At 32.4% G+C, this 67,099-nt stretch overlaps 4 protein-coding genes and 1 long non-coding RNA gene across 7 annotated transcripts in view; 3 read left to right on the forward strand and 2 right to left on the reverse strand.

Annotated features, from left to right (window-relative positions):
• LOC100787965 (uncharacterized) overlaps window positions 1-693 on the forward strand; it is a 3,175-nt gene extending 2,482 nt beyond the window's left edge. The window contains exon 2 of the mRNA XM_026128772.2: window positions 1-693. This exon is cut by the window's left edge and continues 1,358 nt beyond it. Within this exon, the coding sequence (XP_025984557.2) occupies window positions 1-693 (693 nt within the window).
• A 19,771-nt stretch (window positions 694-20,464) lies between these two features.
• Window positions 20,465-27,458, forward strand: LOC100789563 (MLO-like protein 12). 2 transcript variants are annotated; one of them, XM_003526203.5, is made up of 14 exons: window positions 20,465-20,793; window positions 21,046-21,103; window positions 21,282-21,496; window positions 22,280-22,396; window positions 23,853-23,913; window positions 24,039-24,127; window positions 24,706-24,780; window positions 24,987-25,075; window positions 25,232-25,281; window positions 25,411-25,451; window positions 25,582-25,755; window positions 26,178-26,213; window positions 26,275-26,403; window positions 26,816-27,458. In XM_003526203.5, exons 1-14 carry the CDS (start codon window positions 20,674-20,676, stop codon window positions 27,281-27,283), a joined length of 1,722 nt encoding a protein of 573 aa, XP_003526251.1. In that variant the 5' UTR covers window positions 20,465-20,673; the 3' UTR covers window positions 27,284-27,458. The 2 variants fall into 2 exon arrangements, with proteins under 2 accessions (XP_003526251.1, XP_014632284.1); XM_014776798.3 differs by having other exon boundaries at window positions 21,330-21,496.
• A 13,360-nt stretch (window positions 27,459-40,818) lies between these two features.
• Window positions 40,819-42,779, reverse strand: LOC102662631 (uncharacterized). 2 transcript variants are annotated; one of them, XR_414959.3, is made up of 5 exons: window positions 42,201-42,779; window positions 41,910-42,132; window positions 41,533-41,643; window positions 41,326-41,412; window positions 40,819-41,135 (listed from the first exon to the last, which is right to left on the reverse strand). It is a non-coding gene; the product is annotated as an uncharacterized lncRNA (long non-coding RNA). The 2 variants fall into 2 exon arrangements; XR_001388818.3 differs by having other exon boundaries at window positions 41,910-42,779.
• A 4,098-nt stretch (window positions 42,780-46,877) lies between these two features.
• Window positions 46,878-47,682, forward strand: LOC100527118 (uncharacterized). Its single transcript, NM_001248242.2, has one exon. It carries the CDS (start codon window positions 46,980-46,982, stop codon window positions 47,496-47,498), a length of 519 nt encoding a protein of 172 aa, NP_001235171.1. The 5' UTR covers window positions 46,878-46,979; the 3' UTR covers window positions 47,499-47,682.
• Window positions 47,683-54,888: 7,206 nt separating this feature from the next.
• On the reverse strand, window positions 54,889-59,609 carry LOC100790093 (uncharacterized). Its single transcript, XM_003526204.5, has 4 exons — window positions 58,517-59,609; window positions 57,617-57,729; window positions 56,670-56,774; window positions 54,889-55,687 (listed from the first exon to the last, which is right to left on the reverse strand). The coding sequence occupies exons 1-4, from the start codon at window positions 58,911-58,913 to the stop codon at window positions 55,001-55,003; spliced, it is 1,302 nt and encodes a 433-aa protein (XP_003526252.1). The 5' UTR covers window positions 58,914-59,609; the 3' UTR covers window positions 54,889-55,000.
• Between the last annotated feature and the right edge of the window lie 7,490 nt (window positions 59,610-67,099).

Here is a 67,099-nt window from a genome sequence, read left to right on the forward strand (position 1 = left end):
TATGTTATGAATAATGGCTGTGTGGAAGAGCAATTAGCTTATTTCGAAAAGCCAGATTTTCAGATGAAAAGTCATCTCAAACCTCTTTTCATCAGAGCAAAAGTTGAGAATGTTGGAATCAACAAAGTGCTCATTGATGGAGGAGCGGCTGTCAACTTAATGCCTCGATCTATGCTCTACAAGATCGGGAAACATGACACTGATCTATCTGCCCACAACATTGTGCTTTCGAATTATGAAGGTAAAACTGGCTATTCTTTGGGAGCCATTCAAGTAGATGTTGCTGTAGGCAGTATAGTTCGACCAACTCTATTCCTGGTGATCCAGTCCAAGGCTAATTTTAACTTGCTATTAGGAAGGGAATGGATCCATGGAGTTGGGGCTGTGCCATCTACCCTTCACCAGAAACTCATTATCTGGAGGGAGGATGGGATTGTTGAGAATATAGAGGCGGATCAAAGCTTCTATAAGTCAGAGGTCGATAATGTTACTGCAAAAACCTTTGACAAAAAGTTGGCTAACATAGCACCTTGTGGTGACAAGGAGGCTGTTGTCGAATCAAGTGACAACGTTATCCACTCTGTCAAACTCCATCCTACCTATGGGTTTATATGGGAGAGGGAGGAAATTGGTGCTGTTCCCTCTGAAGATGGAGTCATTCCACCAACTGGGTGGAATATGTATGAAGATTAATATGACTGAGGCCACTGCATTGGCCAGAATTACGGCTTATATGGCCGAAAATAGACTAAATACGGCCTTTGAGGCTGAATCTCAACAAAATATGGCAGTTGAAGCCAAGATCGAAGATCATAAAAACAAAGAAACAAAGGATCGAAGACTGGATTGCATTTATGACGATGAGCCGCTGGGTTTCGAGAAAAATCCCGTAAGTGAGGTGCCAAAGATGCAGGCTCAAGATCCTTTGGAGGAAATCGACATTGGAGATGGCTCGATGAAAAGGCCAACATATATCAGTGCCAATATCACCTCAAGTCTAAAAGAAAAGTTGGTGCCTCTTCTTAGGGAATTTAAAGACTGTTTTGCTTGGGATTACCACGAAATGCCTGGGTTAAGCAGAGAAATGGTCGAAATGAAATTACCAATTAAGGAGGGAAAAAGACCAGTAAAACAACTACCAAGAAGATTCGCACCAGAAATCATGTCCAAAATCAAGGAAGAGATCGAAAGGCTGCTGAGGTGTAAATTCATCAGATCTGCCAGGTATGTCGAATGGTTAGCAAATATAGTCCCTGTCATTAAAAAGAATGGAACTCTTAGAGTATGCATAGATTTTAGGGATTTAAATAATGCTACACCTAAAGATGAATATGCTATGCCAGTAGCGGAAATGTTGGTAGATTCGGCAGCTGGCTTCGAATTTTTAAGCATGTTAGATGGTTATTCTGGTTATAACCAAATATTTATTGCTGAAAGTGATGTGTCGAAAACAGCATTTCGATGCCCTGGTGCTTTAGGCACTTATGAATGGGTGGTTATGCCCTTTGGGTTGAAAAATGCTGGGGCCACTTATCAAAGGGCCATGAATTCCATGTTTCATGATTTTATTGACACATTTATGCAAATTTATATTGATGATATAATCATCAAATCCTCCTCAGAAGATAGCCATTTGGATTATCTTAGGCAATCTTTCGAACGAATGAGGAAACATGGATTGAAAATGAATCCATTAAAGTGTGCTTTTTGTGTGCGTGCAGGAGATTTCCTTGGTTTTGTGGTGCATAAAAAAGGCATTGAGATAAATCAAAATAAGACAAAGGCTATTCTTGAGACGAAGCCTCCTTCGACCAAAAAACAGCTTCAATCTTTGCTAGGAAAAATCAACTTCTTGAGGCGATTCATTTCAAATCTAAGTGGCAAAGCTCAAATTTTTTCGCCATTACTTCGACTCAAGAAAGATGAACCATTCAAATGGAATGAAGAGCATCAAAAGGCTTTCGATGAAATTAAAGAATATCTGATCAAGCCTCCTGTGTTAATGCCTCCCAGTCGAAATAAGACTATGAAGTTGTATATTGCTGCGTCTGACAAGACCATTGGTAGCATGTTGGCTCAGGAAGATGATGATGGCATAGAACATGCAATTTATTATCTTAGTCGTGTACTAAATGATGCAGAAACTAGATATACTGCCATAGAAAAACTTTGTCTTTGTCTGTATTTCTCTTGTGCAAAACTTAAGCAATATATAAAGCCTGTTGATGTTTATGTGTATTCTCATTATGATATTATTAAGCACATGTTGTCAAAACCTATTTTACACAGTAGAATTGGAAAATGGGCTTTAGCCTTAACAGAATATTCTTTAACATACAAGCCTTTGAAATCTGTTAAGGGTCAAATTGTGGCTGATTTTATTGTAGATCACTCACTGATCGAAATGCCGCAAGACTATGTCGATACAGAGCCCTGGATTTTGTATTTCGATGGTTCGAAACACAAACATGGAACTGGAATTGGAGTTTTAATAATATCCCCCAATAAAGTTCCAACTAAATTCAAATATAAAATCAAAGGGCTTTGTTCTAATAATGAGGCTGAGTATGAGGCTCTAATTACAGGCCTTGAAATTTTAATTAGCCTGGGGGCAAGAAATGTTAACATAAGGGGTGATTCAGAATTAGTGTTGAAGCAATTAACACAAGAATACAAATGTGTTAATGAACACTTAGCAAAATATTTTATTATGGCAAGTTCTCTTCTGAATCATTTCGATTACATTAACATTGAGCATATACCTCGACAAGAAAACCAAGAAGCAAATGATTTAGCCTAAATAGCTTTAGGGTACAAATTGTCGAAGGAGAAATTAACTCAGTTGATCGAAATAAAAGATAAACTGGTATTACAAGAGCCATTAAGCACTAAATTGTCAATGCCAAAACTTGTGGGGGCAAGTACACCACAAAATAATGAAGATGAAAGCATGGATGATCTCCAGGGAAAAATTCAAATTTTGGCCATTAACAATATGTTAGATAATGATTGGAGAAAGTCCATTGTTGAATATTTGGAAAATCCAATAGGCAATATGGCTCGAAAGATCAAATATAGGGCTTTAAATTACGTGGTTATGGGAAATGATTTGTTTAAAAAGACTGCAGAAGGAGTGTTGTTAAAATGTCTAAGTGAATCAGAAGCATACTTAGCAGTTTCCCATGTTCACAGTGGGGCTTGTGGATCACATCAAGCAGGCCATAAAATGAAATGGCTTTTATTTCGACAAGGTTTGTATTGGCCTTCGATGTTAAAAGACTGCATAGAATTTGCTAAAGGCTGTCAGGAATGCCAAAAGCATGCAGGGATACAGCATGTACCTGCTAGTGAGTTACACTCCATAATCAAACCTTGGCCTTTCAGAGGATGGGCTTTGGACCTAATTGGTGAAATCAAGCCTGCCTCTTCTAAGAACCAGCGTTATATTATAGTTGGTATCGATTACTTTACAAAATGGATCGAAGCAGTCCCTTTGCCAAATGTTGATCAGGAAGCAGTAATTAGTTTCATTCAAAATTATATTATTTATAGGTTTGGTATTCCCGAAACAATTACCACTGATCAAGGTTCAGTTTTTACTGGACGAAAAATGAAAGAATTTGCCCAAAAAATTGGCTTTCGATTATTAACCTCAACACCATATTACGCGCAAGCAAATGGTCAGGTCGAAGCAGCCAATAAGATTGTAATTAACTTAATTAAAAAACACATTGCCCAAAAGCCAAGAAATTGGAATAAAACGTTAGATCAAGTTTTATGGGCATGTAGAAATTCTCCTAAGGAATCAACTAATACTACCCCATTTCGACTGACTTATGGGCACGATGCTGTACTTCCGGTCGAAATACATTTGCAGTCAGCCAGGGTACAAAAACAAATGGACATTCCAATCGACCATTATTGGAAAATGATGTCAGATGAGTTAGTTGATTTAGATGAAGAGAGATTAAGAGCATTAGAAGTTTTGACTAAACAAAAAGAAAGAGTTGCTAAAGCTTATAATAAGAAAGTGAAGTCAAAAACTTTTAATGTTGGAGATTTAGTTTGGAAGGTTATCCTGCCCATGGATAGTAAGGATCGAGCCTTGGGCAAATGGTCCCCAAATTGGGAAGGACCGTTCAAAATAATTCAGATTTATTCGAATGGTGCTTATGAGTTAGAGGAGCTAACCCCTCAGAAACGTACTTTGAGCATAAATGGTAAGTATTTGAAAAAATATAAACCAACACTGCTCGAAGTTAAAATAAGCATAGAATAGGAAGAAATAATGGAAACATAAAAATGGCGATAACAGAAATTGCCACGAAAGGGCATGTGTCAATATTACATCAGAAGTAGAATCGAAATACAGAATTCGAAATAAAAGAAATTATAAGTTCTACTAATGCATGACCAAGTCCTCATATAGCTTCTTCAAGGTGGCCATCTCTTTGGTTAAGACCTGGTCAGCACTCTCCATAACTCTTGCCTCATCTGCTACAGCCTGAGATGCGCTAAAGGCCTTCAGGCCTTCCCTCCCTTTTTCAGCAATCAGTTTCTGAATCGAGTTAGCGGCCTTCTCCTGGAGTTCCTTGCGTTTGGCCTGCTCTGTCACAATTTTTTGCCTTAGATCATCGACCTGAGACAGCAAGTCCGTAATAGTGGCCTCCCAGGAGGAGATGTTATCATCACAGGCTTTGATCTCAGAAGATCCTTCTTTCGCCTCTTTGTTGAGACGCTCGACTTCATGTTGAGCAGCTTGGGCTTTTTCGAGCAGAAGGATATGTGCCTGTTTCTGGGCATCCAGTCTGGCGCCATTTTCGCGTTTTTTCTGCACAGTACTTGCAAATTGATCGATAATGGACTCGATTTGGATGACTTTGCCTAGAATTTCATCAGAGGTAAGAGGGTTGTGCAATTTCTTCAAAAAGTTCAGGTGCCCAAAAGCAGCAGAGGGGTTCTCTTCAATGGATTTAAGTACGTCTGCCCGTGCGTATTCCATTGATAACTTCAAAAGCAGGCAATCTTGGCGTACTGAAGAGGTGATGTCAGCATCAGATGAGGACGAAGCACCAGGAATCTTTTCACTCGAAGTGTTGGCTTGACTGGTGTTCAGCAGGAGTCGAAGGGCTGCAGCTGGGTCTTCGTCTTGCATTTTAATGAATGTGTCTTCTGCGATCCCTATGCTAGCGGAAAGCTTAGATGTTGAAGACGCCGGGTAAATGTCCGAACCTCCAGCTTCAGCCTCTTGTATGGCCTCTTCATCGGAAAAGTTTTCTTCAGATGAACTTTTCTGACTCGATCCATAAGGACTGATGGACCCAATACCTTGACCTTCACCCTGTTCCTCAACATGCACTGCATCCGTCTCAGGAGCGGGAGATGTTCGAGCGCGTGAGGGTATTTCTTCTACAGAAACATTTTGTTGTACCTGATTCGAATTGTCATGGAAAAAGGTTAACAAATAGTTTCGTATAAGCTATGATTTAAAATACATTAAGAGGATGATACCTCGACGGCAGGTTGTGCTGGTGATGAGTCCGGTTGATCGACAGGGTTGTCCATCTCAGCAACAGAAGGAGTAGCCTCTACTTCAGTGCCGTCAATATCGGTCGAAGGTGGTTGGACATCAACAGTCTGATTGTCACCTTGTTCTTTTGAGGGCTTGATTTTTTTCTTTTTCTTCTTGATTGGCTCACCACCCTCAACAGCCACAGAAGGTTCAGGCTCGACCTGCTTCACTTTCTTTTTCTTCTTAGGCATTTGAGCCTGAGAATTGCCTGTCTCTGTTTGTTCAGCGGACTTGGTCGAAGTCGAAGGTAACTTTCTCTTTCTTATGAGTGGTCTTTCCTCTTCTTCCTGCATTACGAGGGTAAAGAAATGTCAGAATATAGACTTGAAAGAGAGTTATAATATTGACATAAGAAATAAAACTTGCATCTTTCTCTTCGTCTAATTCGATGACCACACGCTTCGAGCGTTTTGAGGTCGTGGTAGTCTCAGTGCTATCATCTTTCTTTTGACTCTGAAAAAATAAAGAAATATGAGGCAAAGACGTTAAGAGAAAAAGATAAGTTCAGAAGAGTTACCTTCTCTTCTTGTTTCCATTCTTGGATCTTCACCCCAGTGGGTTTCTTGGGTCTCACATCAGCTCGAGACGTTTCAGTGCTTTTCTTCGTCATGATTGTTTTGCCTAAAAGTAAGAATATTAGAAAAGGCAAAAATACATATCAATTTAGAAAGTCAAAAGTAATTTAATACCTCGAGCTTGAAGGTTTGAGCGGATATTCTCGACCGTTGGTTGTATAAAACCACTCTCAAGTCTAGAGATCATGATAGTAGTATCTCCAAGTGAACGGGTCGAATAATATTTCTCCCACCAGGTAACAAACCCCATGGTGCAGAAATGGGAATGGTTGAACTCAAAAGGATGCAGGTCATAGTTTTCATCAAGTGAAATCTTCAAAAACTTCTTGAAAGTCTTTTCTGAAAGATTGGCCCCTCTTATGACGTCTCGAGGATCTTCGAATAAGCTTTTAGGACGGATTTGTGAGAGGCCAAATTGTCTTGAAACCAAATTAGGCTGGTATCCAACCAGGCCTAAATAGTTCGATTGAACACCTGTACGACAGGACAGGATCTGTGGATTCAAGTAAAATGACCATATTTCATTCACTTCTTCTTCATTGTCTGGATCGACAGCAGGAAAATAGTCAGTAAACCAGGCCGGGCCAACCTCTCGACTAATGAATGGAGCATGTTGGGGAAGAAACTTGTCAAAGCTTAGAAAAATCCTCATGTACTTTAGGAACAGCTTTTGTGGGTTTTGATCGAAGGTCTTGGGTGTTAATCGAAGTGCTCTCTGACCTTCGATCGAGCGATTTGCAACTTCGTCAGCATAATCTTGTGGGATTATTAATCCCATTTCTTGTTCGAAAGTGGCATTAAGCCACAACTGGAGAAGCCACATAGGCCCGGACACTAAGAAGGAAGACCCATCCTTCGATTTCTTCAGATCATCGCATGCCTCACCAAGCGATTCGTATAGCACTGCTAACAAGAGGCGTCCAAATCCAAAATTCTGACCTTCATGAATTTGTAATGCCATTGGAATAAATCTTTTAGCTACTTGCAAGGATTTCGTGCAGAAGACATAGTGGGATAGCCACAAGGTTAAGAAGGCTACATGCTCTTCATCAGAAACCTCCTCTTCGACGGGTCCTTTGTGTTCAGCTATATATTTGGAAAAGGTATTCTCCTTATATACTAGCTTGATGTTGTCACTAGAATTAGTGGGGTCATAAGTTTCCCCGCTAGGCCTAAGGCCTGTGAGGGCGGCTACATCTAAGAGAGTAGGGGTCATCATACCACATTTAAATTGAAAGGTGTTGGTAGAAGACTCGAAAAAGTGCATAGCTGCTATTAGCATTTCTGGTCGATATTCAGGACCAAATCGAGAGAATTGTATCAAGTCAAATATGCCATATGTCTTCCAGAAATCCTCATACGCTTGTTCGACTCGATCAAGCCAAGGTAGGTAATCCTTATGGGCTATTGACGGGGCGGATCGAAAGAGTTTGTGGGGTTTGCTTAAACAATTGAAGTTGTAAGGCTCACTATCAAAAATCCTAGGTTCGCAAGTTGGGTAGCAGGGAAATACCTTGTTCATTGAGCTCGAAAGTGACTCTTGGTCTGGCAGAGGTCCACCGAAAGCGTAAACTGTTCTTTCCACTGCGAAAGGGATCATCACCTCCGATTCCCAGGTTTCTGTGTGTTCGGCGTCACCTTGTGGTTCTGGAACCACCTTCTCTCCGTCGTTCCTGACTGTAAAACGATGCCATTTCCCAGCAAACGGAACTGCTTGTCCTTGCGACATTGTAAATCTGAGAGAGGATGATTCTTACGAAGGGTTTGGTAACTGATAGAATCAGCGAGTGAGATCTTGGGTTCACGAAGAACAGTGGCGAAGTTCGGAAATGCGGTGAGGTTGATGATGAAAGGAATAACAAGTATCTGAAAATAAGGAAGCTTCACCGGAGATAATGGACACGAATTAGAAGGAAAAGGGTTTCAGAAGCAAGGAAGAAGAAAAGGTTTCGGAAGCAAAGAAGAAGAAAGGTTTTGGAAGAAGCTGAAGGGGTTTTGTCTGTAGTTTTGGCGCTATTTATGGGGTTTCACTTTAAAAAAAGGGGAAAAACAATATAATAAGAATCAAGGGTCAAAAATCAATCACATCAGATTTCCCTTTTGACTCCCCAGCGTGACACGTGTCCCACTCTGCCTAGAAAGGTGGAATTAATGATGGGTAGTGGGAGATCGAGGCGACGGTTACCAATAAACGTGCCATTGTGTTGCCGTTTCAGGAGAACTGGAAGGAGAAGAGAAAAAATGTCAACTTCTCATCCTCCTTCGATCTCGAATCGAAGCAGACATTTTTTGGGGGCAATTTGTTAGCCCATATTTTCGATGAGCTAAAATATGCTCTAAGTATGCATTAGATGTCGTCTCGAGTTTCGAAGCGTATTATAGAGCAAGAGTATGGTCAGGACCTGTTCGAATCGGAAAGAGAGAAGAGTCTTTGGAAAGGGATTCCCAGGTTCAAGGAAGTATTTACGAAGTACAAGGCTAGGACAAGAAAGAGGGCTTCGAATCATTGGGCGGATCGAGCTGGCGTATGGTTGAGTCGAAGTCGAGGCAGCAAGATTTCTGAACTTAGCACAATTTCTGACAAAACTTCACAAAATCAGTTCGATTTCGAGCCATGTGGATAACCGTTCTAAGGAGCAGTTATGTGTGCATGCAAGGTGTACGTAGCAGGACACTTGGCATTAGGATAGCGTTCGACCGTTAGGGCAGTTTATTTTCGAAAGTCTATATATAGCAGTTTTTTAGTCAGATTTCGGGTCGCAAATCATTACTACAAGTCCTTATATACTCAAAGTACCCAGCGCAGAGAGAAACGAGTACGCAAGGAAAATGTATGATTGTGAACCATTTTAAGTTTTTGTAAATTTTACATTTCGAATGCAATGCAATTTACGTTTCACTTTATAATTCCTGCCTTTTAAATGGTTCATTCGATCGAATGAACTCGCTGCTCCTTTACATTCTGCAATTTACTTTTCCCTTGCCGATTTACTTCCAGCATTTCGTTTCTTTCGAATAACTTTGCTTTCTGCAAGCCTCAGAACCAATAAAGGTTTGTTACAATAATGAGCATTCAAAGCGTTACATTTAAACACAAACACACAAATGACATGCTCCTGAGATTCACTAGTTGATCTCGCAAGCAATTAACTTAGACTAGCGGTTGTTTACCACATTCCAGCGTAAACACATATCAAATAAAACTTTTATCATTTGTTTCTATTTGTATCTAATCAAAATAATTAGGAGTCTTGATTCATCTTTAAGACATAAATGTCTTTTGTCTTAAAAATAACCAACTATGGTACACGAAGAGAAAGAAAATGAACATAGACATAAATCATCTTTAATATAAGGGAATTATTTTGATATATATATATATACAAACTACAACGGAAGAGATCAAAAGCTACTGATTCAAACATTGTTTAAGGTATGCATTGACCTATAAATCACTAATTAAGAGTCGGAAATAAACAAATTAATAAAACTATGAAGACAAATAAAAAAGATCGTCAATGTATGCATTTTATTAAACAAGTGAAACATCTTCAACTCAAACATACACATAATATCTACACACTAAACATGAAATCCTTGAACCCCAAACTTTGAGAGAGTTTGTAATTGACAAAAATCAAGGGACAATAGTGAAGAGTAAAAAATTAAGCAAGGTCAATTATACTAGGCATTTCATCAAACAAGTAGTTGCCATTGACAAGAACTGAGAAATCACATAGCAGCAAACAGGTTATATTACCTAAGTTAGTAACAATTCCAAGATCAAGACAAGAACTAGAACTCATGGAACGATGGGAGGCAATAAAACGAATAAGGATTTGGAGCATCAGATCGAAGGTCTGGAAAAGATCCTGGAGAATTCGCAGCGAGACAACTACAAGATTCATCAAGAAACTCAAGTGGTCATTGCAGAATCAGAAAAAAAAACCATTAGTTGGCGATGGATTTTATGAATTCCATGATGGAGAAACTCTTCAAACAAGTTCAGTTGTTGGGTGCTAAATCAAATTCTAAAGAAGAAGAAGAAGAAGAGGTGGGCAACGAGGCAGGTTCCTGCAAGATTTTGGACAGAGCACAAATTTCGTTTCATACTTTTGATGGCATGAATTATCACGAATGGAGAGCCAAAGCTGAACAGTTCTTTGAATTGGAGAATACGCCACAAGCTCAACGGGGAAAGCTTTTGTTATTTTCATTGGAAGGGAAAGCATTTGTTTGGCAAAGGCATTACATGACTCATAGCAGCAATAAGATGAAATCTTGGAAGCAGATTCTTCAGGATGTGGCTTCAAGATTTGACATGGGGAATTATGATGATCCCATATCAGAATTATCTAAACTACGCCAAGAAGGTACCTTGCTTGATTATTTTGAAAAGTTTGATCAATTATTAGCTAGGGTAGATGTTACTGAAGAAATGGCTATCAACTTTTTCTTGGGAGGATTACATGCTTCATTAGAAAAATCAGTCTCTATTCATAACCCTAGGTCTCTACAAGATGCAATGCAATTAGCTAGATTGCAAGATGAGGTTCTACAAGAATTAGAAAGAAAATTGGCAGGTACAAAGCAGAAGCAATTTGAGGGTGCCAGAAGCTATTACAGAAGCTGGAATTCTACAACAGTCAACTCAAGACCATCACCAATCACCAATACACAAAGTTCATCAGCTCAGTCTTCTACAAATCCATCTACGAAGGAAATGTCTACAACAAAACCTTCTTCAAACAACAGAAGAGAAATGAGTGCAAGGATAGCAAAAGGTTTCTGTAGATTTTGTTGTGAGCTATGGGATAAGAAGCATAGAGAAAAATGTGTCATTTGAGGGAAATTAAGTGCCATATTTGTTGCTCAGGGTGAGGCGTAAGAAGAATTTGAAGAGGAGGAAGAACATGAGAACATTATAGCCTTAGGAAAAGAACTGTTAGCCACTGATGTAGTTCAAATTTCACTAAATTCCCTTAAAGGGATAGCTGGTGGCCAAAACTTACAGTTGAAAGGAATTATTAACAATACAGAGTTACCATTCTTAATGGACACTGGAAGTACACACAATTTTGTGAGTGATAGATTGATGTAGAAATTGGGATTAACAACTCAGTGTATCATAGAATTTCCTATGGTGGTAGCCAGTGATAAACCAGTAATTATAGACAAGAAGTGTGAGCAATTGAATTGGAAATTTAAAGACCATGAATTTGTGGGGGATTTTTTGGTGTTACCTGGATCTCACTTTGGGGTAATTCTTGGAATGCAGTGGCTGAAACACTTGGAGAAATAAGGTGGAACTACAAATCTCTTACTATGGAATTTGAACATGCTGGGAAAACAGTGAAGCTCGTGGGAGAACAACAATGTCGACAGCACCAAGGAGCATCTACAACTATGAATTGCATTTTACCATAAGCTATGTTGTTATCTATTTCGATTCTCAAGACCCAACAAAAGACTTCACATCAGGAAACAACGCTAGCAGAACAACAACAGCAAGACTTAACTAACATATTATTGCAATTTGACAATCTGTTCAGAATTCCTACTCAGTTGCCTCTTCAGAGGAAATATGATCATCAGATTCATTTGACAAACAATACCCCCTTATCTTCTAAACCGTACAGATATCCATATGTCCAAAAGACAGAAATTGAAAAAATGGTGCAAGAGCTGCTATAAACAGGATTTATCAGAGAAAGTGGGAGTGCATTTGCATCACCAGTGGTGCTCATCAAGAAGAAGGATGGAGGGTGGAGACTTTGCATTGACTATAGGAAGTTAAATTCAGTCACAATTAAAAATAAATTTCCTATTCCATTGATTGAAGACTTGATAGATGAGTTGGAAGGTGCCACTTATTTTTCTAAGTTGGATTTGAGGAGTGGTTATAATCAAATTTGAATGTGGGAGCCTGACATTCCTAAAACTGCATTTAGGACTCATAGTGGACACTATGATTGGGTGGTTCTTCCATTTGGATTAACCAATGCACCAGCTACCTTCCAGAATTTGATGAATGATGTTTTTCGGCCTCATTTAAGGAATTTCATCTTAGTCTTCTTTGATGATATTTTGATTTATTCAAAAACTTGGAGAGAGCACATGGAACATCTTTCCTTGGCCTTGAAACTCTTAAGAGATAACACATTGGTTCTAAACAGAAAAAAAATGTAGCTTCGCTAAACGTCAAGTTGAATACTTGGGCCATGTAATTTCCAAGTTAGGAGTAGCTCCTGATGCAGACAAGATAAAAGTAGTCCAGAAGTGGCCAAGACCGGCAACAATCAAACAACTGAAAGGGTTTTTGGGTCTATTGGGATATTATAGAAGGTTTATCATGAATTATGGTAAGCTGGCACAACCTCTAACATCACTTCTTAAGAAGGAACCAGCATTTCAGTGGAATGAAGCAATTGAGGAAGCATTTACTGCATTAAAGATGGCATTAACAAGGGCTCCAATGCTAGCTCTACCTAATTTTGCAGAACAGTTTGTAATTGAAACTGATGCTTCAGGTTCAGGTATAGGGGCAGTTTTGATACAAATAGGTCATCCTATCGTGTATATAAGCAAGGCAATGGGGAAGAAATATTAGATGTTATCTGCTTATGAAAAGGAGTTTTATGCTATTTTATTTGCAGTGCAGAAGTGACAACACTATTTTCTAGGCAATCATTTTATCATCAAGACAATTCAAAAGGCTTTAAAGCAACTATTGGAACAACCACCAACATCCTTGATGCAGAATTGGGGCTTAGAAAAACTGATGGGGCTGCAATTCCCAATTGAATATAAGAAAGGCAGAGAGAACATAGTTGCAGATGTGTTGTCAGGGAAGTATACAGATGGAAGTGTTGCTGCAATTTACCAGATAGGATCAGATTTACTACAAACAGTGAATGACACTTACAGTGAAGATACTAAAATACAAAAAATAATTGATAAGATCCAACTGTTACAACAACCCTATAAGCAGTATGAGTGGCAAGGAGAGGTGTTGAAGAGGAAAGGAAGAATAGTAGTAGGGCAACAACAGGAGGTGAGAAACAAGTTGCTTGCTTATTTCCATGATTCTATCCTTAGTGGTCACTCAGGAGCATCACATACATATAAGAGGTTGAGGCAAATTTTCTATTGGAAAAGGATGCAGTAAGAGGTTAAGGATTGGGTGCACAAGTGTACAGTTTGCCAAAGGAATAAACCTATTTTGACTAAGCCAACTGGTTTGTTACAACCATTTCTTGTCCCTAGTTAGGCTTGGTAGTGCTTAGCCATGGATTTTATTGTGGGCTTGCCAAAATCTAATGGGAAGACAATCATCCTGGTGGTAATTGATAGGTACACCAAATATGCTCATTTTGTAGCATTATGACATCCAATCAATGCTGTTAAGATCGCTCAGGTGTTCATTGATACAATAGTGAAGTTGCATGGATGGCCCAGTGAGATAGTGTCATATAGGGACCCCCATTTTTATGAGTAAATTCTGGTCAGAACTCTTCAAGTTGCATGGAGTCAAATTGCTAAAGTCCACTGCATTCCATCCACAAACTGATGGGCAATTAGAGGCTTTAAACAAAGTATTAGAAGGATATCTCAGGTGTGCAACAGGAGAGATGCCCTCTAAGTGAAGTGAATTCTTAAGTTATGTTGAATTTTGGTACAACACTAAGTTTCATTCAGCAACAGAAATGACCCCATTTGAAGCTTTATATGGTTACAAACCAATCAGCAACAATCCCTTGATGGCAGGTGATACAACAGTTGAAGTAGTAGACTACACCATTAGGACTCGAGAGCAAATTGCAACAATTTTACACAAGAATCTCAGGAAAGCACAGGAGAGAATGTAGTTGTATGCTAACAAGAATAGGACAAACAAAGAATTTGTAGTGGGAGATTGGGTATATTTGAGGTTACAGCCATTTAAACAACAATCAATACCTAACTCAGTGTTTCATAAATTAGTTGCACGATTTTATGGTCCTTACAGAATTGTAGAGAGAGTGGGTAAGGTGGCATACAAGCTAGAATTACCAGCTCAAGCTCGCATACATAATGTATTCCACATTTCCTTGCTGAAAAAACATCATGGAGATTGTCCAGTTTCTACAGCACTGCCAAGTTTTGACATCAATTATCAATTGGAGTTGAAGTCGATTGACATTTTAGCTAGAAGAATAAAGAAAAGAGGCAACAGGCCGGTTACATAAGTGATAATACATTGGCAACATACCACACCAGAAGAAGCTACATGGCATGAGGTGCACAAGCTGAAGCAACAGTTTCCTCAAGTGGATTGGGACACTTTATTAATGAGGCCAGTGGATGAAAGGGCCTTGGGGGCAAGGCCTTCAGATGGAGGAGAAATTGTAAAACTCAGTTTATAAAAATAACCGTAAGGGGTTAAAAATAAAAAGGGTTGTTAGAGTTTAAGCGGGTCTCATTGCTTTCACTTGTATAAATAGCAGTATCCTATTGTAATATGAGGGATTTAGAAAAATTAATAACACACAGTCCCTTGGGATTGTTTTTCCTCGTGTGAGTTCCACGAGTAAGTTTCCCTTCTTCCTTTGTATTATGAGTTCTTGTGTGAGGTCTTGGTTCTATGTTATGAGAGTTAGTAAGGAATTATAGATTGATAATTTTCAATCTAACACCCTCCTAATCTATTTTCTTATGATAATATATAGAAGAGGAGAAGAACCTCATTCATACAATTGTGTTTGCCCAAAAAGAAGAGATGACTGACTTTTACCTGTGATCTTGCTTCTTCAATTTGTGTTTCCCATTTTGTCAGTCATCATTCTTCAAGGTCTATTGACATCATCCTCTGAGGCAGACCTTGAGTTTGACTTTTTAAAGCCTTTGCCTCTTGAAGAGATGGTGCAACGCCTCCCTATGTGCATGAGGCAATTTGCTTGTGAGTGAAGGCTTGGGGATGAAGGAAATATGTTGGACCTTGATAGGGTGCAAAGGAAAGGGGTGTAGTTGTGTGGACTACAAAGACTAAGGTATTTTTTCTGATGTAGAGTGAATTGGGTTCAAAGTGGGTTTGGATCAAAGGTATTGGGTTATGTAAAAAGTAATGGATAGTGACCATTAATCTAATGGGTTAATGGGTCATTATCTTGGTTAAATTAGGCTTTGTACTCCAACCTGAAAAATAGAAATTTGTGAAGTATAACCTTCTCTTTTCTCTTTTTTTTCCTTTCTTTTTTTTTTATTTATAAAATAGTATATAGTCCAAACAAAATTAGGTGTTGGCACCCTCCCCATGTACCCTTTCCTGGTTTTCCATCTACTTCCATGCATTTTTGCTCTAAACCATACCCTCTAGGCCAATACCACTTTCACACATCTCCGTCATACTAACTATATTCTGCAGCTCTTCCCTACCTAGTTGGATTGCATAGTCTGTTGGATAATCACAAGCTTCCACACCTTTCCTCTCTCTGATCATCGGATTTACCCATCTTCACCTGATTTTCTACCTCCTCTTCCTCTCCAAAGAATGTCGTGGCATCAGAGGAACACTCTGAGTGTGATGACATGATCTCCAGACCCTTGTTATTGTCCGCTGAGGAACCTTTTAAGTGTGGTCCAATGTTCTTTGAGTACCAGTACTTGCATCATGGGAATGATTGTACTGACTCTTCAATGAATTGAACCTCATGGGTTCCTTTATTAATCATGATTCTCTTACATGTTGATATTGCTTGGGGAGATGCAATCCTCATAAGGATCCTAGCATATTCTAGTTTGCTGATGTTTTCCGTATCACTATCCAGCACTACAAACTCCCCCAATCATCAGAGTCATGTTTCTAAACCACTTTTCACTTCAATATTGAATAGGGGTGCCATAACACCTTACCCAAGCAAATCTATTTCCAATTGCAGAAGCAGAGGTCCACTTTTGAATGGATTGGAACATCGATAAAATATTATTTTCTCCAGGATTTTCCTTTGTACCACCTCTTATTCCAACCTAGTTAACAGGAACTATTCCTCCCTTAGATATCTCACCTTCATCTCCCCCTCCTTCTCTAGAATATATGTCTCCTGGATTATGTTGAACAATAATGGATTATTTAGCCTTGCCTATGCTATGTTGAAGCCATCCTGAAATAGTAGCCTCCACTTTCATCTTTTGTCTTGACTAAGCACCATCATTGTCTTTTCTCATATCACTTTTTACTCGCCACTGATTATTTTCTTTACAACCCCCTGATTCCTCTTTATTTCAACTACTTGAGCATATGTTTTATCGTCTCTAACATTGAAGGCACTCCTCTATTTCACTTTTTTTGTACCATACCTCCAACCTCCTGTAGGTTTGATGTGGTTATGTCTATTGTTCTTCAGATACCTTGGAATATATTCATGTTCATCTTTATGTTTCCAATGTATATGTTGTCTAGTTGTTTTTCCAACTACTTTTCATTTTTCACCTCTAAGAACCTCACAAATCCATATCTTTCCCCCCGAGTTTCTTCTATTGGCCACAAAGATCTCCCACACCCTTCCCCAAGGCTAAAAAACCCTTCATAAGTTTGTCATCTTATATTCTTAGAGAAATTTGAGAAGAAATATGTTGAGAGATGTCCATCACTCTGCCTTGTACCTCCATGGTGCTTCCTTACACCACATATGTCATGCGCGTATGGGTGTGTGCACGTGTGTACGCGCACATGTGTGCACACAAAAGTATGATTAAGTTACTATAAGTGTATTTTAAAAGAATTAAAAATTAAAATTTTCACTTCAAATGATAAATAAAAATAAGAAATGACCATAAAAAATAACGAAAGATATAAACAACTATAAATAGATTATTCATAACAGATAATGAAAGATATGGACAACTAGAAATATTGATTTATATAATATTATTCTTTTTTCTCTTTATTTTCCTATGGTGATTGAGTTACTAATTAAAATTTAGAAATCACTCTCAATCCTTTTTTTTTCAAAATTAAACTTTGTGTAAAGTATGAAAAAAATTAATCTTAATGACATTAAAACATTTTTTAAAATTAATTTTGAAAATATTATTTTTAAATACAAACTAATTCATGTAAAATTAGATATGTTCAATATTTTTTGGTCAATAGATCTATTCAAATTTAAACAAACGGGATACTTAATCACAAACAAAACAAATATCAACTTGCAAATTGTTATCACTTTCTTTTGTGGAATTTTATATATATATATATATATATATATATATATATATATATATCACATAATTTGACTTCCCCAGTTTGCAGACATCAACATAGAACTGTCAAGTTATATTAGAGAATTATTTGCTGCAGTTTAAATCTTCAGATAATAATAATAATAATAATCTACTGCACTTTTGGATCTCATATCACACTTTTGGTTTGGAGTTAAATAGTTACATGTGGAGATGGTGTATAAAAGGAAAAAATATACATAAAGAATGCAAAGTCTTTATCTAGAAAAATTGTTTATCTAAATACGTATTTTATTTCAAATTCCTACCGTGAGTCTACAGCAAATTCTAGGAGGAAAAAAGAAATCACCCACCAAAATGGGAATTCTATACGATAGCTAAGTGTTCATTTAAATATAGACAATATTCTGAAAATATTCTGGCAAACATATACTTTTTATATTTTTAATTAATTAACACGAAAAAAATCACATGGACCATTCACCATTAGGACGCTGTTCCCTTGCATACGAAAGAATATTTGTAGCGATACGTACATATCATAATCAAGATGGAAAAATGATAAGCACAACCTCGACGATCAAACGTGGTATAGCCACCATCCTATTGACTTTTTGGCACCAACTGCTGTGATTACGGGAATTAAATTAAGTTCATGTCATACAGCTATGTTTTGGTCAAATCAAGTATCTATGTATTGGATTTTCTTTTCATCTTAATTTGAATATGATACTGCAAGCATCGTTTCTACGTTTTTGAAAGGAATATATATATATATATATATATATATATATATATATATATATATATATATATATATATATATATATATATATATTCCTCAATTTAACTTAAAAGAAGTAGTTAAGGTTAATTATTGTGAACTTATTAGTGTTGCGTGCATTTTTAGTTATCGCATTTAAAAGAAAATATTGAAATTCATGTGATTTTTATTCTTTTTTAATAAATTAAATTTATAAAAAAATAGAATTTGAATGATAAAAAATATTTTTTACTATAACAATTTCTTAACAAAAAAATGGAACCACTGTTAGAGCAAAAACAGCATGCAAGGAGTAATTATTGTCAAATAATATCTTTTAACAAATCATTCACTGTTTGAGTGAAAGCAACACATATTTTATTCAGTGCGTTTGATTGCAGGGTGCTTTCATGGTGGTGAGTGAGTTCTGGGGTGCTTCAATTCCGTTGCACCATTGATTTCAACACAAAAATAAAGAGAAAGATGAAAAATATATGGAAGAAAGAAGATCGAAGACCTGAGTCTATGAATACTGGAAGTTGAAATAGTTTCCTCATTGATTATAGACAGATCGATCTAGCATGGAGTGAAGTTGAGGAGATGTAAGAAATTAGGTCAAAAATCAAAATAAATACTTTTAAAATAATTATTATAAAAAAATAATAAATTTGTAATTAGAGGCGGTATAAAACCTCATTACATGAACTTTTTTTTCCCTCTGAAAATAAAAATAGAAAATGAATTAACTAAATATCCTAAAATATTTTCAATCTAATTTTTCTCTTCTATATTTTTGTTCCTGGCCTCGATCTCATAATAAAGAAAGAATTGAAAGAAAGGGTAAAAGTATTTTCATTCAAATAAACTGTGACCCTTTCTTTTTATCAACCATCATCGACGTTTGAAAGAAACTAAAACGTGATGTGAATCATTAAGAAGCGTCAATGAGATATAGTAACTCAATTGAATCATTTCTGTGCGCATGAAGCGTTTAATGCCTTCTTAATTTCTCTTTCTAGGTGTTGGTTGATTATAATAAACATGTTCGAAGTGTACCTCAGCCGTCACAAAGGAGGCTGAAGATTGGTTCATGAATTCGAGTGAAACATCAGGAGAATCGTTCATTCAAAAGTCATGAACATTAAAGTGTTGTGATTGACCTGCTACTAATTCAAGGTTAATTAGTTGAAGAAAGTCTTTCATGAAATCAATTAAAGAACCTCGAGACTTAGCCAATATAATCTTGAATTTTCGTTTGAAATAAGGATTTTTTTATGGTTATTGAAAGTTATTATTTGCATGTAAAAGGCTATTTGGAACATGTCAAAGTCTTAAAAGATAGCCTTTAGGGAGTATTTGTTAGAATTTACTTAGAGCGTACTGTACTAATTAAAGATTGTATATACTTTTTAAAAAATGTCTATATAAATTTTTTATATTATTACCCAACAATAATTAGAGAAAATAAGATGTGTATAAATAATATAAAGTAATTTTGTATTGTTATCTAATTATAAACTATTATATTTATATGATAAGTTTATTAACTTTAATAATAAATATCTTAAAAGTTATATTAGTAAACATAATTTCTAGTTTGTTAATATATAGTGTTAATTTTACACTAACATTTCATATTCATTAAACTCCAATAACTAAACTATCTTGTGTTCCAACAATTAACATTTATTTATGAATATGTTTGATTATGTGTTTAACGCCTTTCTCATTTCTTGCACTTTTTCCTTGTTGACTAAATTCTCATGCAATTTACTTAATTAAATTCTGATACTACCACGATAAACATCCACCCCATAAAGATGTTAATTCAATCTTATAGATCTTACATAAGTTTGTAATCCAAAATTGTTAGTAAAAACTAAAGTTAGGCTAAAAGATAAAAAAATTAATCTGATAACCTCACCAACTTCTGCATTATATATACACCATAATACTTACATACTTGTCTCTCTTTAAACTCTTAATTGATTAGTACTCCAATAATCGTAGATAATTAGTCATTAGTCAATGTATTTTGTGCCTTTAATTTGGCACTACACGGCCGACACTTTGCCAAAGTTAACACATCAAGTTGGTCATTTGACAGTTCTGACATGTTAGAAACAAGCCAAATTCAGCATATTGTACGGTGTACGGAGTTTTAGGATTCAACAAACAGACAACTATATGTTTCTTGTAGGACTAGTTTATTTATTTTTCTTTCGTGTTATTACTTTAATGGCAAATCACTTCAATTCCCTCATGTATGTGACTACCACACATATCTCTATATAAAGATCACAACAGCATGTTGGTGTTACCTAGCCTCACCCACTTGAGCTTGGCACAGCTCTTTAGCATATCCTCCTCCTTAATTTTGCCCTCACTTAATCATATAGTATCATATATTATCATGGATATGTATGCATACTTAACATAACAGGAGGTGTTCTCTTTTCTTTTCTCAAAGGAGAGAATATGTATATTTTTGGCAGAAATTAAACTAAGGAAATTAACGAAGATTAAAGGCGAGTTCTCTTATTATGGACATAGGAAAAGAAAGATCCCTTGAAGAAACACCAACATGGGCTGTCTCAGTCTTTTGCTTCTTCTTTCTTATGATATCTTTGATCATTGAGGGAGGTCTCCACAAATTGGCTGAGGTAATAAATATACGGTTAATTAGACCAGTACATGTATGAAATGAATCCAAGGAAATTATAGCAAGTGTAATAGGGTTAGAAATTATAGAGTGATATGTGCCTAAAGGGTAACAATTTTTTATTTTGGTTTCTATTGAGTAGATTATTTAGAATTGATTCAAAATTTCATTCTGACCTATAGTTTTGGTTTTGAATATATATATATATATATATATATATATATATATATATATATATATATATATACTCCAGATTTTCAGGAAAAGGAAAGAAAAATCCCTAGGGAAGGCTTTGACTAAAACCAAAACAGGTTGGTAAACATCTGGAATTAATGTACTTATAATTATTTTTTATTTGCTACTTGCATATTACTTTCTTCAATGATATGAGGAACGTTTCCTTTAATAGTTTTAATGTGAAACAAACTTGTTTTGATCGATGAAAAGCTTAATTTTGGTATTTGTTGTGTTTTTCGGATTGAATAATAGAAATGATGAAATTCGGTTTCATGTCCTTTATTCTCACAATATCGGAAGTGCCAATATCCAAAATCTGCATCAGCAAGGGAGTGGCAAATTCTTTTCTCCCATGTAAAGATGTTGTGGACTTCACAGGATCTGCTACTCGTACTTCAACCTCAGGATTGGACGTAGCACCTGCTACCAATGAATCCGCCATTGAAGTCAACTATTGTGAAGCAAAGGTAAGATTGATTTAATAATAATTAATCTTATCATGCTGACACCGTCTTAAAGTACATAGATAAATAAATAAAAAACTGCAGAAAAGTTTTGAAGGAAATATTATTTTATGTTCATTCAATAAACATGTACAGTAATAATTCATACAAATAAGAGAGAAATATAAAGATAATTGAGATAATATGGTATGATTAAGAGATAATTATATCTCTTAAACATTGTGATTAGAGATTCAATCCTCAGGTGCAAGAAAGATCATTTATTGAAAAAGACCAATCCTTTAAACGAGTATTTATACCTCAAAGAATTATTTTTTTATTCTCGGTCCAAAATATCCTACTTTAATTTACCAAAAATAAGATATTTAATTAGTATTTCTAAAATTAGTAATTTACTTAAGAAAAAACAAAGTAAACCATCACAAAAGATAATAAAATGATATCGATGATAAATTTTAATAATAATATACGTACACAATATTTTTGTAGGAGATATTTATTTACTATATTTAATGTTTAATTAATTGTTGAAATTTCTTACTTTTCCATACACGTGAAGGGTTACTTTAAAATTTAAAAATTTTCAAGTCTACTATTTCAATATTCCATGTTGTGTTTATTTCTAATGTCTCAGTTTTACCAAGTTAAAGAATATGCACAGCTAGAAAACCAAGTTAAATAAAAAATTTGTTCCTTTTTTCTTCTCCTTTTGCGTATACACAATAACAGAAGTTCTATTGAAAAACAGACATATGCATCATTAATTTTTTATGCTGATGAATGCAGGGCATGGTTAGTTTAATTTCAAGTGATGGAATCCTGCAGCTAAACATTTTCATCTCCTTTTTGGCCGTGTTTCACATTTTGTTCTGCACATTGACAATGTGCCTTGGAAAGGCAAAGGTATGCTCATTATTTTCAATTATGTAGAAATTAGAGAAAAGAATTTGTCTACACATAACAGTTTTGATTACACGTAACCTGAGAACCATACACGGGTTTTTCTATAGTAGAAAGTTTGAATATGAGGTATATCATTTTCAACATTATAATGAAAAGAATATAATTAGTATTCTTTGTGATTATATCTAAGAAAAAAAATTGACTATTCCACGGTGAACCAATATTAATCATTATGATCCGAAATTAAATGATATATCCATATATATTCTGGTGATTTAAAAAATGGTATGTATACACAACAAAACTGTTTATTCGTTCTAACCACCTATTGTTATGCTTTAAAAAATAGAGAAAAAAAAAATACCTGTTGTTAATTATCATTCTCCTATTTCTTTAATTAGTCGGTGTATTCTGACCGACCTTGGTAATGTGCCACATTTTAAATTGATCAGAGTGCACACATTATAGAAAGTCAAAATTGATTGTTTTTCTAATAAAATATGGAACCAGGAATCAAATATAATCTTACGTATAGTCGTATAGTTATTCCCATCTCATTTTACCTAATATTTCGACTAAATCCTTCCAAGGCAAATGGAGGTTTGACTGCTTGTTTAAATTAGAATATTTGAAAAATAATAATCATTCTATACGGAGATTTCTCTTAAAACAATATAATTTTCCTATAATCAAGCCCAAGAAAACATTTGATCTCCTCATTCTGCATTATATAAGATACAATGCAACTTTAATTTCTATCCAAATGTGCCACAATTTAAATTGATTAACCAGCACGACACTTGGGAAGTTGTTTGGTTTTAAAAACGTTTTCGTAACATTTTGTTTTCACTTTTTATTAAAAAAATGACACCTTAATTTTACTTTGTTTTCACTTTTGATTATTTCAAAAGTGTGTTTCACCCACATTTGATTGTGTGAAACATGTTTCCTTTTCTAATTGAAAGATGAAGAACAGTCAATGTAATTTAAAAACTAAACAATGTAATGTTGGAACCACTCTGATCCAAACTCAATTAGAGTTCTTATGTTTGAGTCATAGATTTATATAGAGTTTTGTCGTTTATATTCATCATATTCGATTTAAACAAAATTATATTCAATAGAAAATACATGTGATGTGGACAAAAATAAAAAATTACTCTTATTGAATTTATAAATAAGTAGCATAATTAATTAATCAGTGCAAAGTAATCGTTTTGTCGCTAAGGCTCCATCAGTATTGTATCATCACGTGTTTGCAAATTGTAGTAGGCTAAGAATAAAATCATGTGAACAACATATATATGGCATAAAAATAAAATCGAAGAGCTAAAATTGACAAAGTATTGAAATACCATGTTAGTTAAATGTCCAAACTAAGCTCACAAGATACATGCAAGGTCTGGGACCATTTATTCAGTTGATGCACGATTGACATTACAATATTTTGTAACAGATGAGAAGATGGAAGAGATGGGAGGATGAGACCCAAACACTTGAATATCAGATAGCTAATGGTAACTTAATTTCTTGATTTATTTGTCATAGTAGAGAGACTGTATTGAGATTTTGTAATAAAAATCAACCTTGACACTTACAATTACTCAGTTTTATTCCAATGTAAACGACTTTCCTTTTACAGATCCAAGAAGGTTCCAGTATACAGGTCAAACATTGATTGGGAAGCGTCATTTGAAATTCTGGAGCTATCATTCTCCTTTGCTTTGGATGGTAAGTGAATGTGAATGAAAATTTTGAACTCGAAAAGACAATTTACTAACCACTAATAGTTTAGTTTTGATACACTGTGCCGCAGTAAACACTTTTAGTTTTAACACTGCAATTATTTAGAAATCACCAGCCATATGGCTTTGAGGTAGTTATTACAAAAGCTAATAATTTAATAATTCGGTAATTCATGATTGGATTACAAGATAACAAATATTTACAATTTATTCCAATTAAATTCAAAACAAATCATTGATTTTATCTTTATAAACATCAAGGCAAGTAGTTTGACTTATAAGTATTATACATGATGATTCATTTGAACCAAAACAAAAATGCATGATAATTCACTATTCAAAATATTTACAATTGTTTATTAGCTAGTTAGTTTAAACTTAAGTTGAATAAATATTCTTAGTTTACTTTTTTATCTATTATCTTTCTTTTCATTTGATTTTATAATGATAGAAGTTAGAGAATTCTTGAAAGATACCAGTGTTTCAATTCTGATGATAAAAACTGCTAGAAAATCACCCAATTATTTACCTATACTAATTAAATTCATATTGTGTACTACCTAGGTTTGCTTTATTCGGCAGTTCTACGGATCAGTATCAAAAGATGATTACTTCACTCTACGAAATGGTTTCATTGCAGTAAGTGAATCATCTATAATTCTATACCAACTCCCTTAGTAGGAATTGATGGTACTCATTGAGCTTGAGCATCAAGAATTTAGACCAAATTTATTCTTTATAGGTTTTGGCTTTTTTGGACTGAGCCTCATTCCAATAAAGTAAGTTGTCAAACATACTCACTCCATTGTGACACCAAACAAAGCTTTTCTTTCCTGAAATTGCAGGCTAATATTTCTTTAGGAAGCAATTTCAACTTCAAGAAATTTCTTTCCCGCACTTATGATGAAGATTTTGAGAAAGTTATGGGAATCAGGTACTGGTACTCCTTATGGTCAGATCAAAAACAGGGTTCCTAGTCATGTGGATAACCGGTTTACCTCAATATTTTATAAAGCAAATTCTTATAGTTACAATTATTAAATTTCAAGGCCGAAAAATCATGAACCCCAGGCTTTTGATGCTCTTGCAGGATTTGGATCTGGATTTTCTCCATACTTTTCATATTTTTTAGCGCGCACGGTATGCAATGTTGTATCAAGTTGTCAATAGTCTTGTCTTTACTATACCTATCAATATACTTTCATGGCATGAAAACATTTTTTGCAACAAAAGCATTAGTACTTAACAATGGTTTCATTTTGTTTTCAGAGTTCTATAATTACTATTGGCTTCCATTTATTCCACTTGTGGTACAGTTTATACTATTTCACATAATTTTTTCCATTACGTTAAATTGATTGTACTAATGTTATTTTTCTTCAATATGTTTTTTCTACCCTTTTTTGTGACATTTGTATGCTTTCATATTCTGTATTGAAGGTTGCTTTACTTGCTGGGACAAAACTACAAGTAATAATAACAAAGATGTGTGTGGATAGTTGCAAGGAAAAGTCAGTGATCAAAGGAAGTCTACTTGTAACACCTAGTGATGCCCATTTCTGGTTTCATAGACCTGAATGGCTTCTCCATTTACTCAAGTTCATCCTTATCCAGGTAGATATTGTCACATACATACATCACATAGAAGTGTTAAAACCATTCACCATAAGCAAGCATCTTCCAACAGTTTAAAGTAATAACAATGGATGAATAACCATTTTGGTCCCTAAATGTTTAAACTGGTGACAATTTACTCTCTGAAATAACGAAAATTCTTATTTAGCCACTGAATATGTAAAAAGTGCAAAATCTGTTAAGGAAAGTAGAATGTAATGTAAAAACTCTACAAGTAAAATCTGATGTAGAAACTTTTATATCTCAGAAATTTAAACCACGCTACACCTTTCCTAATTGATGCATTCTATTGAGATATACAATGACACAGATTTTAAGAGTGTAAGGTAATTAATTTTAAAGAAAATGAACGTGCTTATGCATAACATCCTAATTACAAGACCTGTTGTGATTTTTTGCAGAACTCCTTTCAACTTGCATTCTTCACCTGGACTTGGGTAAGTAATGAGTACTCCAGAGATGTTTATTTATTATGCTGACTTTACTCACAAACAACAGTATGAATTTGGTCCAAGGTCTTGCTTCAATCGAAAAAGAGAGGACATTGGCATAAGGATTGTCATGGGTGTAGCTGTGCAGCTCTTTTGTGGCTATGTGACATTGCCCCTTTATGCACTTGTTACTCAGGTACATATACATCAAATCATTTAGATGCTCATTTCATTTATTTGATAGATTCGATTTTGCCTTTTTGTGTCAATGGCAACAAGGATTTTATCAAATTTGCCTTCAATTTGACAGTGATTATATCAAATTGGCTTGCAATTAATGCTAATTCTTAACAGAGTCTAATTTTGATACACTAAGCTTAACAATTTTTATCAGTGTTGACTATAAATCACCTTATATATACCTTTTAAAGTAAATTATTACAAAATTCAATAATTTTTAATTATATGACAATTCATGATTGAATAACAATACAAAAAGCTTTTACAATGTAAATGTATTTTAATCAAACTTCTTAAAAACATATAGTTCATTTAAATCAATGATTATAAGTTATAACAACTTACATTACATGATCATTATGTCACAGATGGGTTCTAGCATGAGGAGAGAAATTTTCACTGAGAGGGTTTCTAGGGACCTAAAAAATTGGCACAAAAGAGCTAAACAATCTGTGTCCAAAAACAACTCAACTTCAAGCAAACACTCAGATACTTTGCATTCCAAAGAATGTGACAATTCAGTAAGAGGATCAGTGGATATTGTGCACACCTCAGATAATGTAGTGCTCACAAGCCCTCCTTCTCACATGATAAGTGGAGAGGAGGAAAAGAGCATTGCACCAACCAATGAACAAGAGATATCAAGTAACTCCACTTCAGAAATAATCAAAACTACTCAGGAAGAGAATCCCAAGATCATCACCAGAGGAACCTATGACGGTGAGATCTCATTTGGAAGCAGCTGGAAGAATGTGGGAAGTAGCAGGGGCATTGGAGAAATTGGTTCAATAATTGAAGAAGATGATGCTGAAAAATTGCCTGAGTTGATTCCATAAGGACACTATAATATTAATCTCAACGAAATTGTCTCTATAAGACAATTCTAAAAACTAATAGCCCTTGCTTATATCTTATTAAAGTGTCAACAGCAATCAAATTAATCACCTACCCTTTTTACCTCTACCCTTTCTTCTGTCCCTAAATTGAAAATTAACACCAGTAAGAAAATTTCTTTCTCTTGTTGTGACACTGACTTTCTCTTTCACAATTGTTTACTTTTTCTTGCTTACATACATGGCCCTTTTCAATTAAAGTGACGGAGAGAGAGACAGGTAATAGCCTAATAGGGACGCGTGATTTGAATCCTAGATAATCAATCTATCATATAACTAGATACTCCTTACGGCAATGCAACTATCAACAACTACCAATATTATTCAAATTGGCCTAACTTGAATTGAAATTTTAGTATCAATTTAATCAGTGTGTTTTTGAAAATTCCAAGTAGGAAAAATTTGAGCTGAGTATACAATTGTTATGGAATATATCAAGCAACGTAAGCTAGACAAGCCCATAAATTATCATTGAGGGTTTTACATGAAAGATCCTCCTCAAATATCACATTGTTTTCTTGATTTCCAAATCACCGTCATTCATCAATCATCATCATTATAACAAAATTTTGGGCACGGGAAGATTCGAGAGCAGGGTATATGATAAACAAAACCGTGTTGTTATTACTATATGAGTCGTGGTAAAGGTAGAAATCAAGTTTGAGCTTCTTTGACTTCAATATGTTGCCTAATTGACTTATATTTTAAAGGTTTAACTATGTTTTTTATTTTTAATATATACTTGACTTTTACATATTTCTCATAAAATTTTCTTTCGAATATATTTGATGAAAAGTTTTATTTTACATTTCTATGATCGTCGTAATAATGTGTCCGTTAAATAATTGATAACATGATTTAATGAAGACGTCATCATTTAATTGACAATAAGTATCTAAAACAAAAAAATTTAAATATTAAGGAGCTGATTTGAAGAAATTTTTTATCAAGAATTAAATGTAAAAATGAGATATATATCATATATAAAAACATATTTAAGCTTATTCCAAAATTTATTGTTTTTCTCAACGGCTGATCTATCTCATGCATGCCAAGTATTAAATTTCAATAACCTTGGGCCATTAGAGGATTGGCAATGGCACTACTTAAAAGTCAGCTTGCAAGAACTAGCTTATTTTCCAGTTCTGATTTCCTGTAGTAGTTGATTTTTCACGCATTCACGTAATTAGTAACTTATTAGATGAAAATTAGACAAGTCATATTTTATTAAAATACGCATTTAAAATCTGAGTTATCAATATATAGTATGTGACTAAGTTGAAGGAGGTACCTATATGATATTTTTTTAGACTAAAGTTTAATTTTGGTCCCCTTATAATTTTAAATCCGTAAATTTGATTTTTTTTTATTTCTAAATCAAGACATTTAGTCCCTTTATTTTTTTAGAACAAATAATCTTGATATAACGCTTATGTAAAAAAAGATTAAATGGAGTGAAAAATAAAAAGTGTTTTATTAGGAATTGAACTTATGATTCTTTATTTACAAACAAGATAATAAATCACTAATACACTTATTTTGTTTAGTTAATTATACTATTATTATTTTCTATGCATCATTAGTTAAAAGTTCTTAATTTTTTAAAAATTATCAAAACCTGTAATTAAAAATATTAAATATATAAATCTTTTTAATTTTATTTTATATTATTTTATATATTTTTTATTTTGAATGATTTATATATTTTTAATTTTATTTTACCAATTTATAATTAAATTTCATAAATTAATATGTAAATTACATAAAAAATTTGTAAATTAATTTTAATATACAAATTATTTTTACTCTAATTATTCACCTAAAATTAAAAAGACATATATTAAATATTTTTAGTTTATAAATTTTGATAATTTTAAAAAATTAATAATTCTTAACTAATAATACAAAAAAATAATGATGATGTAATTAACTAAACAAAACATGTGTCTTAGTTGTTTATTGTTTTGTCTATATATAAAGGGCTATGAGTAATTCTTAGTAAAACATCTTTTATTTTTTGCTTCATCTGATTTTTTTTCTTATAATTATCATGTTAACAATATATATAAGTGTCACGTAGTATCAATATATCATGTCAAAATCAACATCTCTTTTGATTGACAAACAAACAAGACAAATAGGTAAAAATACTAGAGTTAACAATATATAACTCATGCATCTTGACTAACTAATTGAACTATATCACTTTGTATATTATAAAATGGATTTATCGTATGCACTATGTAGAGAAAATACACAAGGACTCACAATTCATGAAAAGGACTACGTGTTATCACCATCCATTAATATTAACTACATCCTTAATTATAAAATTTTAGTTTTATTTCTTATTTTTTATAAGAGTCTTTTTAAATTACCTTTTGTATTGATTATTTTTTTATCCAAATATCCTTTATTATTATACAATAAATGTATATATTTAAAAGATAAATAAATTATTATTTTTAATTATAATGATTGAATTAAAAGACTAACACACATTAATTAATTAGGTATAAAAGTAATTAAGTGAAAAAAGAAAAATTATGAGTCTCAATAAACTAAGAGTAATTTTAGAAAAATAATATAAATTATTAATAAATTTAATATTAATAATTATATTAACTAATTTTCTTAAAAATATAGATAAGTTAAAATAATTTTATATTTAGGAACAGAAAGAGTAACATTTAACAAGTTGTTGTAAATTAATCAACCGAGGTCACCATAAGAAGTACTCTACCCCGGTGGCGGCTAAGTAGCAACACCTTAACTGCCCCAACCTCTAATTAAGAAAGGAAACGTCAAACTCAAACCATATCTCTCTACCAAGTTTATCTCAAAGATGACTTCATTGACCTCATGCAAGTTCAAGTGCAAGAGCTATAGCGCCATCAAAGAACGCCACTTTCATACCGAAACCAAGTTGTGCATTGATTGGAAATTTGGAATGATGGGTGCATGGTTGTCTCTATCCAATCATAGCCACACCCCCACACCACACTCTTTTAGGGAAATTACCTTTTGTATGCAATTTTTGTTATACATTACGAAAATTAGCTTTTGTAAATTTAAAACTAGTTTCCGTGAGATGTATAAAAAGCCAAAAAAAATAAAGGAAAGATTGAGATGTCCTGAAACGGCTTTGAAGAGAATAAAAGATAGAGAAAATAGAGAGAAACTAAGAGGGTGGAAAGGCAACGGATGAGGGGTAGGGTGCAGGGAGGGGAGGAGGGGGAGGGTGTAAGCAGGGGATAATTAGGGTATTTCAAAAGGTTCGGAATTTGGGTGTGAATGTGAAAAAGTAGAAAAGAGGTATAAATAGGAATGTCTTGTTCCTAAAATTAAGTTCAAACAACAGTCAAGTATTTAGGTTGGGGTATGTTACGAACTGAGTTTGATAAGCTCAATATACTTGGAATTCTTGTTAAGCCCACATATATTTATGCAAATTTACCAAAGTCAATTTTGATACCAAAGTTATTTATATACACACTAAAGCAACATACCGTAAAGGACCATGGACTTTGTGCTAAATATTTCAACCAAACACCTATCTATATCTATAATGTCATTTGTATAGTTATCAGACACAAATCGATCATCGATTCAGGAGTTAAGGATCAATCCAGTAAATTACTAATTGAGTTGCATGTTTCGATCCATATTAAAATGATTTATAATCTATTTAAATAAGATATATTTATTTTGTATTATGTCTAACAAATGTAAAAGTTAACTTAGTAGTAATTAATTACTTAACATATTGGAGGATGCATGTTAGAAAGTGACATATGCTAATTTTGAGTCATTATTAATTGTTTGCTTTTTAAATGAGTTGTGTAACAAAAGTGGAATTGAAACGTGACTGAACAACAAACTGAAACGAAAGAGGTGTTTCAGGCTTGCAGCAATAGGTAAAAGATTTTGGGAAGCATGAAAATCAACCCACAAACAAGAATGAAAAACGTTATGGAAAAAGGTCTTGAGCAGGTGAGTTCGCGGTCTGGTCTGAGCCAATAATACCGGCTTATTCTAGTTTCAACTCCCAATTTGGTGACATATCAACAAGTTAAAAGCATAAACGATTTAGCCTTCGAATCGGCTCAACAAAAGATCCGATTTCCGGTTCAATGGATCAAATTGGTCGAATCGAGTCGAATTTAATAACACTAAGTCATTTGTAGATGAAAGGATCAAAATATATGTCACATATTCTTTGTGTAGGATTTTTATTGACTTGGAGGATCAGAATACCTTTACTAGTATCCACCTTTACCCTAGCGACAAATTGTCCTAATAGGGGTTGTTTTACAAACAAATTTTCATAATGGTGCTGTTTTGAAAGTATTTTCAGGATGATGCTGTTTTTTAGGTAGGGTGAATGCATGCCGCCAGCAGGAATGACGAGTCCTCCACGGATGGTCCACGTGGCAGTAGACTCGCCAGCACCAGTGGCGATTTCGTGCCAGCTGGTCTCGCCAATCAAACTGGCGAGTTGGTCCCAGTCTCACCAGACGCAGTGGCGACATAGCCATGCACTGGTGCAGATGGGCAGAGCGCAATGAGTAGGGTGCAGGCTAGGGCAGAGCATCAGAGCAGCATGCAACGGGAGCAACGACTTTTGCAGGTGGTCAGCATGCACAACAGGTCTCGCCTGTTGCATTGGCGAGAACCTTTCAAAAATATTTTGCGTGTTTTCCCTATAAATGGATTATCTCTCCTTCAGGTAGCAGCTCAAATAATATTTTGAGTGTATGTTTGGTTTGTGTTAGTGAAAAAAGCTTTCCTCCTCCTTGTGCTCCCTCTTGCTCGTGCATAGTTCGTCTTCCTGGTAAGTGTTTTTAACTCATATCTTCACATATATATTAAGTTAATTTTAGTTGATAAGTTAATATTATTTAGGTTAGATTTTTTAACTTATATATTATTATTTGTGTTATATATATGCTAGGTTAGTTTTATATGATTTGTTAATATTATTTTGTTTAGATTTTTTAAATTAGTATGATATTATTAGTTATATATATATATGCTACTTAGCCGATAGTTTAAAATTTTACCCATAGTATCTTAAAATATATATATTGTTTGTGTTATATATATATATATATATATATATATATATATATATATATATATATATATATATATATATATATATTAATTTTAATTGATATGTTATTATTTGCATTATATATAGGTTACGTTAGTTTTATTTGATTTCGTAATATTATTTTGTTTATGTTTTTTAGAGAGAAATATGTAATTAGCTTAAATAAGTAAAAATATAAATAGCTTAGAGAAAGAAGGGTAAATTTAAAGAACAGTTTAAAAATATTATTTTGAGAGTATAGGCAAGAAAGTTGAAATTTTGATTTAAAAAATTAAAGACGGGATATGTGGGGAAAAAGACGGAAATGTTAACACGCTAGAATTTTAAACAATTAAATAAGAGTAAAGTTTATATATAAATTGTTAAATAAGAGTTATATATAAATTGTTAAAATTTATATAAAAAAAGGTTTTTTAAATTTATATGTTATTATTTAACTTATATATATGTTATGTTAATTTTAGTTGGTAAATTATTATTATTTGGTTTAGGTTTTTTATATTTGTATAGTATTATTTGTGTTATATATGGTATGTTAGTTTTAGTTAGTATGTTAATATTAGTTAGTTTAGTAATTTTAAGTTATTAATCAAATATATGATACGTTATTAATTTATTTGTATAGTATACATTATTATCGTTTAAATTTTTGTTTCCAACAATACAAGATGACAATCATACTTATTTACCATTAAATACAAATGTCATAAAATGATAAATGTATTTATCTATCTTTTTATTTAATAAATTATACCTTCTATTGGGTGAACAATTCAAGTGTCAACACTATCATCTTTCTCTAAAGACTCTTCAATGTATGAGTTAGAAACAAGATAATCATCATCATCATCACCATGTAAGTTGCTTATATTTTTTGACAGTTCCGGCTTATTATTAAATAAATTATTTCCACATGATGTAAGAGAATTTACATCATGAAACATAGAACCACCAACCACATCCTTTTCTATGTACAATTCCAGAACTGACGTTTGATCTTGTTGTTGAAAACTTTCGATAATGGTTTCAACATCTTCATCATCACAAATTTGCAAAGCAACATATTTTCCTGAAACTAAAAATCTACAACTGATAGCAAAAACAATTTCATTATTTTCTAACTTTACCTTATTTTCAATTTTTTTTTCGAAACATTAAAACTAATTGCACGTTTAATCTGAATCGCTTTTTTACTGCTTTCAAAGATTACACCATCATTCTCTTCATATACCCTTCTATTGAAATACAACACTGTTATAACCGAATTCATGATGTACTTACAAAAACAATATTTTAAATAATTAATCATAATAAATGAATTCAAAATAAATAAATCTAATCATAGAAAACCTCTTTATTGGAACTTCACATTAAAACTTTATTCTTAAAAAAATTATTAACTTCAAATAAATATCATGATAGAAAACTCAAAAAACTTAAACGATTTCAACATAGTAATTTTAAAGGCAGAATAAATCATCAACCAAGTTATTATTATAAATAATTAATCTTAACAATAAAAAACAAAAAATACTACGAATACATTAAAATAAATATGATGACAGAATCTTAAAAGTAGAAATTTAAAAAGCCACGAACAAAGCATCAATGAAGTTATTATTATAAAGACACACGAAAAAAACATCAACGCCGAGCTAATCTAATTAAAAAAATACTACAAACTTCATATTGAAAATTTTTTCCAGACTCAAAATAGTTACTTCAAATAAATATCATGTCACAAAATTCTTTTATTTTAAACACGGTTAAAGTTGAACGCTCAGAAATTTTTAACACACAAGAACAATGCATCAAGACCAACCTAATTTAATTAAAAAAAATACTACAAACATCATATTAAAATTTTTTCTCGGACTCAACATAGTTACTTGAAATAAATATGATGGCCCAAAATTTTTGGATTTTAAATACAGTTGAAGTTTAACTTCAAGGCTCATAAATTTTTAACACACACAAACAAAACATCAATACCAATCTAATCTAATTAAAAAAATACTACAAACTTCATATTTAAATTTTTTTCCCACTCAAAATATTTACTTCAAATAAATATGATGTCACAATTTTTTTTTATTTTAAACAGACTTCAAGTTCAAGCCTCAGAAAATTAAAACACATACGAACAAAGCATCAACACGAAGTTAATTTAATTAAAAAAATAATATAAAATTCAAATTCAAACTTTATTTTGAACTGAAAATAATTATTTCAAAAAATAAATTTGACGGCACACACTTGTTTTGATTCTGAACTTTGAAGGCTTGAAGGCTCAGGAACTTATAACTACTGCAAAAGGCAAATTTGGAAGTTTAGAAATTTTTTAAAATGTACACGAAACCATAGGAGGAAGAAGCAGCTATTTAAGCTGAACGTATGTCGCCAATGGCTTTGGCGTAATCCAGCTATATCGTCAATGGTTTTGGCGTAATGCACATAGCCTGTTGCCCTACCCTGCTGCCCTAGTCTCTGCGCCTCTGCCCATCTGCTACAATGCATGGCTAGGTCGCCACTGCATATGGCGACACTGGGGCCAACTCACCAGTCAAACTGGCGTGACCAGCTGGCACGAAATCGCCAGTGCTGCTGGCGAGTCCACTGCCATGTGGATCATCCATAGAGGACTCGTCATTCCTGCTGGCAGCATGCATTCGTCCTACGTAAAAAACAGCACCATCCCGAAAATACTTTCAAAACAATACCATTCTGAGAATTTGTTTATAAAACAACCCTTATTAGCACAATTTGCCTTACCCTAGCAATTCAGTTTTGAGAAGTGGGAATAAATTCACAATTACTTTGACCCGACCAACGTACCACTAACCCGAACAGATCAACAACGAAATCCAAATCCATCTTCTCATCCACTTCGAACATGTCAAGCATGCATACAAGCTAATTAATGTTAAAATTATTTGCAAGGTTGTAGGAGAAGCTCCATACCTTTTTATACATGACTTGTTTGCTATTGGTGAATATCCAGATTTTGTAGTGTTCCAAGGCTTTACTACCAATTGAATCAAATAGGAAAATACCCCAGAATGCATCTCAACACCTTTTGTAATGAAATGTTGTTTGTAGGAATCCATAAAGGAGTCATTTGCAAGACTTTCCCATAAACTTTGAAAGAAGCCTGAGTTGGTTCAAAGTGTTCCCTCCAAGGTCAATCAACTATGGAGTGGAATTAATTTATGTTTTGATTATTCCGATCCATAGTTTGAAATTGATTATTGATGTAATTTTGTATTTTATTTTATTTTTGAAAGCCAGGTACTCTCGAGTTTTTTTTTTATATTTGGGTAGTTTTAATCATATCTTCATAAATCATGTTGGAATTAACACAAGTTCAATAAAAATGAGTTTTGATATTCAATCTTCTATGAAAATATTTTTTGAAACTTAGAAACCCTACATAAATCAATTGGTCAAAGTAATCTCCGTGTAATTGTTGAATAACATGTAAAGTAATGTCAATGTAATACATTACTCTTCAATTATTGACATATAACCTGAAGTAGTTGTGTAGTTGATTAGCTGTCTTTTTTATGTATAATGATTTTTTTTATCTGCTTTTTATGTATAATGATGCAATGACATTTAACTTAGAATCTCATACAAACTACCTAAACCACTAGCAATTGTTAAAAATTTCAATTGACGGTGTCAAATGTCTAAAGACTTTTGAAAATTGAAACTTCATTGTGTTTAATTGAATAGAAAAATAAATAAAATAATAATTTTCTAAATATTTTCTTTAATGCAAATTTTAAAATTTTCTTTCTTTCTTTCTTTCTTCATATTTCCTTTTATTAAAACAATATGTAAGAGTTTGACTGGGGAATTGCCTAACACCTTAATGCAAAAATATTGGAGATACCATAGGGTTGAATCTATTGATGCGTTGTCTATGCTACGTACATACTGTATCAAGGAATACTTGTAAAAATATTTCTGCGTTTCTCTTAAGCTAGCTATTTAATATTCCTCCCAACCAGTTTAATATATATATATATATATCAACCATAAAACTTTTCCGTGAGAGGTATAACTTTTTTTTATCACATTGACATTAACTGAGAGTATCTAATAATTTTATTGATAATTATTTTTTAATGGAAAATCTATTTCACAAAGAATCAAGAGAGAAAAATTTTTTAATTGTGTTTGATAAAAAATTTCATTAAAACTTTTATAAAGTGTGTTAAGGAAATATTTATATATCCTAATAATAATCTTAAATTAAGCCAATGTTTTAATAATTAATTTAATAATTAGAAGATTTAAAAATAACAATAAAAGATCGTGAAAATCCAAGTTTAAAATAGACCCAAAATATAATTAAAAACAAAAATAAATTATATTCTAAAAGTTAATTAAAATTTATGAATTTTATTTCTTTTTCTCTTTCCTTAATATACAATTTAATCTTTTGTTAAGTTCTTTCTCAGTTTAGTATAAATTTCTTTCTTCATCATATTCTTTTCATCCAGAATACTTAAATTTAAAATTTTACTTTAAGTGTATCAAATTTAATACAACTCAAATCAACATCTTGTTGGTGGAGATACTAACTCTATTTGTATATAAGAAAAAATAAAAGTAAAAAAGAAAAAGAAAGTATAGAGAAAAAAATATTTATTTCTTTTATTTGAATATAGAGAAAAAATAAGATAAAGGTAAGAAAATTATATTTGTTTAATCAAAGTTTCTTTCTCTTTATCTAATGAAAAAATAAGTGAACTTTAAATTTTTAAAATTTTCTTTCATACGAAAAATTATAAATAAATATCCTCGTAAAAAATAATGAAAATATATTTATGATAGTTAAAAATATAATTTTTTAATTTGATATTTTCGTTAACATAAAATTATTTTTTTATTTTTTTAAAAATAATATTATGATTTTTTAAAAATAAAATATTTCTCAACCGTTTCATTTTAATTTAGGTAGGAAATATTTTCTCGTGATTTTAAGAAAGAATATTAGTAATATGATTTTATGTTTCTACATAGTTCCAGACAACATTTTTAACCGAATCACATCTTTGAAGTCAACGGAGTTTAGTTAATTACACACTTATTTGTCTCTTGTTTTTTACTGATAAAAAAAATTTACATTGTTGCATGGATTATTATTTAGGAAATATGTCTCTCCTTTTGTGTTTCCTTTTAACCTAGCTATTTCAGCCATAACCACCATATAATAATGGAATGAAAAATATTTAAATTAAAGTTATTTAGTAGATAAAAAATAAAAGATGTAAAATTCACATTAAAATTAAAAAAAGATCAACACGATTCTATTCAAGTAAATTTCTCTTCCTTTCTTTCCCTTTTTTTTTTATACATGATAACGGGTAGAAGACTTAGAGGGATTTTCTCTTTGACAAAAATATCTTTCATAAAAGAATAACTTATTATTTATGATGGTGTTTTAATGAACTACTAGTTAGTAACCCGTGCATACACACATGTCACTCGATTAACCAAACTTTAAAGGTTGATGTTCATGTGAATTTAAAAAATAAAACATCGAAAATGATATATAATAAGTTGGAGAGTTAATAAGATAAAAAATAAATACACTTGCTAAAGTTAAATCAACAACACATAATAATAATAATAATAATAATAATAACAAAATAAATTAATTAATTAATTAAATACAAAAAGATAAAATAGAAAAACTTTTCAATTTTCATTGCACTACCAACGTGATTTGTCTCCTGTATAAATCTGAGCATTAAAGTTGGTATATGAAACATCATTTAGGGAATTGACATACAAATTGATAATTTTTTTATATAATTACTCACCATTGTATATGTCTGATTTAAAAAATAAAACATAAAAAAGGATATATGATAAGTTGGAAAGTTAATAAGATAAAAAATAAACACACTTGCTAAAGTTAAATCAACAACACATAATAATAATAATAATAATAATAATAATAATAATAATAATAATAATAATAATAATAATAATAATAATGACAAAATAAATAAATTAATTAATTAAATACAAAAAGAGAAAGTAGAGAAACTTTCCAATTTTCATTGCACTACCCACGTGATTTGTTTTCGGTGTGAATCTCAGCATTAAAGTTGGTATAGGAAACATCAATTATGGGATTGACATGCAAATAGATAATTTTTTATATAATTACTTGCTATTGTATATGTCTGATTTAAAAAATAAAACATAAAAAATGATATATAATAATTTGAAAAGTTAATAAGATAAAAAATAAATATATTTGTTAAAGTTAAATCAACAACACATAATAATAATAATAATAATAATAATAATAATAATAATAATAATAATAATAATAACAATAAATAAATTAATTAATTAATTACAAAAAAAGAAAGTAAGAAAAATTTCTAATATTCATTGCACTACCGACGTTATTTGTCTCCCGTATGAATCTCAACATTAAAGTTGGTAGAGTATTTTCAATCACAATAAATAAGAAATTCAGAATATAATTTGTTTTCACCCATAAATATAAAGAGAAATAACTAAAATATACAGAAAATCAGAAATAGAAGGTTCTGAGAGCCATAATAAATATTTTTTTTTCAAAAAACATAATAATTAAAGAAAATCATCATGATTACATAGCTTTATTGTACAAAATCAAAACAATCTGAAATAGCAGAACTTGAGCATCCCCTCTATTCTTTGTAAATTTAGGACTAATTTAATTTAAATAAATTTCTCAACAAACACTCATGAGAAAGATATAAAATGATTTAAGGAGGTAAAATACATCAATCTTCTCTTATAATTTAACTTATTTATCTCAATGGAGAAGTTAAATAAGAAAGTTTCTAAAAAGTTTGAGGTGTATAAATAAATTTTAACTTATGAAAAGAGTTTGATTTGCTTACCCTTTTAATTAATTTCATTTTATTTTCTTGTAAGTATTTGTTAATAAACTCATCTGAATTTGACCTTCGTAATTTAAGGAGAAATGATCTTCTTTTTTAAGTTATCTTCTCACATAGTCACAATCCTTAAAAAAAAATCGAAAATCACATTGGACACTTCACCACTCCTTGATAGTCAGTTATGTTTATTTCACCACCAATTACAAAGAAATTTATTTTAGTCTGCGTCAAATAACAAATAATAATTTGTACTTTTTCATGATATCATCTTGATTTTGTGAAATAAAATTTATTCTAGTGTTTTTTTTTCCTAATCAACTCTGGGTGTTATCTAAACACACTATAAGTAAGCTATATTATTGTTTTAAGGTAGTTTTTGTACACAATAAAAATAACTAAATATTTTAAGTGTCCTTAAAAGATTTTAACAATACAAATAAAAATATTTATGTTGTTAATATATTAAATAATACACTTTTAGAGTATTTTTATTCTGTAAAAAATGTTATTATAACTAAGGTGTAAAGGGACTCATATTTTATTAGTAGCATAACTATAATAGGAAGATGCAATATTCCTTAGAGAAAGAATGAAAAGTTGACCACCGACCCAATGGCAATCGGAGAACGTGGTGTGTGTGTGTGTGGTTCATAGTTCATGCCATGTGTCTCCTTTCCTTTGCGGCTATTCGATGAAAGGAAAGTTTCATGCCACGATTAAAGGAATTTTGTATTCGAAGAAAACTAAGTTTCAGACCACAATTAATTAAGGATTTTTATATTTCGTCAATACATTCAAAGTATCAAGTATTTCAAAAAGTATAAGTATGAATAGTTTTATATTTACAAAATATTAATCATTTCCCAATAAAAAAATCTATTTTTACTTTTGCCATATTCTTGTTACAAACAAATAAGATATATATTTTTAGCCAAATAATTGTATATTCATATAATATTTTATTTATACAATATTTTTATCTTTCTTTCATGTCATTTATTATATTTCATTTTTCATTTTAATAATTTAATTAATTGTGTATAAATTATCTAGGATCAAATTTAGATCTTTTTTCTTTCATATCATTTGTTGTATTTCAATTTTTTATTTTAATAATTTAATTAACCGTGTATAAATTAGTTGGGATCAAATTTAGATTTTTTTTAACAAATTTAACGTGTGTTGTGATATATGTATATTATATTTTTATATAGTTACTTGCATACAATATTAGTATCAAATTAATAAAATTAAAATTGGGATAAAAGATTCTGATTATGAAATCCGCAAACCTCATCAAGCTGATCCTTATAAGATGTTTCAGTTGTTCGTTTAGCAACTTTGCTTCTCTCTCAGCATTATTAACTCTTGCATTCTATTTGTTCAAGCTACAACAGGAACAATAATTAAGCAAATCAAACAAAAATTCAGCTGAAAATAGCTTCTTAGTTTGAACAACAAATATAACCACTTCCATTGGCAAGGGAGGAATCAAATGTCACAATGCCATGTAAAATTAAAATTAAAAATAAAAAATAAAGACAGAAAAATATTTAAACTACTTTAAGCTAACTTGTTTAGGGGCGCAAACAATATAAAAGCCACAGATTTTGTTTCTGCTGGGATTATATATTTGTGTATAGGTGATTCTGATGTGATTAATTTGGTTGGTATCTTTGCTGTGTTTCTGCTGCAATAAAAAATTATCAACCTCCTTCAGCTCCATGCCATAGCCACTGCGATCTTCTCCCCCCTTTACTTTCTATGGGCACAATAATAATAAAATAAAAACAATAATATAAATAACAATTAAAAACTTTATACACAAAGACACACAACATAACAAAATTGAGTTGATTAAGCAATTTCAAAGGGTAAGAATACTTTTCCATGTTAATAATATGCTAGAATGTAGTTAAAATTGAGTTGATTCCCTTCCAAGCCTAACTCACCTGAAATTTATGATAAGTCTGTACTCCTCGTTAGATCAATGACTAGTATTTCGCTATTGTTGTTGTAACCAAAAGCTGATGAAATTGCTGGCAAATAGAAAGGAAGAGAGAGTATATAGAAGTCAATATTAAAAAACAGTATGTAACACCTTGCCATTCATTCATCAAAGGGATAAGAAAAAATACTTAGGAAAATAAATATATTACCTTTAGGTTTTCTCTTAAACCTCCATACCAGAAATATATGGATTCCAAGGCATATTAGCCCCACCACAACAACTAATATTATCCAAATTTTGGTCTTTTTCTCCCCATCACCTGTATTTGAAAACAGAGAAATTATATGTTGTAATTATAACCTAACAATCAGGGAAACTTGTGAGAACTTGTCTGAAATCTGAAGTGATGTTTCCCTTCCCATCATATTCATGCATAGACAACAAATTAACAAATATTCTCCTCCTATATGCAATATGGGAAAATTTTCTTATTTAAACAACAAATCAACAACACCACAAAAAAAAAACATTAAATACCAAGCTGCAATGAAAGAAAAAGAAAAAGAAAAAGAAAGAAGAAAATACCTTTGGGGGGATTGTGGATTATGACAGTGATGCCATTTTGATGAACAAAGTCATTCACAAATTCTTCGGCCATAGCAGAAAATACTCGCAGAGAAAAGGAAGGTTAAAAAAAATTAGATACGAAGCTGTCGTGAAAGAAAAAAAAAAGAAGGAAATACCTGAGGTGAATGTGTTGTGGTAAAAACTCGTCTTCAACAACTTGTGGGCATGGAGCCGAAATCGCCTGCATGAAGGAAGAAACAAAAAGAATAAAAGGAAAAGAGAAGAAGATTTAGAAGAAAAAGAAAATACCTTTAGGGGGATTGTGGGTTATGACAGCGATGTCGTTTTGATGAACAAAGCCATTCACAAATTCTTCAGCCATAACGGAAAATACTCGCAGAGAAAAGGAAGGTTAAAAAAAAATTAGATACGAAGCTGTCGTGAAAGAAAAAAAAGGAAAAAAGAAGAAAATACCTGAGGTGAATGTGTTGCGGTACATGGAGCCGGAATCGCTGAAGGAAGAAACAAAAAGAATAAAAGGAAAAGAGAAGAAGATTTAGAAGAAAAAGAAAATACCTTTGGGGGGATTGTGTGTTATGACAGCGATGCCGTTTTGATGAACAAAGTCATTCACAAATTCTTCGGCCATAGCGGAAAATACTCGCAGAGAAAATGAAGGTTAAAAAAAAATAGATACAAAGCTGTCGTGAAAGAAAAAAAAGAAGGAAATACTTGAGGTGAATGTGTTGCGGTAAAAACTCGTCCTCAGCAACTTGCGGGCATGGAGCCGGAATCGCCTGCATGAAGGAAGAAACAAAAAGAATAAAAGGAAAAGAGAAGAAGATGCAAAAGAGAAAGATGAAGAAAGAGAAAATTGAGGGAGAAAACACAGAGGCAGAAAACGCAATAATGGAGAAAACACAGGAGAGAAGAAAGAGTAATGGAGAAGACACACACAGTTTCGAGTATTAAGCGAAATTAAATGAGCCGTAAAATCCGCCAATTAGGAAGTGACAAGTGGCGAAGGCAACAAAAGAGTATTAAGCGGAATTAAATGAGTCGTTAAATCCGCCAATTAGGAAGCGACATGTGGCGAAAGCAACAAAAAAATGATGGAGTGAAGAAGGAGAAAGGGCAATGTGTAGAATCCTACACATGTCGCAACCTCAGCCATAAGTATTTTAGTATATTCATCATACTCCAACTTTAATAAAATAACCAAAAAAATCAAAAAATTGAACAACTATCAAGCTCTCAGTTATAAATATTTTAATATTTTCACATATTTTAGTTTTAATATATAAATATTGATATTGATTTACATAATTACTATTACGTAAGCGGATATAAATATAAAACCTATACAACAGTGTTTTTGAGGAATGTTGAAAGGTGCCCGTAATCTGAATAAAATTGGTTTTTCTATTGTTTTTTTTTGAACTATCTCTTTAAAATGATATCATTTTAAAAGTTATGTTTTCAAAATGATATTATTTTAAATTAAAATTACTTCATTTTGAAGAAACAACACGAAAAAAAGGATAACAGCAAATATCTATCAAGAAAACGCAGCACACGTCAGAAAATTTATTGCTGAGATTAGAGATATCTGCAGCAGGGTCCGCGAAGCAGGTGGCGAATATAGTAATGTCAAACACGTGTCACGTGGCTTTCCAGAACGAAGCTTCCGCCACCACAGTTCAAGGTGCATTCTTTGTCCCATGTGGGCCCCACCCCCACTTTAAGGTTCGGCCAAGCTGATGTCATCACCGAGAACGTTTCTTGGTCACGTGGCAATGCTCTGCTTACTGCATTCCTGAGAAAAATTAAGTGTAATTTATAGAAAGAAAAATTATAATATAAGTTATATTAAAATTAAAATAAACAAGTAATCGGATATTAATGTATTGAATTGTTATGATACTATTCGAATTTAATCTTTAATAAAATAAATTTTTTATTATGTTTTATTTATTTATTTTTATCAAATTTGAATTAATCTGATTTTATTTATTAAGATGAATCTTAGGATTAATTAAAAATTATTAAAATTAGAATTCAGTTAGAGTAAGATTTTATTATTATGTAATCATATATTCTCATGCATATTAAATAATAATTTATTAAATTTGATAATAATAATTTGATTTAGATATATTTTAAATTTCTATAATTTAATATTTTTTGTCTTTATAAAATTATTTTTTATTTTTAATTCTGGTAAATTATATTTGTTTTATTTTTACTTCTTAAGATACTTTAAATAACACTTAAAATAATGAAAAATGTTATTTAACGTATTTTAAATAAAAACAAAACAAACATAATTTGTTAGGATTAAAAATAAAACAATAATTATTTAAGAATAAAAAAATACTTAATTGCAAAGGACTAAACATTTATTTAAATCTAATAATTTTATCCATTATACTTAAGATGATAATTGATTAATAAAAATTAAATTGATAACGTATTATATTTATATGTCAAATTTTATATTTTTATATATTTTATAGATAAATAAATTTACATAAATTGTGTTAAAAAATTAATTCTCCATTGTTTAATAAAATTATGTAACTTTTTAAGTTAAAAATGTTCAAATAAATTAATGAAATTAAATTAAATGTTGAAATTTATTCTTATCATTTCCTATTACTCCACCTCCTTTTTATTTTATTTTATTTTATAAAATAAATTTTTACTTTTAATTTAAAATTTAAGATCATATTAATTATTTATAATGATATTTTTAAAAATAATAATGTATGAAATATGGAAATGTAAACAGAAAACAATATGTATATATATAATATAAATAATTTAATGAAAATAAGAGATTATTATTTTCAAAATTTAAATGTTATATATAATCTTAAATAACCTATTAAAATGGAGAACATATTTATATATTTTTATCATAAAATAAGTATTACTAATATTAAATATTCAGACTAAGTGAATGAAGTTATTTCAATTTAATCAATATCATAAAATGTGAATTTTGAATGCATTAAATATTTAAGGAAAATATTTAATCATTTATAATATTTTTACTCAAATAAAAAAAAAATTACTATTTTTTTTACGTTAACAAAATTACTGGTTATTATAAAGAATACTTGTGATTTTATTTATAAAAAAAATAAGGTTAAGTTATAAATAATTGTTTTAATAAGGTATAATAATTTCTCTCGCTACAATAAGTGATTCACGGATAATCCTGGCCACATGGTGGGGCCCGCTTCCTTATGTCATGCCACGGGGCCTATGACGCTTACGTCGTCCCTTTCCTTTCAATAACGTGTGTCTCGCTGCGCAGCACTTGTTCGCACATTTCCTTCTTTTTTTATTTTTATCCCCTGAGAATTTCAATTAGTGTTTTTTTTTTCTTTTCTTCTTACTTCTCTTTTTTAAAACAATATTAGTACTTGTCAGAGTAACATTTCTTCTCTTTAAAAATTATTTATTTATGAATAAGTAAACCAGGCTAAGCTCAATATTTGAATTCTAGTATAGTATTGTAGTATCCTTTATTTGAGCGTTATTTTTATTTTATTCTAAAAAATTCCTTCATTCTCTCCTCCTAGATATAAGTACAAATATTGGCTTAAAATATTATTGTGTGTCAATTTCATTTTCTTTTTTTCTTTCAGATATCAGAGTGATATCAGCTCAGACAATATTAAATATATATGAACACGGACAATATTTTCTATTAAAAGTAATTTTATTTGAAACACAGACAATATTAAATATGAACACTTCTCATAATAATAATAATAATAATAATAATAATAATAATAATAATAATAATAATAATAATTCATACCTTAATTCAACATATTATAAATTAGATTAACCCCTAATACTAAATCTAACTCTAGCTATTTAAATCACGGACGGTATTTTTTGTTTTTTGTTTTGGATCAACATCATTAAATCACGGTATTTAAGATATATAAATATGAAAATAACTTAATTAGCATATCATAAGCGTTACAAAGTAAATTGAACATTAATTGATCACAAAATAGATAACATCTTTAATTGTACTGTAAGTCTTGTTATTTTTTGTGATATATCAGAGCTTTTATACCAATTATAGCATCCTTGATCTTAAATGGAATAGAACTTCAATTCCTTTCAAAAAAAGGGAATATAAATTTTTGAATTTTGTTGTCTATATAATATATAAGTCGTATTTTTTTTACAATAATATTTTTCCTATCTTATTACCTATCATTTTTTCATTAAAAATATTGATAAAACAGGAAAATGCTCCTAATACCATCCAGCTAAACGTCAACCACATATTGGGATTATAGACTCATCACCTAGAAGGTTACTGAACACACTCAAACTATAAAATAGTTCCAGCTAGTTATAATTATTCAACTAGCCTTACAATTACTCAACTAATCCTAAGCACCAAAAGATTTTCCTGAGAAAGATTATCCACTACGAAAAAAAAATGACATCAAGTAAATTTAAATCCTCCCTCATAAAAAAGATAAAAATTCGTACTAGATCCTTAACTACACATGTTAACCTAACATATTTCATACATCTCTTTTTCTCTTCTTCCTCTCTTATTGTAAATTTTGTTTTGCAAATACAATTATTCCAACTTTCCCCCCCCCCCCCCCCCAATAAGCCTTTCTTATAAAAAATAATGTGGGAAAAATGTTGCAGCTAATTTAGTCCAACACTATCAGCAGTGTTTAGAAAGTGAGATGTATATATGGCCGTCCAAAAACAAGAACGTAGAAAAAAAATAAAAATGGGAAGTGACACAACCTAAAACGTAAGACGACCAAATAACACCGCGTAATCTTAGAAACTTAGGAAATAAAATAAAATAAAATACGCTTTATTTATTTGCAGTTGACGTTACGAGTTAATGACCCTTTCTAATCATCAACCACTCACCCCCCACTCTCCCCTCCCCCCATTTATATTCACCCCCCATAACCAAAATCAAACAACCTCAAACCACACAAACACACACACCTCTTCTTCCCCTTCTCTCTCTCTCTCTCTCTCTCTAAACCAATAATTCATATTCACTCAAAAAATTAAAACACCATGCAACAAGCAATTCCTTATAGGTCATGGCAACCTCTCATCACACACACCTCCACCACCACCACCACTCACTTCACAATTAGCCCACACACATTAACCTATTCGACAGTGTCTCCAACAGGATTATCTCCGAAAGACAATATCGGTTTGGAACCGAATAACAACAATAATGGTAATAGTCATTTCTTCATTTCCTCCAAAATGGTACCCAACATGGTGTTAGAAAACGCGATTATAGTCTTTGCTAGCCGCGGTTGTTGCATGAGCCATGTTGTGAAGCGATTGCTATTGGGTCTTGGGGCCAACCCTGCGGTGCACGAGGTGGAGGAGAGTGATGAAGTGGGTGTTGTTAGAGAATTGGAAGCAATTGTGGGTGCCAATAATGGAGGGAATAAGATGCAATTTCCAGCGGTTTTTATTGGTGGCAAATTATTTGGGGGATTGGATCGGGTTATGGCTACTCATATTTCTGGGGAATTGATTCCAATTCTCAAAGAAGCAGGGGCACTATGGCTTTAACTCTCTTTTTTTTCCCCTTAGATTAATTTTTCCATTTTCGTTCTTGGTTTTCTTATTGTATTATATACTATTATTTGTTATTTACGTGTTAATTTCCTTCTCCCTGGGAGGCTGTAGAGAAAAAAAAATTGAATGTAATAAAAAATTATTTTCGATGTGTTCTGACATGGATGCAAAATTTGATGATGTGGGAATAGAAAATTTTCTGGAGTTGCAGACATTGGTACAGTGGAGGAGACTCCACATACTAGACTAATCGTTACAGTTTTTATTTTTTTTATTTTTAAGTTAACTAATGGTTAAAGTTGTGATAATTGGAATAATGGGAAGAGATAGAATAGAAGAAAATAAAATGACACGTCATGAGATAATAGATTTTATACTTGTATCTTTCAATGCAGAAATCATTTCAGATATGACTTTTTTTTTAGTTTTCAATTAAGTAGAAGAAGTTATTTAAGTAATTATTATAAAATTTATTGAATTTGTATGTAATTATGAATTCTAATATAAAAATATTTTCATTTTTTATGTATTTTATAAAATTCATAATTCAATTTAGAAAAAAAAGAATGTAATAAAATGGGATAAAATATATTAAATAAATAATTGAATTTATCATGATAATTTGTTATTGTAATAGTGTCAACAAATTTTGCATTGCTAATACATATATTATTTATATATTCATTAATTATTATTTTTATTTTTTAAAATTCAAATAAATGTCATAAAATATAATAAAAAAATTATTTCATTTTTTTGTAATATTTTATCAGTTAGGAGTTATATTTATTTTTATTTAGAGATTACAAGTAGAATTATTATAAGCAAAAAAATCTCTCCTTATTACTGTTCTTATTTAATTTCTATCCCCATAGCCAGAAGCATAAGATTAATTTTATGAAACATAGAGATCATCAAAATGAATTTTATTTCTTTGAACAAAGTTTTTTCATAAAATGAATGAATCAGTTTATATTTCTTCTTATTATTTAACATAGATGTATAATTAGGGTTTAAATTCAACACCACTGGTCAAATTTGATATAGTTGTGGTGACTTTAATTAGCTGTGACTTGAATAATTTTTACATACATAAAGTTAAAGGCTTAAATACTCAAATAAAATTATTTTGTTAAAATATCTAAACTATATATAATCATTTTACTGTTGTTATTCTACGAATACACCCACCTAAAGATTTTCATGAGGTAGATTACAAATAAATTAAAGATCACGTTCTCAGCTCAGTTGCGGCAATTTTCATTCTGTCATTGTCTTTCTATTCCTGCTGTACTGGTACTAGGAAGGTTCCTCTTTTGACTTGAGGCATGTCTGAAGGGTGTGTAACGTAAGCAACAAATAAAAATACGATAACTACTAACCGAGCACAGAGAAAAAATTGGAGATATATATTCACCTTCGGTTCGGTTTGGTATTTTGTGGGTCTCACCCAACGTGATTTATGGTATAAGAATTCAGAATTATTTTGGTGCAAGAGAGGACAATTTGGTGCGTTGTGTACTGCTAGCTTTTAACTTCATCTATCACCGACAACGGAAAAAGAAACAATAATCTATGCATCTCCGAAATAATTATGTTACTAGCAACAACTGTATTTGTTTTCTTCTTTTTTGATGGGAACTACTTTTGTAATTGAATACTATATATGTATGATTGTGCAAATGGGTATAAACTAATGTAGAAGTGGAGATAGCACAATGTAATATTGGGTGGAGGTGGGGCGTGGTGGTGTTGGGTGGTTGTGTAAAGGGGTAGTTTTGTCTGTTTGGGTTTTTTGGAGGTGCAGGAAGTAAGAGTCCATGGTGTATTTTCCTTGGTCAATTCCAAATCATTGTCACTCTCCTCTGTTTGTGAGTCTTGCTAGGTGCACCAGCGTTTTTGTTGGTGCACCCAGCAAAGTTTTTAAATGGCAAAAATGCTCCTAGCTTTTTTTTTTTCTTAAAAATGAATTTTTTTTAGAAATGCATAGAATCCATTTTTGTTCGTTGTGATTCTCTCGTTTTCTCTTTTTCGTGCGACATTGTGTCTTGTTCGTGAGGGTAGCAACGTTGAGCTTAGCGGTGAAGGTGAAGGTACCGGTGTCGAGTGTTGCGGTGGTCGATGGTGGCAAACGAGGTATGCAGATGGTGGTATCTGTCGCGGACGTACGAATGACTTTCGGATCAAGTTGATCCGTAAGTTTTTACGGATCAACTTGATTCGGAAGCTGCCTAATATTCTTACGGATCAAGTTGATCCGTAAGTGTATTTTTTTTTTTGTATATGTTGTTTTTGCATTTATTTTTCTTTTTTCTTTTAAATTACTAATTTTTTTGTCTGACCATTTTTGTTTGATTTGGTCAGATGGACGAAGATGAGTAGATGTATGAAATAATGTCTGAACGAGCGGATATGGATTATGAAAATGTAGAATCATGTGGTGCGAATGAACCACATGTTGATTGTTTGGATGCGTTCAAGACTTCTCAGGTTATAATGTTAATGTTTGTCACATATTTAATAAAATGAATACTGGTAGAAAACTTAAATTATGTGGATTTTGTAGGTGTTTGGGAGCAGGGAGGATGTTTTGCGGTGGACTCGATCCGTGGCTCATGAAAACGGATTTGTGGCGGTGATTTTAAGGTTGGACACAAACACAGGTAGTAGAGGAAGGACTACGTTTGTGTTAATTGGCTGTGAAAGGAGTGGCGAGTATAGGTGTAGGAAAAAAGAATTTATCAGAAGAGACACTGGGACTAGGAAATATGGGTGTCCCTTCATGCTTCGTTGCAAACCAGTGGTTGGAGGAGAAGGCTGGATGGTGAAGTTGATTTGTGGAGTGCATAATCATGAATTGGCCAAGTCATTAGTTGGACATCCATATGCGAGGCGATTGACTAAGGCTGAAAAAACACTTATTGCTGATATGACGAAGTCCATGGTGAAGCCAAGAAACATTCTGCTAACTTTGAAGGAACACAATGTCAATAGCTATACGACCATTAAACAGATATACAATGCAAGAAGTGCATTCCGTTCTTCCATAAGAGGAAGCGATCTTGAAATGCAACATCTGATGAAGCTTCTTGAACGTGATCAATATATTCATTGGCACAGAATAAAGGATGAAGACGTGATTCGTGATATCTTTTGGTGTCACCTTGATTCAGTGAAGTTAGTCAACGCATGTAATTTGTTGTGTTTGATAGACAACACCTATAAAACAAACCGGTACAGACTCCCATTGCTCGATTTTGTTGGGGTGACACCGACTGGGATGCCATTCTCTGTCGGTTTTGCATATGTGGAGGGTGAACGCGTTAATAATTTAGTATGGGCTTTACAACGCTTTCGAGGCTTTTTTTTAAAGCGTGATGCCCTCCCTGGAGTTATTGTCACTGACAGACACCAAGCATTGATGAATGCAGTGAAGGATGTATTCCCTGAATGCACAAATTTGTTGTGCAGCTTTCACATAAACAAGAATGTGAAGGCCAAATGTAAATCACTAATTGTGCAAAAAAATGCTTGGGATTATGTCATGGATTGCTGGGGATCTCTGACTGATTGTCCTTCAGAACAACAGTTTGATGAATGCCTGAAGAAGTTCGAAATAGCTTGTGCACCTTGGCCAATGTTTGTTGACTATGTCAAGGAAACATGGATAATACCACACAAGGAAAAATTTGTTTCCGCCTGGACTAATAAGGTGATGCACTTAGGAAACACAACAACAAACAGGTATGAAACTGTTCAACTATTTCTATTAACGTTGAAAAATTTATGGAATTGTATTATTGTATATGTTTATTTTTATTTGTGTATTTGAAATGTAGGGTTGAATTTGCTCACTCGTCTTTAAAAAGACTGTTACAAAATAACATTGGAGACTTATGCAGTGTGTGGGATGCCATGAACAACATGATTACGTTGCAGCACACAGAGATTAAAGCATCATTTGAAACAAGTACATATGTCGTTGGACATGTGTTCCAAAAAACCTTATACAGGAGGCTACTTGGAATGGTTTCAAGGTATGCTTTAAATCAGATTGCTGCTGAATTAGAGCGTGTTGACTATGCTGGCAAGAATCCCTCAAGTTGTGGTTGCATGGTGAGAACCACGCTTGGTCTTCCTTGTGCTTGTGAGCTATCCAAATATGTTGGTGGTTGCATCCCACTGGATTCAATCCATATGTTCTGGAGGAGACTCAGTTTTTTAGACCAAGGGTTATCTAAGCTCGAGGTGGGCATCAAGGACGTAATGGAAACAATATACCAAAAATTCGAAGAACTTGATGTTTGTGGCAAGTTTACTCTAAGAACTAAACTTTGGGAAATTGCACACCCTGATCAGAATTCGATGTGTCCTCCTCCAGCAAAGGTTAACACAAAGGGGGCACCGAAGAAAACTACGAGCAGGAACCCAAGGTCAACAAAGCGCGATCCATCTTACTGGGAATATGTAGATGCCTTTGAATCACAACAAAATAGCAATTTGTCGGTGAGACGTACTGCATCATCCTCTGAGCAACCGAATCGAAGAACGATGATGCCCATGTTGGACTAATTTCAGCCATTTATGCACGACTTCATTGATAAGATTGTTGATGTCAAAGGTGATGGTAACTGTAGATATCGGTCGATTGCCGGTTTATTAGGTATGAGTCAAGACTCTTGATCGATGGTCCGCAACCATCTGCTTAAAGAACTTGCCAATTTCTCAGAAGACTATATCAAGCTCTTTGGTGGCACAGAAATATTTGAGGAATTAAGGATGTCACTACTTGTTGATGGGTTAATCAAGGTATGTAATTTATGTATTTGATTTTTAAGACTTTAGTTTGAAATTAAGTTTGACGTGTATATTTGTTTTATTCAGGTGACAACGGATGAGTGGATGGATATAACGGACATGGGACATGTGATTGCATCAATGTATAACATAATCGTTGTATCCTTGTCTAAACAACAAAACATGACATTCTTTCCCCTTAGAAGTCAACCGCTGGCAAATTCTTCATTGCATCGTATAATTTGTATCAGTCATGTATATGACAATCATTTTGTTGAGGTACATTGTAGATATGAAGTGTTTTTTTTTATGGTTATGCAATGAGTTTTATAGGATTGAGTTAACATTTTTTTAGCATACACAACAGGTTTATTTAAAAGAACGTTGTCCCTTACCGTCTGCATCATTGTTATGGTCTAGCAATTGTCATCCGCATGCGAAGTTGAGGCCAAATCCATATATTAGCAGAATGCAGCATTACAAGAGCTTCGTGATGTTCAAGAGAGACTATGTTGACATAAATGATGATTGAACATGTAATTTACAAATGGCTGATCGTTTTGAACATGTAATTTATTTGTTACGTCCACAACAAAATTATTACTTAATTCTAAAAAAGCATGTATGATATATCGTTGTCTGAGTTGACTACGCATTGTGGAAAACCGTGTATGATAAATTGTTGTCTGCATTAACATAAAGCGCGTGGCGCGTGAAAGGACCCTGCACAACATGACTACACATGCAGATCTGATGCAAGCTAAAGCATGTCATGTCATTCGTGTAGTTGACAACACATACAGAAAACATGTGCATGCATATTTTCAATCTTTAAAAAATGCAGCACTGATATTAAAACTCATCTATATATATGGCACAACCTAACCCTGTAAGAAAACACAAGTTTCAGTATCAACCCAGGTCTTATAAAAAACTATGGCATTCTTGGGAGAAACAAGCAGTCAGACAGTTGTGAACTCCACATTAGGTTTTATTTTTTCAAATGGATCCATTGTTCACAACGACAGTGGTGTTTCCTTTCAAGCTTCCACTCCAATTCCCATTCGAGTACCTAACAGGTGTGATTTTTAAACGTTAAAAACCAGAATACACAATACCCTTAAGCTAACTGACAAGCAATTTTTGGATGAAATTTACTACCGGCAGCCTTTCACGTATGCAGGTAATCAATTTCGGTTTCAATGTATGCAACTGAAAGATGATGCTGATGTTAACACAATGTTAATGTGTAATCATGAATTTTCGTTTGTTGGTCCAATTGAGTTATTATGTAGCATTGCTAGAACCCCAGATGGTATTTTAAACTTACTTGAAGCTACTATGACCCCTACTCATGATGCCCTGCTATATTACAATGGGAGGTGAAACATGTCACGCCAAAATGAGTTTGTTGATTACTCGTTCACAGGAAAAAATCCCAAAAACTTTGACATTCCCACCGGATGTACCATGGATGAACTGAATGATTTGATTAAGCAAGTTACGCCTCGTGGGATTCCCCCTTATGGTGTTGATGAAACACAAATGGTAAGATGATTGTTTTTTCGCAAACCAAGTCACCATGAGTATTCAGAAAAAGTTATAAAATTTAAAATAATTGAACTCAAAACCAACGAGGACGTGATGAAAGTGCTCATTGAGTCTAACTACTGGAAAAAGATTGAGCCAATAGAAATTTTAGCTGTTTTAAGTAAACCTGTACCGCAAATGAAAGAAGAGTTGTCCTTGTCGCAAAATTAGCATGAGTTAGTTGTAGTATTTGATACGAATTTAATTTCGTTCGACTATGTTGAAGTTAATGTACTGTTTGAATTCATGTATTGCATAATTTCGTTTTTATAAATTTATTTATTTTTTAATTTGATACAACACAATTCTTTTGAACTTCTTTATTTCAATTATATTTAAAGTTATATTTCAAATTACTTTTTATTAGTTGGTAATGTGTAAAATGAAGCTGTGACTATTTCCAGATCAACTTGGTCCGAAAAAGGCTTACGAATCACTTGATCCGTAAGCTTGGAAGAGGTTACAGATCACCTGATCCGTAAAGTATGTCTTAGTAAAGTTACGGATCAGGTGATCCGTAACCTCCTCCAAGGTTCCCTACTCCGCCATCAATGGCCTTTTCACCAGGGGTTTTATGACCTTTTCACCTCAAGTGTTGGGTGCACTAGCAAAACTGCTGGGTGCACCTAGCAGGGCTCTCTGTTTGCTTACCTATAATGTATATGGGTCAAGCCCTACTTGGTCCATTTGGGTCCATGTCTCTCATTCCATATGACAATTGTTAAATATACATCCAATATTTGTTAAGTATACCTCCCTTATTTTCCAAGAATATCCTTTTGCAGCCACGCTCATTCCATACCAGCAATCACAACATCATAGAGTCATTGTGCTCTGGAGGCATGCACCCCACAAAGTCACCCAACACCACCCACGGCATCCAGCATAGTCACAAATAAATTGAAGTGTTTTATACCCATAATTCTGTACCCAACGACTATAATGTTTTCATCGTTGTTTCAAGCCTCTACCAATCGGCTGCAATTTTTAGAGCTTGTTAAATAAAAAAGGTCATTTTTCAATCACCAGACTCTGGTGGAGAGGACAAGGCCACTCTTAGCATAGTCAGTAAGAAACACATCATATCAAGAATTACAAGACTTATCAAATCAAAGTGTATCAAACCATGAATCAAAATCATCAGCCACTTTGGACTTGCTACCAGAATTTGAAGAAGATTGCATGCTGTGATGGACGGGTTTTTCTTCCTGCGGTCGTAATAAAACATTTGGATTCGTCAACGTGGATGTTCCTTCCAGCAAGTCATCAAGTACATCATCTAGACTAGCAGTAATTGGTGCAGTTTTGGATGGAACTGGATCTTTATTTGAAATGTGAGGAGGATACACAGAAGCTACTCCCGATGAAACTGGAATCGAGGTGTTGGACTTAAAGCCCGAAGAATCTAGAATGTTGGTCTCACCAAATGAATCTAAAAGCATATCTAGTTCTTTTTCAGCATCAGCAGCCTCAAATGTTGAGTAAGGTTTCCCTCTTGTATCTTCAGTAGAATGTAAACTAGCATCTGAACTTAGAACAAATGCTTTATTTTTACCAGAACTGCTAGTTTGCTGAGCTTCAGCATCGACATAGTTCACGGGAATGCGAAAGTCGTTGGACAAGGGAAATGTAGAAGCAGCATGGCTACTGCTACTGGAACTAGATGATATAAACTGATCTGCAGCTAGATCATCTACATCTAATTCTTCAGACATCCTATTGGCTAGTTCACTTTCATCTTTAGTTTTCAACTCCTCGTGCTCTTCACTGCTGCTCATTGCCGACTCCTCCACACACTGCACAAAATAAACTGCATTAATGCAGCAAATATAGAATTGCAAACTATATATAAAAGAGTGAAATTCATCCTGTAACTTATTGGATTTCACAGGACATACAATTGGAAATATAATATGACTATCATAACTATTTGTTTGTATCATAGTGAACAAAGAAATTTCTGAGGTTAGGAATCTTTCATGATTTTCTATAGCACTCAATGATCATACCCGCACGAACCCATTGTTACAATTGATAAAAAAACACATGCCTATGTTTTAGTGTATCTGATACGGAAATGTAGTGCATTATGGCTCATGCCTTATCAACAGGTGATCAATTTACAGTTTATCTATTTGTCTTTCCATAATGCAAAGAAACAGGTGTTTTGCAACAAGAGAAATTCTTAACTGCCTGCTTTGGATCATGGAATATATGCCACATTAACTATTTCTGCCATCACTATTTCCCACTTTAACTAAATTGTTAATGACTTACTGCTATAGAAGAACACATAATGTTACAGACTACAGAACAAGAGTTCTAGGAGTCCCTATGAATTTCTCTGTACAAGTGGGTAATACTTGTAGGATCAGTAAAAATATAAGGGATTCAAATGATCCAATTCGCTAGTGAGGGGAAACAGTATTGCACATTAAGTGGACAAGAGTGAGCCTTCTCAAATCCTTTTTGTTAGAGTTATAATAACATCATGCTTGATTTTTATAATGAAACTTCAATCAGATCATAGAAATAAAATCCCTGGTTCAAAACAAAAAACTTCTTGAAAAGTGCAAGTTAGGTCTAATCTAAAAACTATGTAAAAAACGTATGCTGCACTGTTCACCCAGCCTCTGCCCAAGCCTTGGAAGGGAAAAAAGGAACATGAAATTAAGCAATAAAATGAATTTTAAAAAAATATTTTGAAACTTGACTTAATTTCATGCTATAAACAGTCAGCCACGTTATTTTAAGAAACAATTTAGAGAGTAAACATACCAACTCAGTGGGTAATAGGTCAGCCTCAATGAACAATCTCTTTGCTAAGTCAACTTTGGCAAAACTTTCAGCTAGAGCATGCAAATTCAAGGACAAAAATGATGCCTGCATGAAAACCCAATTCAAGATAAGTAAGGCAATACTAAAAATGAAGTAGGAATATAACATGTAGCAATATAATGAAGATATGAAAATGTCACAAAGGAAAATCATGTTAAGAATGCTGGAGAAAATCTGGCAGATTGACAACAATTCTAATTTACATACCAAATTATAATTCCCAATTACAATCATTTGCAGAAAAATAAATTGTTCGAAAAAAATAAGAATAATAGCAAAGTGTCTAATACTCAAATGCAGACTGAATACTCAAACTTTCAACCATCCTACAGTTTAGTTGCAAGGATGAAGAAACTTTCAAATTTTTTGCAGTCACACGTGCATAGCCTATACAACCCAAATGGACCAGTTTACAGAGTAGCTACTATATAAATGGAAGAACTACTGATGGCAATTAGTACACTAGGGAATACATACCAAACAAATTGGAACAGCTTATGGCCATCATTATTGCATCCCATATTTTTTATGCTAACTTCAGAGATGTTTATTCATTAACAAAGTAATCACAATTTCAAACCAATAATGTTATAATATAGATGGATGAAAGTAAACAAATACTATAATAGCTTATATGTGTTTTTCTCTTCTTTTTAAATGAGCACTATCAACTATCAAGCACTTCAGATATTATTACTACTACTTACTGCTAAACAACTTATTAGGTTACAAGCAATAGAAAGGTGGTTGAAGCTGGCCCCATTGATTTTCAATGTTAATTTACTAAAAGATGCTTAAGAAGCTCACACTAGCATGCCTAAAATCGTATGATGAGAACTATCTCTATTAGGTTCACAAAGAATTCATTAAGGGAGTGAATATATTACCTCCAGATTTCCATTTGTCTTATCCTCTACAACAAAATTATCATCTCCAGCCCACGACACAATGCCCTCTCCCCTGACCACAAGCATAGAGCTCAATCCCACACCAAACTCCCCTGTAAAATAATGTCACAATATAAAAATCTGAAAAATATTTATATTAAATGAAAAAGTTTCAATGACTAATCAGCTGATTACAAATGCTCATTATAAGCTAGTGCTACTACTGAAATATGTCAGGAACAATTAGGAATCATCAAACAATTGTTACAAGACAGAACTAAAGTGCAGCGAAGCTAGAATTTCATCTATGTTTAATACAGACCTTTATGGCTAATTACCAAGATAGAACTCCAATGTTGACTAGAAAACAGCATTAATCAATCTCAGCATGTTCGAGTTAGATTTTAGGAAGGAGAATTAGAACATTTTTTTTACAATAATTATATAATTACCACAACCTGAATGATAAGTTTGTTGATCTTTATACTAATTACCTGAAAAGTCATATCAATTATGATTTCTGATCGGTTGACAAAATATTTTTTTTTTATTGAAATTTCATTTATACAGATAAACAAAATATTACAAATCAAAGTTTTATGTTGTATGAAACATACCTCCACAATGTAAGTTTCACCAGAGTCAACAAACGGATAAAACCAAACAAAACTCTCCAAGTATTCAACACAACTAGGGTCGAACTCACTATATTCATTTATGATTTTATTTCTAATTTTAAAATTTTATTAAATTAAAAAATATATATTAAAAATAAAAATGCTCTCTTCTCTTCTCTTCTCTCATTTCTAAACCACATTCCAAGACATAACACTTAACTTGGCACCTAGATTTTGTTTAAATTACAAACAGTAACAGTGATGAATCACGCAAAACACATACCAGGAAGAAGATCATTGAAAGCAGGGAATCCCTCTAAACTCGTCTCCGCTAGGGACTGAGCCTCCGCAACCAGGTGGCGAAAATCCGCACCTTTACTTTTGGGCAAGACAACATCGACGGTTTTGCTCGCAATTCCGGACCCAGAATCTAATTCTTCTTCCTCATCCTCGTACCTGTCCCAATTCGAGGGAAGCGCGGAATGGTGGCTTTTCTTCTTCTTCTCCTCGCTCACTTGCTGCTTCCCCAATGGGTTCTTCTTCGCAGCGTCATTGGGGCCCACAGAAGAAGAAGACGATGATGATGATGCGGCTTTGTTGGGCTTGTGGCTATGGTGAGAATTTTTGCTGTGGTGCTGCGTGTGGCTTCTCTTTGATTTCGCTAAAGCCTTCACGTCCATTGGAGGCGAATGTTGCTACTGATGGGGTTTTCAATTCCACATTGCTTTTTGGTGAAGGATGGAACTTGGAAGGATTATTGGAATTGAATTGAATTGAGGTGACTAGAAAAATTAGGGTTTAGACAAGGGTTGAATCCAATCTACGGCGTCGTTTCAAATCTTAAGCAGCATCATTTTTCAGTGTCTCGCACATTCGCAATCTTTAATTGCCACTAAACGCGCGTTTTGAATGTTCTTCCCTTCTTGGCATGGAAGAAAAGTGTTCGGCCATATTCATCTTTTTTGTTTGGTCGGAAAGAGGCCATTTCTGATGGATGTAGGGCTATTGCTTCCACCTCCCATTTTTTGTTTCCTGCACCACCATACTTTTTACTATCTCCAAATTACCTTTCTTTTATTATAAGCTGATTAAGCTCCTTTCCCAGTAACCTTGTTTTCTTGAAATTCCACTTCAGACCCCCATTACACCTCAACCTTCATTCACCCCTTCTTTGTTTCTCTAGTGTTGTAAGCTTTTTAGTTGGTCAGTCTCCCTCAATCACCCACGAAGGAGCTGCAAGGTCACATCCTCTTCTACTCTTCAGATAGAAGGGGAAAGAGAGTGTGTTGTTGTCGCACAACAAAGGGGAAAGGGAGGGGGTTGCTGCTGCAAAGGGAAAGGAGAAAAAGGGTGCATGTTAGGGTTACAAAATGGGGAATGGGGTACCTTGAATTGTAACAAGAAAAGGGTATATTTTTACTTGTGGAGTGCAAGAAGCAAAAATGGGAATATAAGTAGCAAAAAAGAAGTGCAAGAAGAAATCGTCTCAATCATTTTTTTAAAAGCCTTATGTGTGGACCTAGCTCTTAATAAGTCATGCCACGTTGATTAAATTGTATGTTGAGCCATAAAATCAAAGAAAAATATAATTTAAAAAATGGAACCCACGACCTGATTAAGATATTATAGGATTAATGATTGACTTAATAAGTCACTAATTGAATGGCATGATCTGATTTATAATGCTATAAATAAGAGGAAAAAAATATTATGCATTGAGAGTGTAAATTTGTTTATACAGTTATCAAATCATAACTTATTATGTATGATAAATTTATTAATTTTTAAAATAATTCAATAAGTGATTTGTGATTAGATGACAGTATAAGATTATTTTATACTGTCATTGTATAAATATTAAATTCTATAAATAATTATATCTAATTTATATAATATATATTATAAATATTACATTTGTTAATATTATATTAACTAATAGTCTCTAGCTTAGTAGTAGAGTTCATTTATTGGTTGATCTGAAACCTGTCTGGGTCTAATTGGTCCGATCCGGTAGTTGGACTGAATTGGTTGATATATCGACAACTTCCACTGGCATTTGCTTGTACTTATACTAGTTTAAGGTGGGTTGGTTCCCTAGCACTAGGTTTAAGGACTCTCTTGGGCAATAATTCCCTATCTTGATATACTATGGTAATTTTTCTCCAGGTTAAGGGGTAATCCTATGCCAAATAATGACCTCCATCAACAGTTATTACTTGGGTTAATTTAATGCTTGGGTCAGGGTGAATAACTTATGTGGACTGGGCATACCTTAATTATTGCCCTGGTCCTTATGTAAATTGTTATAAAATGTAATACCTCTATAAGTGTCATGAACGGCAATGAGGATATTCTTCCTATTTTGCATTACCATGAACCTATACAAATTAAAATCCAATCTTTTCCATTCATATTAATTATTTCTACAAAACCCTCATTTTGAAACAATTGGCAAGTGACTTTCTTGCTATAGCTGGTGTGAATCTAGTTCTCTACTTGTTGACGCGTACTCCTTATAGAAGAGGGGTTTGAACTGTTGATCTTCATAGATTATAAGAATTAAATACTGAGATGTTTTATAAATGTTTCAAAGTCCATATGGGATAGTTGTTAATTGACAAGATCAATTGTCCAAGTGTTGATTAATAGCTCATCAGAAAGAGTTTCAATTTGTTGCAGATAAATACGGATAGAAAGTTCTCCTTTATAGTTCGATGAGAAAGATTTTCGATCCTTAAGAGACCAAGATGCAAGTATATGAGGGTCATTGGCATATATTAATTGTCTTCAAAATGTCCACCAAAGCATCTTTAGAGTTGATCCGCAGTCCTACTATAGTAAGGTAATGAAATAGTGTCAGTGACTAATTGACAATCAGATTATATTCAGGGTTTAAAGGTGGTGCATGCAATTTTAACATGTTTGAATTGGCAAAATTACCATCAACATAATCTCTATGAGACCACTTTTGTAGACAAGTACAACCTTTAATTGAACTATCCAAGCATGACAATTAGAGAGCTAGAAAGTTTTGGATGAAGTTGAGAGCCACTGTTTAAGAATATAAGTGCATGCATGATTTCTGTTGATATCATTTCAAGGGTTAGAATCGGAGGTAGCAGTGGTATCCATATTGAAAATGGATAAGAAAAAATGTATGTGAAGCAAAGAATCTCTTATTAACATGTCATGAGTCAAGAATTACCAAAATCTTAAGCTGCATGTTAGATAAAAAAAATGATGATTTTATATTACCTGTCTAAAATGTATTAACCGTCTAAAATTTAATACTTCAATTCATTAATTTGTTAATTACATTCAATTCATGTGCATCAAAGATTTCTACATGCATGCTGATTTACCGATATATTGCTTGTTTCATTGGAATTCTTAAGATGTATTCCATATATTGAGAAGATTTAGTTTAATTGATCGTACAAATGTATGAATTGTTATAAATTTTTTATACTTTTTATAATTCACACCAATAAAAAAAATATTCCACAGGGTATTGCCTTGATTCAAATGACAAGATTAATTAGCATTTTCGTAGACTTTAATCTGTTACTATATAATATTCTCTATGCACATATTTTTTTTTTACCAAACACCCCGTTATTGTCGCTCTACTTTCTTCAAAAAAAGAAATTGTACCCTACTAATATTTTGAAAAGCCACCATCAATTTATATAGACAGCAAGGTAGATAACAAAGATCACTTTCTATACATTCACTTTTATTTCCTTGGGGACCAATTAATATTACGTACAATTTCATTGGTACAAGGAGGGCGTTTTTGAAAATCTGTCTTTTTGCTCCTTTCCATCCCCATCCAAATTTGCCAATAATTCAAGGAGCTATAATAAAGGACAATCCCCTGTTGATTTTTTCTTGTATTAAACTTTGTTCTTTTTTTCCATAGTGGAACTTCACTATTAATGCTCTCATATAATTCTTGATTGTGACCTTCCCGGAAAACACAGAAAGAAGATAGATAGTGACCTTGTTTACTATATAATACAACTTGACAGATTTTCATGACTAAATTTCTGGTTTGGGCATTATTTGGTGTCTCTCGTTCTTGCACTCTCTTTACATATATACATGGTCCCTACCATCTCTACAAAAGGGAATAATATTAATTAATAGATAATTAAGGCCTCCTTGATTCACCTTAATTGAAAAGGAAAGAAAAAGAGAGTCCTAGCTAGTGCAAGGTTTAGTTTTGCTTTCTCTGGCCCGGCTAAGAAAGCGAGTATAATCCTCTTAATTAATATTAGGTTACATGCATGGCAATATCATAATTGGTAGATTGAGATTATAGACTTATAGTGGTGGTCAATTTCATATCCATATGGACACAGTGCATGCCTCTTCAGCCTCTAAGATTGTTCAGAGACACATCCAATTAATTGGCAATCCTATCACGTACATGATTGACTGTTGTTAAGTAAATTATCACTTATTAATTACTTGTATTAAATTTGGTGGGGGCATAAAGAAGATTTAATTTCCATAGAAATACAATCACGCTTATTTCTTGTTGATAGAAATCTAACCATAAGTGATAACGACTTCATTTTATAATACTACGTGCTGTTCCAATGTTGACCATAAAGTTATCAATCATACACAGCCCACCTTATAGCACTCAATGCACCAGAGAGACATTGAGAGCTAGAGAAATAATGCGTGATACATATACTTTGTGTCGTTGTGTGTTTGTTTTTCAATCAAATATAAGATATGTTAATCTGATTTTTAATTCTTATTATTTATCCACAACTGAAGCCGTACACACAAAAAAACTAAAATATATATGTGTTCATAAATATAAAATATTTAAAATTTATTCCTGCAAAATGTGTTGGTTTTTTAATTTGAACTAAGTTTAGAAAAATTCAAAACTACATTTATAATTTTTTACATCAATTATACATATAACCGTTAATGTAAAATCTAACATTTTTAACACCAATTGTTATACATATAACTAATTAACTAATGTAAAATAACAATGTAAGTAGATTGGAATGTTCAAACCTTGTTTCAAATCTAACAAACAATACATTTTAATTTTGTGAGATAAAAAATGTAATAAAAATTTGTTAAAAACAAATTTCAAATATTTTTATATTTATCAGAATAAAAAACATATTTTTTTTTTGTAAATTTTCCCTATTATCAAGTTTGTACATTAGATGATGACAATGACACTTAATTTGTGACTTTTTTTTAATGGCCAAAAAGTGTTTAGGAGAACTATTTAAAATGTCTTCAATCATTTTTTGACGAATTTTGGTCATCATAAAATGTTTTCCTATAACTGTATTTCATAACATGACCTTCTTCTACGTACTAACCCAGTACCCAAAACGTATTCCACTTATCAAGGTCAGGAAGCAAAAGCAAAATCCAACAAAACCAAATAAAATTTAAGTAACCTAAAGCATGAAATCAACTAAAAAGATTAACTCCCATAGGCAAAATCCAACAACATTCCCAAAACCCCCCGAAAACACAAAATTAAACGAGAGTCAGAGTTAATTATGTGTTTACGTTGCGCCACCACTTGGAGCTCCTCTAGCTCAAGCGTCGCCGTTTCCCGAACCATGGTGGAGCACCATGGTGAACCTTGTGTGAAACAAACACTGGAATGCGTCCCTCAACAAAACTCACCTCCTCAACTTCACAACACAACCCTCTCACTACCCCCATTTTTTTTTTTTGTCTTTTAACTATTTTGTGATCTGGGTATTCTCTATGTTATAAATTGTTTATTTGTCGGCTTATAGGATGGAATCAAAACCCAAGATCCATCCATGCCATGATTAGATTGAATTGAATCATAGAGTGAGAGAGATAGAGAATTGGGGGTTATGGTTTTTGACTTGTTACAAATTTTAGGGAAACATTTTCTTGGTGGCTACCAAAAAATGGTAAAAGACATTTTATATAGTTGTCTGAGCAATTTTTGATGGTTTAATTTATAAAAGAAGGCCACAAATTAAGTGTTACGTCATCTTTTGATGAAGAAGTTTAACGGTAGAGACTAAAAATAAAACAGATAATTTATAAATTAAGAATGGTCAAATAAAAATTTAAGGATTAAAAATATATTTTTTAAAAAATTTAATAACTAAAAACATAATTTATCCGCTTACAATTGGCCCAAAAAATAGCCCATTACAAATAAAATGGCAAAATAAAAAATACACTAAACAAAATATTAATATTTCTTATGAATGGTGAATTTTGTCTTTTAGTGGGTTTTGGATTGTAGAAGTTACAGATTTATCTTTAAATTCACTTTTAAACAAAATAATTTTTTTAAAATTACGTTTTCTAAATTAAGTTTGCCGAAGTACATTAAAAAAATCCATAGGTGATGGACAATGAATTATAATATATATTTGGAAAAATGGTATATTTGAAAATGTAAAACAAAATTACGAAGCTTTGATCTGTTACATTGTTATTCTAATGAAGAAACCTACTGGTGCAATAATGCATTATAAAGAAACCAAACATATCTCTCGAAAGTGAAGTACAAAATTTGCAAATCCAAAAGAATATTCATGCGCTGCCTTATTTTCCCCTGTAAAGTTGGTTGGCTAAAAACGCAATAAGCTGATCTTCTACCATCTTGACATGTGTATAGAAAATGACCTAAAATAAAAATAAAAATAAAGGAAAAGGAAGAATATTAAAGAAAATAATTATCAACTGAGTAACATAAAAAAGGCACATATTCTCCAGCTTTTGATAAGCAGAAGCATGTGAGTTCCTGTACTGGAATCCTAGATCTAACAGCAATATATATAGGTCAATTATTCCAATTTAATTAAGCTAAGTCTAACTCGTTGAATTTTTGCACTTTACAAGACTACCCTTTCGAGCTTTTAATTGCATATATGACATTATGTTAGTATGTGTTTTAGTTTAAATGTTAAAAATGGGTGATATTCATAATACGTATTTGGATGATATAGCTTGATTTAAAATATTGGAGCAGCCTAGAAATCAAATTGCTATTAACTCATAAACTATGTCTTTGTGGGTGAAAAAATTAATGACTAAATGTCAGTTGCTTGCATTCAAGTACATGCAAGCCTTCAAATTGCCAAGGGAATACTTTTTTTTCTTCTTCTTCTTTACCTAGATTTCTCAAACAATTCTAGAACATGTGTTTCTCTCTTCTAAATCAATTCTAATATTTGTTTTCTTCTTCAAAAGGACAAAGTAAGAAACAAACATAGCCTTGTTGACAACAATTTGCTTTTCCTAAATCTCCTTCTGTTTTCAAAACATGGCTACACTACTGTTTCTAATTAACTATGATAAGGGAGAAAGAGAGGAGATTATTAATTTGTGAGGGGGACCCCTATGAAGTTTGAATATAGGAATCTCACGAGGCCTTGAAAGTTGGAGTCTTTGGGTGAAGTGTTGGAGGGGTAGAGAATATTCTATTGCTACCACAGTTCAACAACAAAAATCCAAAGATTTATATTAAACAATGCTACAAAAGAAAAACATCATTAGATTATGATTAAGGATTAGGAAAATTAATAGTTAAAGTCAGCTCACAAGGAGACGACTGCTCAAACTTCCAAAAATTCACTGCCTTTGTCAGCTGGCTGTCTCCTTCCATTTTTAAGAGAAATTTGTATTTCCCCCCCCCCCCCCCCCCCCCCCCCCATCTTTGTATTAACTTAAACCCTATCAAGTAATTAAAGACTCTAATAGCAACGGCCAGATTTACTTAAATATAGCCTAAAATATATTTGTTTAGTATCTATAAATATAATTAAATGAAATTTAATTTTCTAATTCTTTTATTAGTTTCAATCTTTATAAATAATATTTTTAAAGTATTAGTATATAATTAAAGTGACATTCATAAAAACATATTACATCTCATATGATACCTCATAATAATTAGACCCGATATGATATGATTAATTAATTACACGAGAAGTTACCAAGAAGTGGTAATTTAGACTAATTTGAGAATTTAAATTTATATGAGGACCAAAATTAAAAAAAAAAGAATCTGATAACTAGAACTAAATTTAACTATATAAAAATATTTAATACATAAAATAATGAATTTAGTAAATTAAATTAAATTAATTATTTTTATTAAATGATGGTATATTTTTCTTATTCCGAAAATACAGGTCAATTAAATTTAAATACTTTTATCCAATAGAAAAGAAAGAGAAAAAAAAAAAGGTGCATAGCGTTGATGGTAAGCAAACTCCTTCCCCCCTTTTTCTTCCTTTTGTGGTGGTGACATGGTTGAAGATAGTGGAGAAGACTTTTGTTTCATTCATACCTCCGCTGCTAATCTTATAGTAGTATATACCTTATTAATGAATGAATTGAAAAAGGTAGATGCAGCTTTATTTAACAACCAATTATTCTGTTTTCGCTCTCTCCCTCTCTAAACGTTATCACAAGAAAAAACATCATTTTTGCGTCTAATTTAAACCATTATACTAGTCCTTAGGTTTAAACATTTCCAGCTAAGTTAAACCCTTTATTTTAAAAGAAAAAAGAAACTGTACGTTAAAGATGCTGAGAAAAAGCTAAAAGGTATAAAATATCTATCATCCAAAAATTTGCAAGAAAAAAAAGGTAATTATAAAGCTCGCCATATATTTTTCTTTTCCAGCTAAAATATTAATAGCCAAATCCACGTCTTCGTGGACCTTCAGTTCATGTTAATAAGTTAATTAATTAGTAAAATATATGCTTCACTGCTTGGTTACATCACACAATGATATGATGATAGTAATAGACTAATAGTTAATGATAAACTATATATATAAGCGATATAATAACAAGAATAATAAGAATTAAG

Source organism: Glycine max, chromosome 6 (genome assembly GCF_000004515.6).
Source record: "Glycine max cultivar Williams 82 chromosome 6, Glycine_max_v4.0, whole genome shotgun sequence".
Classification (NCBI taxonomy): domain Eukaryota; kingdom Viridiplantae; phylum Streptophyta; class Magnoliopsida; order Fabales; family Fabaceae; genus Glycine; species Glycine max.

Coding starts and splice junctions, on each gene's coding strand:
- LOC100790093 (XM_003526204.5), bottom strand. CDS start 58,913: ATGGACGTGAAGGCTTTAGCGAAATCAAAGAGAAGCCACACGCAGCAC. Junction 56,775..57,616: donor AGACAAATGGAAATCTGGAG/GTAATATATTCA, acceptor GTTTTCATGCAG/GCATCATTTTTGTCCTTGAA. Junction 55,688..56,669: donor ACCTATTACCCACTGAGTTG/GTATGTTTACTC, acceptor TATTTTGTGCAG/TGTGTGGAGGAGTCGGCAAT.
- LOC100527118 (NM_001248242.2), top strand. CDS start 46,980: ATGCAACAAGCAATTCCTTATAGGTCATGGCAACCTCTCATCACACAC.
- LOC100789563 (XM_003526203.5), top strand. CDS start 20,674: ATGGACATAGGAAAAGAAAGATCCCTTGAAGAAACACCAACATGGGCT. Junction 21,497..22,279: donor TCAACTATTGTGAAGCAAAG/GTAAGATTGATT, acceptor TGATGAATGCAG/GGCATGGTTAGTTTAATTTC. Junction 25,452..25,581: donor TTCCATTTATTCCACTTGTG/GTACAGTTTATA, acceptor TCTGTATTGAAG/GTTGCTTTACTTGCTGGGAC.